General features: G+C 39.3%; 3 protein-coding genes across 5 annotated transcripts; 2 read left to right on the top strand and 1 right to left on the bottom strand.

Annotated features, from left to right (window-relative positions):
• Positions 1 to 25,407: 25,407 nt before the first annotated feature.
• On the top strand, positions 25,408 to 31,342 carry LOC143856601 (uncharacterized). The gene is made up of 2 exons (XM_077366864.1): positions 25,408 to 25,961; positions 30,283 to 31,342. Exon 2 carries the CDS (start codon positions 30,293 to 30,295, stop codon positions 31,118 to 31,120), a length of 828 nt encoding a protein of 275 aa, XP_077222979.1. The 5' UTR covers positions 25,408 to 25,961; positions 30,283 to 30,292; the 3' UTR covers positions 31,121 to 31,342.
• An 8,486-nt stretch (positions 31,343 to 39,828) lies between these two features.
• Positions 39,829 to 43,000, top strand: LOC143856796 (uncharacterized). 3 transcript variants are annotated; one of them, XR_013238363.1, is made up of 4 exons: positions 39,829 to 40,422; positions 40,526 to 40,583; positions 41,516 to 41,615; positions 41,817 to 41,955. XR_013238363.1 is itself a non-coding variant. In XM_077367080.1 (3 exons), exons 1-3 carry the CDS (start codon positions 40,141 to 40,143, stop codon positions 41,530 to 41,532), a joined length of 357 nt encoding a protein of 118 aa, XP_077223195.1. In that variant the 5' UTR covers positions 39,830 to 40,140; the 3' UTR covers positions 41,533 to 41,955. The 3 variants fall into 3 exon arrangements, 1 of the variants encoding a protein (XP_077223195.1); XR_013238362.1 differs by lacking the exon at positions 41,817 to 41,955 and adding an exon at positions 42,140 to 43,000 and having other exon boundaries at positions 39,830 to 40,422; positions 41,516 to 41,816; XM_077367080.1 differs by having other exon boundaries at positions 39,830 to 40,422; positions 41,516 to 41,955.
• Positions 43,001 to 43,649: 649 nt separating this feature from the next.
• On the bottom strand, positions 43,650 to 47,831 carry LOC143856052 (DNA topoisomerase 1 beta-like). The gene is made up of 9 exons (XM_077366092.1): positions 47,820 to 47,831; positions 47,299 to 47,409; positions 47,111 to 47,201; positions 46,893 to 47,026; positions 44,634 to 44,702; positions 44,449 to 44,544; positions 44,282 to 44,373; positions 44,033 to 44,201; positions 43,650 to 43,956 (listed from the first exon to the last, which is right to left on the bottom strand). Exons 1-9 carry the CDS (start codon positions 47,829 to 47,831, stop codon positions 43,888 to 43,890), a joined length of 843 nt encoding a protein of 280 aa, XP_077222207.1. The 3' UTR covers positions 43,650 to 43,887.
• Positions 47,832 to 72,089: the final 24,258 nt, after the last annotated feature.

Genomic DNA, 72,089 nt, shown 5'->3' with positions numbered 1-72,089 from the left:
TTGGATTGTATTTGTATCTACTGGAGTCATTGCTTCCCTTATCTGTGGGATGCTTTAACAGTGCTATGACTGACATATGTCAACCTGCTTGTAGCATTTTTTTTAGAAAAATAAAATTTCAAGACCATGAATTATGTGGTTAATGGATATTTTTATGGGTTTATTTGAATGAAATTCATGCATGAATTCATCTGTATCACTCTATGAGTCTGTCATGTATGTATGGCATAATATGGCAAGGTTTTAAAGAACAAGAGCACAGAAAAACAGAGCATGCCGCTAAAAACATACATTTTTCTCTATCAAAGTAGAACATGTAATTGTCCATGTCCATTGAAGTTCAAGAAACTGATACTGATAGCAAATAAAAGCATTGCAAAGCAGAAAAAAAAGACTAAAAAAGATTGACACTAGATCTTATATTGTCCGAAATCAAGTTCCCAAGCATACATATTCAACTTCAAAACATTACAACCCAAAAATAGTGAAGAAGTGGTCACAATCTCAAGTAAACTCCACAAAAACACCAATAGGTAACCTAGATACAATCTGAATGTTACAAGGAATATAGGATACCCATATGCGGCCACAATCCATTCAATGATTGGAACATTATGAGATAAAAGGAGGGAACAAACCTAGTCAAGAGAAAGGGATTCTGTCACCTTGTATTTTAAAGATGTTGCAGAGGTGCTGTTCAATGGGGTGAGGACGAGAGAGAGAGAGGGAGGGAACATTATGAGATAAAAGGAGGGAACAAACCTAGTCTCTACTCGGTTGATTCACATGGATGGGGAATTTGTTCAATGGGGTGAGGACGAGAGAGAGAGGGAGGGAGGGAGATTTTCGTCTCACCTCACACCCTTTTTTTAAATAGTGTAAAAGCTAAAAACCTAAACTAAGGGTATTTTTGTCTTTATACATTTTTTCTCTCACCTCACACCCTTTTTTTATAATTTACAAATTACTACCCTTTTTCAGAATTTCGAATAAACATTGCATTTTTTTCATCATTTGCCCTTTATTATTAAGCTTTAATTCTGAAAAGTTTCATCAATTTTTAAAATCATTTGGTATTTATTAAAAATTGCCGAAATTTAAAATAATTAATAATCCGATTAAATAAACTCCAAAAAATATGAAAATTTTTGGGTAATTTAAAAACCTTGTAAAACTACTGGAAACAAACTTTCACTAAATTTGAACATGATTTGATATACTTTTGGCTCCATTCATTAAGAAATGACAGTTTTTGGGGTTATTCTTTGAAAAAAAGAATGAAAAATAAAACGGCCGAACCGCGGTTGGAAATTAAGTTTCCAGTAGTTTTGTATTTTATATAAAATCCAAAAAATATCAGTTTTTAAAAAGAACCATGTTTTCAAATACTTGCTTTCATAATCAAATTTTGGATTTTGAACACTCATAATCTATATTATAACATACTGGAATTTCAAGGAAAAACTCGTTGATTTGATCCATCAAAATTAAAACCCTAGCATGCTTTTTCTACTTCACAAAGATGAGGAATCATTACCGTTGATCGCGATCCTTGTCTCTAGGGTTGGTGATCCAAGATATAAGCTTTGTCCAACCTTTTTATACGCTAAAAAAGATCCAAAGAACACTCCAATAATCATTGATTGTGTGATGCCTTGGAGAAGAAGAAGGAATTCAAGAATTCCTTTTGTGAAGAACACTTGAGAGAGAGATGAACACACTTCAAGAGAAATGAGGTTTTTTTCTCCGTTTTTTTTTTTTTGGAGGAGGAGAGAGAAAAATGACGAATTTGGATTTTCTTTTTTTTGGATCGTTTGCTTTGTTTTTATACAAAAAAGCCAAGGTTAAGAGTGAAATAGTAATTTCCAATTTGAGAGCTCCCTTTTTGGCTTGTTTCTAATTTTTCCCTCTTGCTTTCTTTCTTTCTTCTTTCCAAATTGGATTTTATTCCAATCTTAATTTCTTGTCAATCAAGACATGCTATTTTTCATTCCACATCTTTGGAAGAAAACCTTTTTTAAGCAATCATTCATCTTTTCCTTCTTTTCTTCTTTTCTGTTTTTTATTCTTTTTATTTTTCTTTTAACAAATATGATGCCACCATTGTGATATCATCAAGGTTGGGTGCTCAACTCATGTGGGTCAGCCATGTGGGGCGCCCACCATGGTGGTCGACCCATATGGGTGAACCCATATGAGCTCCATCTTTGCGGGCTTTAGCCCAATGGGCCATTTCACACGGGTTTCGGGTTTTTCCGTAAATATTCAATAAAATCTTTCTAAATTCAACATTCTATATATGGACCCAACCCATTTGACATTCATGGTGCATCCCTCACACATGATAGGACCATCTTTTTTGGAAAATAACTTTTCGGACCAAAATGCCCCTATTTGACTGTTAAACATCCAAATGCTACCAAAATACCCTCAGATTTGTTTAGGGCTGGCAATTTCACCCGAAAAAGCGGGGATCCGCCCCGCCCCGCCCCGTTTGGGGAGGGGATTCCCCGATTTGAAAGGGGAAGGGGAAGGGGAAGGGGAATATAAAAATTCCCCGGTGCGGGGAGGGGAAGGGGAAGGGGATGGAGTTGTCCCCGACCCGCCCCGCCCCACCCCGCCCCGCCCCGCTACGCCCCGCTAATCAATGCCATTTTTTGTAAATTTTTAAGTGTTTTTTTTAAGGAAAACTACTAGAAGCTCTGTGGATCGGCTACAAGATTCCCCCAAACATAAACTTAGCTTGTCTTTTCCTTTTAATTAGCTTCTGAGAGCATTTTGGGAACTATAATAACCTTTTCACAGATGTTGAAATAATAAAGACAAGCTGAGAGCCTGAGACGCTGAGTGTATGCAATTATCAAAAAATCGTAGTGCCAACAGAATTTTAGGGTTGGATTGCAGGTTTTAATTTTCAACAAGAAAAATTTAGCTACTAGAAATTTGTTTCATGTCAGCACTAGACTGAATTGCAGTTAAAGAAATAAGTCATTTGTTGATTTTGTTCTCTTCTCCATTTTCATTTCTCATGCTCATCTGGGGGTTAACATGCTATACAGAATGAACTAATGAACATTATTTTGCGTGTGTGAGCGCCTACTTATAGACTTTTAAAGTTCATTGTGACTACTGAAATAGTTACTTTTTGCACATTGGCTGCCTGTTAATGAAGGTAATCCTGGTGCTCATTTCCTATTTATCATTCCATAATTTATGCAGAAAATTGCTGAAAGATGAGGTCCTGTTGTTATTTATGTTTGTTGTCTCATCCATGCATTTCTTATTTTGTCTATCTGTTTGTTGATCACATGAATAGAATCATAGCATTCATCACAATATTGTCTGTAATGGACGTAGAAGAAAGAAGCTCTGTTTGCTGGTTTGGTTGGGTTCCAAAGAGGGGGCGGGGCTGGGATTTTGTCCCCGAAGGATGCGGGGAGGGGAAGGGGAAGGGGATTAGATATTCCCCGCGGGGAGGGGAGGGGGATTCCCCACCATCCCCGCAGAGGGGAAGGGGAAGGGGAGGGGGAAAATTCCCCGCAGAGGGGAAGGGGAAGGGGACCCCAACATCCGGCCCCGACCCGCCCCGTTGCCACCCCTAGATTTGTTCACCCCTAAAGGGAAAAATTAAAAATGGAAAGTCTTTGTAGTCAAACTTCAAAAGTAGAAACTTTTAAAATTGGGTCCTTTCGGTGAGCAATATTAAACATGATCATTTGGTATCCCCTGGAAATACCCAAAATGTCCTCAACACTTGAATTTTCAAATTAAGTGAAACCTCTGAGAAACTCTAAATTTAGCAGGTTTTTCAAAATTCAGGAAATCATTCATAATCTCTCAGACATATTTTGGAGATCAAAATAATTACACAGGAAAAGACCAAATTACTCCGAGGTGCTAGAATTTAGCGAGACTAGGGAAAACCCTGAGAAATTCCAAAAATAGCAGATTTTCGAAAATTTATAAACGGACTCAAGATTTCTTAGACACAACTTAGGGACCAAATATAATATATTGGAAATGTCTAAAATACCCCCGAAGTACAAGACTAAGAGAAAATCTTGAGAGATCTAAATTTAGCAGGTTTCCCAAATCGTACGAAATTATTCCTAATCCATCAGCTGTACCCTCGAGATGGTTTTGGATATATGAGAAATGATTGAAACATCCATAAGATTATGAAAGTGTGGAAGCCCCATGAGTTTCTAAAAATAGCAGCTTTTTCAAAATTCATGTAATCGCTCAAGATCTCTCGGACACAGCTCGGGGTTCAAACGGGACACATCAGGAATGACCAAAATACCCCTGTAGTGCAAAATGGGCAAAAATGAGGGAAACCCTGAAAATTCTAAAAATAGCAGGTTTTTTCACTTGCTTGGAAACTTGATTTTTCATCTTCAGGAAGCCAAATGAACCCCCTAGAGACCTTCAGGATTGCGAATCAACTTCAAAACTCACATATTGAGATGAAATCTACCCTAAAATGCATGGATGCCTAATCTAATGCTAAATACGGACTCAAGACTGATGATACTACCGGATCTTTCGCTTTTTAAAGCGTAGCAAAATGGGGGTGTCTACAACAGCGCGGTGGGTATTCACGATGTGACCATACCCTTCTACACTACATGGGTAGGCTGACTTCTATCCTAGGCTCACATATGCTGGTCGCACATGTTCGTCCTATATGAGTACATATATATATAGTGTCCTAGCAAGGATTCCCTAATTTTGGTTCTAAATGAGGCACCTAATATATATATATATATACATAATATAATAAAATGAAAGTAGGGCCCACGCAAATCTGCAGGCTACTATGCATATGACCATACCCTTGATGTATAACGCCAGCACACTCAGCATTATACAGAGTATGTTCACCGCTCATCTGCTGCTGTAGAACACCAGCACACCCAGTATCTACGACTGCAGCTTCGGCGCATAGCTTGGAAATAGATACAACGGTTCCCTCAAGGTCATGATTTCCCATCTGATACGCGTCGTATCTATTCCTATCTATTCCCTAGGGCCAATAATGAAAACAATGAAAGAAATAAAGAATATGACAATGTATGATGTGCTGTGTGTGAATCCCTCGTTTTATTTACGCACTTACTTGGTGCCCCTGGATTTCTAACGATAAAGATCCCATTTAACTTGGTTTTGACCCAAATTTCTTCAAAATTAATTAAAATGGCATTTTTACAGAGTTGGGCAATGTTTCAAAAGAACCCCAGCAGAGTCGCCAGCTTGTGGACCCCGATCCAAGAGAGGCGGGGGACGAGCCCCCCAAAAAGTCTCTGGATCATCCACGTGATGGAGAGCTCCGCCAAGGAACTCTCGAAAGAGTGCCCCTCACAGCATGAGTGGCAATGTAAAGTGAGATACCTCTCGATTCGGGGACTAGCCCAGATTCGAGGCGTACCTTAAACAAAGAAAGAGTTGCCATACAAGGAAGTAGGCACTGGATCCCATACTATGCTTTGTTGTAACAGATAACCAAAGATACAAAAGGTTGTGCCTGATGACGAATGGGGAAGGGGTTAGGCGCCCCCAATTCGCCCAACTGCAACCACCTAGTCTCTTATGCCATTTATTTATTGATTTTGAAGAGTTTTCGACGAAAATAATGTTAAATGGGAACTAATATCTCCGAGATGACGTCTATCTAATCATGCATCTCTCCGAGATGAATACTAAGCACACACAAAAGAAATTAAAGACATGCCACCTAAGAATAACTAGGTTATGAGTGTCATGCCTAATTGGTGTCTAAGTTCCGATGGGCAAACACATACATGTTAAAGCTAAAGGTACAGGGTCTGTACATGAAAGTAAGAAAACACAGCAAAAACACACAATACAACACGACTCCACACACGACTCGACTCGACAAACCCTAGACTCTAATGCAATACTTGACTCGGACCAAGATGGCCATCCATCCCGGCTGCTCTACGTATCCCGGCCTCGGGAAGAATCAGAGTCGACGTAGTTCGACGGCCAATTCTAAACTACAATGCCTAACCATCTAGGACCGCTATCCTAGACTCGGTCAACTAGACTCGACTAGTTTTTAAAGCTTCCTGCGTGATTTCTTAAGTTCAAGTGACTGGTAATTTTTAGGACTCCATATATGCCCTAACTAATGTAAGTTGGTTAGCCTTAAGCTAATGCAGGTGGTGCCTATATCCTATGTGTAACTAGGCTGTGTGTCATAAGGAAGACCATGGGTTAACTAAGTGCGTCCTAGTCTAGCCATCGGCTCGACTAAGTGTCTAACCGACCACGACTCGAGGCCTCCTAACTCTAGGGACATTCACACAACAAGCCACAACATATCAACACAATCAGAACAGACTCTCTAAGACACACCAAATGCCTAGGACAGACTTCTAACTCTATGGGAAGATCTTTTGAAAATGGTTTACAAGGTTATTTTGAAGAATTTTTGTATTTTGGGAAGGTTTGAGAGGTTTTGAAGCTTATGGAAGTTTTTGAAGTTGTGACTGAACTCAGGATGCCAGCTGCAAGTCTGAGCTGCCTACGTACCCCTCAACTAGGGATCAAGCCATCCGTAGTTCGGAAATTTTCTAAACTACGAATCCTAGGAACATGCAGAGACTGACTCTGAAAGATGGAAGGACGGAATCCTATACTCTATGAAGGTTGGACAGACTCCTATACTCTATAGAGGTTGGACAGACTCCTAACTCTATAAAGGGTAGGACAGACTTTGAGACTTCTTAAGGGTAGGACAGACTCCTAAACTCTATAAGGCTAGGACGGACTCCTAAACTCTACAAGGCTAGGACGGACTCCTAAACTCTGTAAGGGTAGGACAGACTCCTAAACTCTATAGGGGTAGGACAGACCCCTAAACTTTAAAAGGGTAGGACAGACTCCTAAACTCTAGGATGGTAGGACAGACTCCTAAACTCTCTATGACATACTCTAAAGAGGAAGAAATTCCTTAACCTGCGAAAATTCTAAGGCAAGAAGGGAAGGGGTTGGCTCAAGAAGCATTCCGTCATAGTCCGACCCAAGGGAAAGCCACTAAGATTAATGAATAAGCCCCAAAAACTGATAGGAATCCTGAAATTGTAATAAATCTCGACCTAAACCAAATGACATTTTGGAAAGAGAAGAAATGGAGTCATAGCAAAAATTCTGAGTCTTATCCTACGCCACCCATGGCTCCAAATAGGCACAATAGGAATAACGATCAACAGAAAGGGAGAAATCAGAATCGATAATCAAATATCATAGTACCTTATAGATATGCATTTGCCTTTCGAACATAGACACACTGACTTACAAAAATCGATACAGGCCAAGAACCAAAGCTTAATTGATTATTGCCATCCCATTGTACATCTCAAAATCCAATACTATTATAGAATTGGAACTAGTAAACGAGACTACAACCTTATCCTCTCTTTTGGGTAGTTCAACAGGCAACACATATGCAAGAAGTTAGAACCACCACCTCCGACAATCATTTCTGATACCCAATATCCTCCTAATCAATTCGATGATATAGATTATTGACAACAAGAAAACCCTTTTTAATGAAGCATGCAATAACTTTCAAAACATTATAAGAAAATTTTGGAGTGAAAATTTGTCCTGTTTCCAAAAACTTACAAGTAAACAAGCTCTCCACATATAAGAAAATGAATCTTTACACATCAATGCTAAGTTTTCAGCCATTTTAGCAGAAATGAATTTTGGTTTTCAGGAAATCAAGCGAGACCAAGCTACCGATTCGTTCTCGAATTACAGAAAGAGGGCTCTCAAGTGAAAATAAAGAGAGAGTAGCAAATCAACAAGCACTTATAAGACTGAGAAGGGGATTAAGGAGCTGAGATTTGGGAAGACTAGAAGATGAAACAGAAATCAATGAAGATAGCTATGATCAATCATTCACACATGGCAAGAGACATATAAAAAACTATGCTAGATATAAGAGGGAATGAATCAAATTTTTACCTCTCCTGTCGTCTTCCTCTTCTATCAATTAGATATAATCGAAACTCCAATACTTTGTTACGACTCTTCTGTTTCTTTCGTCGATGCCAATTTGGAGAACCCAATGGGGATGATAGTCTTGAAGAGAGATCGAGGGTCGTGGATAGGGTCTGCTGGAATGGTATAATGGCTGAGAGATAGGGCTATGAAATCCTCCTCTGCTCTTTTTTTTTTTACCTTTTCAAGCTTCTCATCATAAAACTCTAACTACTCTCTTCATCTCCAAAACATGAAAATCAAATCCCTCTTTTCTAAATTTGCAAACCAAATTAAAAGAACCCTTTCCCTTTGTCTCTTTTCTGCAAATTCTCTTCAAAAGGGTTTTGGAACCCTCGTTAATCTTTTCTTTCGCAGCCCTCGGATGAAGATCAAGCACCCCAAACCCTCTTCCTTACACATCCTAATCCCTCTTCCTTTCAATTTTTCTAAAAATCCTTAAATGAAGATGAAGGAGGTGGGTTTCTGAAGTTAGGAGAAGTAGGAAATGGATGTGGAAATGGTAGGGATGGTGGTGGAAATGAAGAGATGGAAAAGATGGTGGGGGATGGGGTTAAAGGAGATAGCAAGAGGGTTTGATGGTGGAGCTTGAGTGAATTCGGCCGGATTTAATGGTGAATGGCCGGATTCCAGTGGGTTTCCTGGAGCTTATGGGTTTGGGCCTTGCTACATATGGGTTTTGATGGTGGCTGAGGGTTAGGGATTGGAATAAAACAGGGGAAAGATTTAATAGTGGATGTGGAGAAGGGTTTTGAAAATCTGCAAAGGGTTTGAGTATGGTGGTGAACAGAGGAGATGGTGGTGGTGATAGTCGGAGTTGCAGAGGTTGTGGGAGATGGTGGAGCCGAAGGTGGAGGTGGAGGTGAGTGGAGCTTGGGCTCCTTCCCTCTCTCGCGATTCCCCACTCCCTACTCAGTTTTTCTAGGGTTTTTCCCTCAACAGAAGATCAAAAATCCCATGCCCTAATTCGAATGGCATATAAAGGGAATTATATTTATCCCCCTTCTTCTTACTTGGACAGCCCCTCTACTAGTTAAATCACCCCCCTTTTATCTTGGTTTAAAGGGAAATGGTATATTAAGACCCTCCTTTTTCCACCGGGATAGCCCCTTCAAGTGTTATTGACTCCCTTTACACAAGTCTTTGGATAAAATCCTATGAACCAACGAACAATGCAGGTTAGTAAAAACTTGGGTTTTCTTCGCATTTGAACTTGGGAACTTTATTCAACCTCGGGATTTTATTCGGATACGAGGAATTAGGGCCCGGTCAAAATGGGGTGTCTACACCTGCCCTTGCCACAAAGGCCAAAAGAGTGTGCCAACTGTTGGTTTCCAGTTGAGAGGGGGCGACCCGATAAAACTCGATGGCCTCGACTATAATGGCCAAGAGCGGGAACCTAACCCCTGCCCTAAAAACCTCCACATAAAAAGCCACCTCCTCCTCCATGATGCCCTCACACACCCCATCCCTAAAAGTAGGGATCCTAATCCCGTAATCATAAGGAATATGGTACTCCTTTCTGATCCTTTCCGCCGCCCCCTTTTCCAAAAAACTCTTGTATGACGCCACCCAGCTAGGGCGGAAAATAGCGCCAGCCCTTATATCCCTAATCTCTGCCTCGCGAGCAGGAGCCTAAGCAAGGGGTTCAGAGGCAGCGGCCTCCGATGACAAACCGTAAGCCCTGGAGCTATCCTCCGAGTCTCTGGGCATCTAGTCATCTCGGGAACCGCCGCTTCCGCCCTTTACCAACCGCCTCCTTTTTCTTGGCTTGTCACTCTCCACTACTTCTACTGACTCACTATGTGGATTTTGAAAATCGGTCGTAACAGACATCTTCGAAGAACAAACGAAAAATAATCAGAAATCAGTTGAAACAGAAGGTCTGGAACTCACCTGAGCAAATGATGAATAAGGACAAAAAACCAGAGAAGAATCGACGGCAAGAGAAGAAGATTGGCCGGCGGACAAAATCGCCACAAAGAAAAACTCACCTCACCCAAAGAAGAGGAAGAAACAAGGCAAAATAGTCCCTAGAAAGCCTTAAAAGTTAGGGTTTCGACACATGTTGACCAACCTCCCGCCCTTTCCAATTGGAGGGGACGTGCACACGTGGCGCCGATTTGGGAATTCGAGGAAACCGCCGAAAATCGAAGTGCCATTCTTGCGGCAAAAAGACATTTCTACCCCTGCCGCTAACTTCCCGAGCAAGTTATCTCTACAACTTTTCTGCCTAAAACGAAGTGAACCACCATTTGAAGGAACCTCCCCGAACTTGGCCCCACCTAACGAAAGTCTGAAAAGGACTCGGATTTTAAGTCACCCAGTCATACCCACAGTGGGAAAAGGCTCAGAACCGAGCACAAGGGTTCGGCATTACCACTACAATTCCACCAGATGGAAACTACCAAGTACGGTGGGAAAAGGCTCGGAACCCAGCACAAGGGTCCGGCAGGGCCACTACAATTCCACCAGATGAAAAATACCAAGTACAGGGGGAATGACCTGGAACCCAGCATAAGGGTCCGGCGTTACCACTACAATTCCACCAGATGAAAAATACCAAGTATCGGGGGAAAGACCGGGAACCAAGCACAAGGGTCCGGTGTTACCACTACAATTCCACCAGATGGAAAATACCAACTACCGGGGGAAAGACCCGGAACCCAGCACAAGGGTCCGGTGATGAGCACATATATGTGTGAATTATAGGTAGGAAAATATTATCTTTTTACTTTTAGAGCAGTTCTATTTGATGTGTTTTCCTTGTTTTTGATGTTTCAGGGTTATTTCGGATTTTTCAAGGAAAATGGAGCTAAAGCAATGAAATTCAAAGGAAATAGCATCAATGGCCAAGATCATCCCTTTGGGAAATCATAACCCACTAAATGAAGAGCTCGGATCAGCCCATGGAAGGAAGTATTTGGGAACAGTTCACAATATTGCAGCCCAATAAAGGGAGTCAAGCCTATCAAATGTACGATCAAGATCATTCAATGCAAAAGAAAATTTGGAGCAACCTAGTGATGCACTGACTAAACAAATGAATGGTTCAGATTATTTTATGAAGAGGGTTTTAGGTGCCCCCTACTTACTTTGTTGAGCCCACTAAATAGACAGTTTGGTCCATCCTATGGGAAATAATTGAGAGGGCTCAACCAATTTACATTGTGACCGGTTCAAATGGACAATTAGGTTCATCCCATAGAAATGATTTTTGGCCGCACCACACTGTATGAGCACAAGTGGGATTTTCTATCCCCATTTATGTAGACGCACCTCATAGATGGTTCAGAGTATCTCTACAGATCATTTATGATATGACCCTCCTACATTGTGGTTTGATAAATGAACGAATAGGATCATTCTGTAGGGATTAATTTGAGTGTATTATGGCTCATAAATGAACTGTTAGGATCGTCCCTTAGGAATGAAGATGGCAACAGCCCACTTAAGTGTTAACCCACCAGTTGAAGGGTCTCAATCATCCCAAATTTCACAAAAACTGGAGCCATTTATTTAGGGTGTTGGCGGCAATTTACAAGGAGAATAAATAGGGAGGTAAATCTCGGCAAATCTCACTTCCTACCTTCCCTCTTTCGACCAACTTCACTCGGTTTTTCTCTTTCCTTTTTTATGTTACCCAATAAAATGAATGGCTTGGATCACCGTATTGTTTACATTGTGACCATCATATGGACGATTTTGATTAACCAACAATGGAGTGAGTGGTTTCGAATAACAAATTAAGAAGAAAAACAGAGCACAACAAGATACTCATGTTTAGAGACTTACTGTTTTTAAATAGTGTGCTGAAATTTGTAAATTACAGAGAGCAAGTTACTGAATTGAATTAGAAACTTGCTGGAACTATATAAGTGCTGAAATTCAGCACTCTGCTGTTCTCAAAGTTGCGGAAACTGAGGAAAGTTGCTGAAAATTTAGAAGAAGCCGAAACAGGGAGTTAGAAACTTGCTGAAATTTCAGAATTGAAATGGAATTACCGAATTTAAGAAGCTGGAAATTGAAATTATCTGTTGCTAGAATCAGAAACGGAAAGGTTTGCTGAAAATTGCCGAAACTAATAGGTTGCTTAAATCAGTAATCTGCTGGAATTTCTGTCTTTTGCTGGAATTATAAAAGTGCTGTTTTGGAAATAAATAGTGCTGGAATATCTGAACTTGGAAGTTGTTGTTTACTTTCTTTTCTATGCTTGACCGAATATAGTGGAATCCACGTGGGCTGTAGCAAGTTTAGAGTGTTGTTTTGAAATTAGAAAGAAGTAAATTGGGATCTACCAAGATCGGTTATCTTGTGCATGTCTTCGTTTTGTAGCTATTCATGCCCATATCAAAAGAGAAAGTTGATGCCATTTTTTTGGGGAATTTCCACAAAGAGTCCCAACCGACCCTTCTTTCATATTTTACTAAGCGGGACCCATTTGGATTTTTCTCTCCAACTCTCACAAGGTGACGAAATTAGCAACATGCTTTACAAAATAGCAAGTGGCTGAAATATAAAAAGGGAAGAAGGGAGGACCGAGCACACTCTCGAGGTTTTTTTTTCTCTCTTCTCCACTACTCTCTCTCTCTCTCTCTCTCTTATAACTTCTCTTGCTTTGTACTCCCCTCATATTCTTATATCCTTTTTTCTCTCTCTCTCTACCACTCTCAAGCTCTTTCTCTCTTAGGTTTTCTTGTTATCTATTTTTCCTTTTCTTTTCAACTCTCAATCCAAGGCATCATCATCCACCATTCAAACTCAAGGTGACATTAAAGCTTGAAAGAGGAAAATTCAACCAAAGATTGGAGGAGAAAAAGAATAAGTTCTTTTTATTTTTGTTATTTATTTTCAAGTTCAAGTTGATGTACTTTTGTTTCAATTCAAATTAGCGGAGTAATTTGTTTTTGTTTCATTTCCTTTCAAGTTCTATTTGGCAATTCTTCTCTCATCTATCTCTTTTATTTTTGTTTTTTTTTCACTTCTTCATGAATAACTAAATCCTAATTATTTAGGGTTTAGTTGAAGCCATGGGGAAGGAGAATATTTATAATTAAATCAATCTACTCAATTGAAAAATTGTGTAGGATTTTGTGTTTGAAAAATCCCAATCATTTATGCCATTGGCTTTCCCCTTTCGTATGAATGATTGTTGATTAACAAATATAAAGTGTTATATAATTAATGTAAATTGGAGAGTGGATTTGATTAATTACTTATAAGGAATGACATCTCTTTGATCTTATTCCTTATTGACTAGTTAATCGAATTTTCAACCCAATTCAAGAGTTGTTTTAATTAATCAATTTTATCCAAACCCATGGTGGAATCTAACCCTAAGTACTCTTTTATATTGAATTAAGGTTTTTAAACTATTCCAAATTACTTTTGCAATTTTTCAATTTTCTCATAAGCTTAGATTTTTGTTTTCTAATAAGATTAGATAAGTAGTTAATCGAGACCATTAAAATTTGGAACACTTTGCCTAAATTAAAATTTCCAAATTGCAATCTTATTTGTGTCCAATTCTTAGATTGTTTAGAATAAAAATTCATAGATATTGTTGGCTCCGAGGTACTTCCACGGAAATCCTGAGTAAATGCCACGCAACATATATCATAGTTTATATTCTAAGTGATACAAGAATAGGATTCACAAACAAGATTTCTCTTCCCTTATTTCGACCCGTGACTACACGTGATCCCTGCACTTGCGGTTATTTAATATTATAATCATCCTGCATTACCACTACAATTCCACCAGATGAAAAATACCAAGTACAGTGGGAAGGGCTCGGAACCCAGCAAGAGGGTCCGGCGTTACCACTACAATTCCACCAGATGGAAAATACCAAGTACAGTGGGAAAGGCTCGGAACCCAGCACAAGGGTTCGGCCTTACCACGGCAACTCCACCAGATGGAAAATACCAAGTACAGTGGGAAAAGGCTTGGAACTTAGCACAAGGGTCCGGCATTACGACTACAACTCCACTCAGATGGAAAAATGGCTAGATTAAACAGAAAAGGCTTGGAACCCCGCACAAGGGTCCGGCCTTACGGCTACCACTCCGCTCAGATAAATTCAACTACCAAGCAGATGGGAAAGGAAGCATAAGAAACACATCAGAAATCCAAAAAAAGAAACTGATCATTAATTATCTTTGAAATCCAAGGAGTGACTTGGTTTGGCAACCTAGAGGGGGGGTGAATAGGATGTTTATAAAACTTGTCTTTTAGAAAACTTTTACTAATTTCACCCAAGATTTATCCCCTGTTTAATTAATTTTCAAATATTTGAACTTTAAACAATATTACAAATTAATATTAGTTCAAGGTGATTTATAGCCTATTTAGCAAGGTACAAATATTCAATCAAAACCAAAATGCTAACTACTCACTCAATTCCAAATATGTAAAAATGCAAGCACAAATAAATAAGAGAGGGAGAGGGAGAGAGAGAGATAGAGAAATACCAACACAAGTGACACAAAGATTTATAGTGGTTCGGCAAACGGCCTATTCCACTCTACTCAAGGTCGCACTTGAGGATTTCCACTATTGAGACATCCACGACGCCCGGCTCCGAGGCTTTTACACTCTAAGGGAATTAAATAAGGATGCCCTTCCACCTTTACAATGACTCTCCTTCTCCGCCGAGTTCTAAGCGCTTTCTCCCAAGGGAATTAAAAACGGATGCCCTTGCCACCGATCAAATGAAGAAGAAGAAGAAGTATTAGCCACTTACTAGGCTTGATTACAAGTTGTAGCTCCACACACTTTCTCTCAAGAATAATTTGCAAATGAAAGCCTAAATCAATCTCAAATGATTTTTCCAAAATCAAGGCACAAGAGGTTGGTGAGAGAAATTACCCAAAAATGATTTTCTAGGGTTTGTTGAAGTTGGACAATGTTCATCTAGTGTTTTGGAACCTTTGAATGGGTATATATGAAGTCCCAACTCCATGTGACCGTTTGGGGGGCAAAACAGTCAAAACTGCGTCAAATAGTCAACTAGCCGTTGGAGCACAACGGCTATATTTTTTTGAACAAAAACATTTCTCGGAGTTCCAAGAAATTCTCGGAGTTCTGAGCAAATTCTCGGAGTTCCAAGAATTCAAACAGAGCTTTCAATTTTAGAACCTGGATCATTTCTCGGAGCTCCGAGAATTTTCTTAGAGTTCCGAGCTCGGAGCTCCGAGAATAATTCTCAGAGTTCCGAGACTGGATTTCCAGCAAACAGTGTCTCATTTGAAAAATTCATATCTCCTTCGTTTCGCATCGGATTTCGATGTTCTTACACTCTACAGAAATGAGAAAAATGAGAGATATCTGTTAAAAATATTTTCAAAAATATTTGAAAATATTTTAAATAAGTTTTGATAGGATTTAGTTGCTGGTCCAGGTTATTGCTTCAGAACTCTGTTTTGTTCATTCTTGTGCTGAATGTCATATGGGTCCCAACATGTTGGTACACCACCATGGCTATTCACTTATCCATTTAAGTCCTTAAAGGGTGTGTTAGTTTCTTTGAAAGACATATTTTTAGGGGTTTTAAGATGTGCCTTGATAAGAGAAAACACAAGAGAGAAAGGTGATACATACTACCATTCTAAGTACTCTCTTGTTCTCTTGAGCCAATCTTCATTTGATCTTCAATGGTGTGCTTGTCTTGCTTTGGGATCTTCAAGGTTGAGATTTTTTGCTTGACATCTTCCAAGGATGATGCCACCATTTGGTTCAAGCTCCTTTGAAAGTTGTTGATCCACAAGCTTTGGCCTTCATTGATCTTCCTTTGTTTGTTTAATGCTTTGAGATGGTTGTGTGGAACTTCTCCTTGGTTGATCCTCCAAGGTATAGTTTGTCCAAGTATGCTCTAGCTCCTTTGTCATTTATTTGGTTCATCTTCAAGCTTAGGCCATCTGTGTGTGTGCTAGCATGGATTGACCTGTGAATTACCTGTCTATAGCATAACACTCAAGGCAAATAATTAGTCCATAAATGACTAATCAATTTGCGTTTGTTAATCATCAAAACAAGGTGATTGAGTGAACCCATGGGGAACCCTTGGGCTAACACTCTCCCCCTTTTTTATGATGACAAACCAAATTGATTAGAGATGTGGGAGGATCCTCTTATGAGGATTTGATAAGCAAGATGAGTGCGACTACTCCCCCTCAACATATGCATAAGTTATTTTTAACAAATTATTGTATAAGAATGCATATGATTATGGATCTAATCAATTACACAAATTCTCCCCCTTTTGGCATTAGCAAAAAGGAAGGATTAAGCATTTAAGCACAATTACATAAAGCATCAAAGATATTTATTGAGAAGATGATGCTCCCCCTAACTTCTTATCATGAGTTACCAATTAAAATCAAGGGATAATTATATTTACACTCCCTCTAGTTTCTGACACATCCACTTCAACCCCTATAGTTTAAAAAGTGACAAAGACATCCCCTCTAGTTTCGTTTTGTTTAAGGTTTGCCCCCTCAGCTGAAGGTTCGTCCATAAATTGAAGGGTTAGGATGATCCGATCGAGCTGATTTTTTGGGCACACCCTATCTATGTCAGGACCCATCAAATGAACGCTTTGGATCATCCAAATAATGTGGGCCCATACCCGAATCCAAACACTACCAAACGCTTTGGATTCCAAACATCCAAATAATTACATTTACACCCCCTTTAGTTTCACGATATTCTTTGACCGGGTAAATGAACTTACTCCCATAAATGCTACTATTTTGGCACTAGCATGTTTTATTAACTGCACAAACACAGCCTGTCTTTTCTTTTTAATTGGCTTCGTTGAGCTTTTTGGGAACTACAATTACATTTGACAGCTATTTTAAAAAGACAAGCTAGGTTTGCACAATTATTAAAACATGAAAAAGAGAGGTGGTGATTAATGATTGATTGTTTATGGGAAGTGATATTTTTGGCCCTTCTTTTCACTTGGGACAGGCCCGTCTACTGTATTTATGAGTTATGAGTCTTATGGCTACTCTTTTACACCAGAGTGGGCTGTCCTAGGTAGGAAAAAGGGGTGAATATATCATTCCCCTTGTTTATGGGGTGAATTATCAATACTTCAAGGCCCACATAGGTTTAGGGCACATCTACTATGATTCGAAAAATAGTACACACTAAGTACCTATCCAAGACAAAATAAATCATGGATATCAAATCAAATCATTTTGTTACGATTGCACTGGCCTTTTTTCTCGTGATTGGGAGTGAGGGGTGATTAATGAATAATTATTTATGGTGCTGAATAATCAATATTTCAAGGCCCACATTGATTTATGGAACATCTACTATGATTGAAGAAATAGTACGCATTAAGTACCTATCTAAGACCAAATAGAAAAAGGTTATCACATCAAATCATTTTGTAAAGATTGCGCTGGCCTTTTTTTCTGATGATTATCCTACATCACCGTTTCTGCGGCTCTCTTCTGATAAACCAAACGAGTTAGATAGCCCTCATGGGCTTGTAGGAACCCACCACCAGTTTGGGAGCCCTCTTAGAATGACATTTCACCTAATGAATTAATGGTAAGGGTGTACTATTAGTTCGTACCAAATCGACTTGTCAACTTTAATTCTAGGTAGGATAACGGATTCTTTAATAAAATCGTGAAAATTAAGTGCATTATTGTCCTCCACTCATAGCTTATTTTTCATTTCGAAAGGTTTGATTGGTAAAAAGTGACCTTTGTAAATTAACCTTGATTGTGACATTTTGTAATACCTGTTTGAAAACTATAATACATGTTAGAGGTGATTAGGTCAAGCAAGAGGTTGCTTGAAGCATTACACCCAAAGTATCTAGTTTGGAATACCAAGTTGGTTGCTTGCAACCCCTATATATAGAGAAACACTAGGATTAATAACTGGTTAATGGACTCTAGCCAAGTAGGCCCACTACACCGGTCTATTATCTTATTCGGCTTATACTAGAACATACATGGGTTATATCATATACTAACATTACAAGCCTCCATGAAGGTCCTGTTTGTTTTGTATTTTGATACTTGATTTTGAGTAACAAATTGATTATTGGACTCAAAATTAAATTCTCAAAATAATATCCAAAATGAATAGGACCCAAGCTTGTAGCATTACCCATAGAATTTTTGGGCTAAATTACTGTTATCCGCAAATGTTTACCAGCCACATATTTCAAGGACAATGATCTTGAAGTCCTAAGAAAATAGTATAAAACTAGGGGAATGATATCCCCCCACTCTAACGGGTAAAATCCCCTCCTTGAAAGTTATTCGTTAAGTTTTAAAGGCAAGGGAAAACGTTAAAGGGGGTGAATTTATCCTAAAGCTATTCTCACATAAACCGTTAAAGAGGAGGATTTTATCTATGAAGGGCGGGGGTTTGAGGATAAATGTATAACAGATCTATAGGAAACAATGTAATCAAACCTTGAAATAAATATAATATAAAATAATATCATAAACTTATCTCGATGGGCTATAGCAGTTGATCGATATGGGCAGGATCTACTGTATCTCTGGATGCCCTGATCTTTGATGGGAAGAACACCTTATAGTCAGTTAGATAAGATGCATTGATTAATTTATACCCCTTATTGATCACTTTGTTCAATCGGTAAATCCAGTTACTTCACATTTAATCTCATTCATCAATCTAAACAGTTGATCTAAGATCAATGATTGCCCACATAAAATCTTACAAATAAAACCTCCTAAAACTTGACCACATAAAATCTTTTGCCCATTACTTTCAGATTGCTCGTTAGACACTTTGGTCACCTAGATGGATTAAATTGAACTTTGATTGTGCTACAAGCCACAACCCAGGTGCAACTTGCTTCTGGGACATTTTAGGTAACCATCTCCGTAACTTTATAAGCATTCACTACATTTGTCACTGGGCCTTGTGGTAAAAGTTCTTATCAGATTCTAACAAAAACTTTTGAGGAGGAAAATGATTAAATAAAGCCCTACAATGAGTAAACAAAGAGAAATTTGGCTTATGGAGTTTAGCTAAGGTCTTTGACAACATCCTAGATTTGACTATGCATATTTGAAAGCTTCCAAAATGGAAATAGAAAATGCAAGACTTCCTTATTCAGAGTATCCTTAAGTACTTAGGCGATTCTCAGTTTGTTAGGCGATGCATCAACACTACTATTCAGCAAAAAATGTTTTGGACAGTAACAAAAGAAGGTGCAAAGTAACAATTTTACAAAGTCTTGGTGATATATTTAAATATATGGAGGGCCAACCTTTTAACCTTTATTTCTCTATGTATTGAAGGAGAGTTTCACCTTTTGTTAGTCTTGAGGAGATTTTTTCCAGTCTAATCTAATCACTTTTCTTTAGAATAAGAATAAAGTAGTACTAAACAGCAGTTGGGCATTGCTTTTGCCCTGTTTGAATTGCAAGAAAGGCACTTCTAACAGATTTTTTTTTTCTTTGGAATTTTTTTTCTTTGGAAATTGGTTATGGTTAATTCAGATGGATGTCATCATCAATTGATCGTCCCTCTTAATAACAATTAAATAGGGTTGGTTTAAATTATCGTTTTATGTGTAATAAAAGTGGGAAATTTTAGAAATATTTTTCCTTTCCAAGTTTTTCCCAAAACGTTCATGCAATCCAAACAGGGCCTAGTCTCAAATAGTTTCCCATCAAGGAAAGATAAGGTGATCCTCATGGACTGAAGTGTTCCACTTGCTATGCGTGGGAGCTCTGGGCCTCTGGAATGGATAGGAGGTCCAGATATTGTCATTGGTCCATAGATTGTGACAATGGAAAAGACAGCATATACGAGTGAAGAGACATTGAATTGGTTTTCTCTCATATCAAGTATTAATAAGGGCAAATAATATATTGATGCCCTTGTTTTGATAATGACACTCCTTTTTGAACTCTCTTATTAGATATTGATAGATTGTGGGGAATTGTTATTTGGCTAGCTTATGAGGAAATTTTTTTTAGACAACCCTTGTTTTTTCAAGGGAAAGAATAAATGTATGGTATAGACTGATTGCCATGCACATGGTTATTAGTGATATTATTATTATTATTATGATTATTATTATTTACCACGGTAGTAGTAAAATAAGAACAAGAAAGAGTAAAGAGGAAAATAATATTTACATTTTGGGTTCAAGGCAAATCATTAGTCTACCTCGTATATATGATGTGTTTCGAAAATGTCATCCAATCATGCTCCAATTATCTCAAAAATTTGACAATAACAACTTAATTAGAAAGATTTTGTTCACATTCAAAGTGCGAAAGTCTAATAATGGAATTCTCGTTTAAATTGTTGTCCTAGCTAAAAATCATATATGAAAAATGAAAGAGATGTAAAACAAGTTAGTGCAAAAATCTTGATTGTTCACGTGTTTGAGAAGCTTGGCTCTCACCATCATAATAACAAATATTTGTCTCGGGAATTCCCCAATAAGGATGTATCTTGGGATATTTATTATTTCTAATTTTTTAGTTTATATAAGAAAACAAATTTAAAAAAATATTTAAAACATAAAAAGAATAAAATTTAAGAACAAAAATAGGACCACACATAATATCATAAATTTATTGCAATATTTTCTTGATATATACCAATAAAAATATAATATTGTGTTATATATTTGTAGGTTAAAATAACCTAAGAAGATATCTTCATGAGTTTTTAAAGTATTAGAAAAATATTTGGATTTTTTCATTTTCTAAAAAAAGTAGTAATATATTACGATATTTTTTAAAATATAAAAGCTATGCTCCCCCTCATAGCATGAATAATCGTTAAAAAAGGAATCTAGTTTGCTAGTTGGCAACTCTAATCATTTGATGTTACCGAAAACAACTTGGGTAGAAACACTGAGGAAAGACTTGATGGATAGGAACATAAAAGAGAACATTACCTTAGATATGAGAGAATGGAAGAAAATGATCCATGTCGACGAACCCAACTAGTGTTAGGATTTGACTTAGTAAGTTTGACTTGGGTAGATCCTTTCACCTTCTTCATGTAAATTTTCTAAAGAAATCATTAGCGGGGACAAAGGCTTAATTGAGTTGAGTTGAGTATCTGTCCATTCATGGGCGTGAAGGGTGCATCACCCTTGATTCATCACTTTTTTAGATAATGATGTAGGCTCAAATATCAAGGGCAGCACCTATGAAGTACTAATTGCTGCACGAATTTGCGAACACCGTGTTATTTCACAAAAAAAGAAGGTACATTTCAAAGTGGATGGAGTCCTTGGCTTAATGCTAAAAGTCAAGGTACTTGGATTTGATAAGGAACAAAGGAATCAACTTTGTCCTATCTCATGACGTTTACGAGCATGGCAAGGGCCATTGATTTCATCAGATAAAAATGGCCCCATGCCAGGACAGACCCGACTAACTTTTGGGTGGGAATAATTTAGGGAGGGATTTGCTAGGGACCAACGCAGAAGGCATTCCACGAGTGGCTGTTGCAACAACCCAGATGAATTAAATGAATAAGACAAAATCTGAGCCTATTTGGCTTCTATCTCATGCAACAGCCGCTTCGTGAAATGCCTTCTGCGATGGTCCCTAGCAAATCCCATTTAGGAAAATGAGTAGTCATAAAATATTTCCATAATTTATTGGGCTCCCACAGCGGGTACTATCAGTACGATCGATGAAACCTATGGCAGTAGAAGCGACAACTCAGTATTATCTCCAATTCTCCATATTCACTCCAATTACTTGCTTAAATTTCAACGTGGGTAGATTTTTTGGGAATTCCAGCTGGCTTCATTCAGTTGTATTACTTGAGTGGGAAAGGAAAAGAGAATGTCATGGAAAATGGGAAAGAAACAGAAAGAAAACCTATCCTATGTGCGATCAGTTGTCAGTAAACTATAAAGAAAATAAACCCAAAATAATAAAATGAGCATTTAGTTAGATAGAAAGTAAATAAAAATAGTAACTCTACTGTCAACCACATGTGGCCATCTATTCATCTAATATGTGGTCCACATATAATAAACACTCCAATGTTTTCAAAAAAAGTGGGTCCACTATATATTTCACATGCAATATTTAAAAGAGCAAAAATTACAACTATAAAAATAAAGTTGATGATAGTGCTAGTAATCCATGGTAGCAGTGATGCTGTAGGTTCATGATATAGGTGCATTCCTGCTACAATGTTGCTATCCGTTTTTCAAGTTCATTTTTGGACTAATAGATCGAAGAAACTGGAAAAATGATAAACTAGGAAGTTGTATCCCTTTTTGAGATGTTTTAAAAGAGTATTTACACTCTTAATTTGGCTAAGTGATTAGTGAGATATGACTGTTTTAGACAATGGTTGTTAGTTCCTAGCCTAGTTAATGTGTTTGTGAGTTACTAAGTTATTTATGAGTTTGTAAGTCCACAAACTAGTTAGTGGGCTAGCTTGAACATTTTTTTCTATTGTATTGTTCTATTTAAATTTTAAGAAACATCTTTAATGAGAGTTTTGTTGAAGAAGAAAAGTTTCTAAGAATTTTGGCAAGAATTCTACTTCTCGTTCTTCCCCCACAACCCAAAGGATTGCGTTTTGTCAATCCGAATGGTATCAAAGTGGTATCAGAGCATGTAGGTGTAACCATGCGATGGTGATCGTGAGGCGATCCTACATTAATGCTTATCAATAAGAAATTTGCGCTTGTTCGAATTTCTCAATGGCCAATCGACGTCGCCGAGGTCCGAATGAAACTGGGGCTCTCAACCGAGGGATGGATGTTCGTGATATTGAGATTGAGGAAATGAGGTGTCAAGTCCAAACCATTACTGAGAGGTTAGCTCTACAAGAGCCTCTCGATGAGGCGGAGGAAACTAATGTATTTAAGTGGGACGTCAACCTTTTCACTCGACCACGCCAACGCCAAGGAGAGAATGACGGTTCTTGTTCGAGACGTTGCCCTTTAGGTCAACATTTCACCGACGTTAAGGTGGGGGTTCCCGAGTTTGGAGGAAAGATGCAACTAGATGTCTTCATAGAATGGGTTACTACCATTGAACGAATTTTTGACTACTAAGAAGTTTCCGACGAGCACAAAGTGAAGATCCACTACAACAAACGTGACATTTAGGACCGGACATTCAGGAGCGGTCATAAAATCCGCCACCAATTGTGGATTAGCCAGCGGTCTAGACCGCTGTTGAAGGTCCCTCGAAGGACTAAACTTTGCAGCGGTCATGACCACTACTAAAGATGAAAGATGACCGCTCGTATATACGAGCAAGTTGGGTGTGAAAATTTTATTCGCCCCGCGCGAGTATTTTCTCCGTCCCGCGTACGTTGCATCTCTTCTCCTTTCCCACCATCAGCCGAACCACCCAAACCCATTTTCCCTTGTTAAATCCCTACTCAAACCCTCTTCTTCACTTTCTTCTTCCTCTAAAATTCCATTAGCTACCTCTACGCCCCTCAAACCCACCTCAGCCAATACTCCTTCCCCACCGACCACCTCATTCTTACCACTACCAAACCCTCTTCTATCTCCTAAACTCATTTTCCCCATCTTCGCTCTACCATCTTCTTCTTCTTCTTCATCTTCTACCTCAAACCCATCTCAGCCAATACCCATCACCATCCCAGCCACCCAACCCTAACCTCCTTAAACCCTTCTTCCTCATTTTCTGCGGCAAGGCATTGTCGGATTCCGACCAATTTCCCCTCCCCACGTCAGATCTACTATTTCTGCCCATCTCCTTCAACCACCATCCATCCCCCATCTTGTCTTATCTTCTCCACCCCATCTCCACCTCCATAGAACCCATTTCCATTCCCATTTTTGCCCAAATCAACCACCATCAAACCTTCCTCCATTTCTCTGAACCTTAAACCCTCTTTTCATCTCTCCCGTTTAACCTCCATCGGCCACCACCTCTGCAAATCATCGTCACAGCCCTTCTACCATCTCCTCTGAAATTTGGGTATATCATCTCTATCAATCTCTTTCTCAACTTTTAGGGTTTGGCAAAAAGGGGAAAAAGCTTTTGAGGAGAGGGTTTTTGCAGAGAAAGAAAGGAGGATGCGAAACCTTTTAGGGTTTGGCTGAGGAGAAATAGGAGGAAGAAAAACGAGAAAGGCATCGGCTCTTGTAGACACCCTCATTTTGCTACACATTAACCAACAATAGTCTAAAATATTGATCCGTGGAATTTTCTCTCTAAATCTCTCAATCTCCCTCCTAATGTCCGAAATGTCCGAAATGTCCAAAATGTGGCCCGAAAAATTGAAAAAATACCTTGTTTAGTGGCCCGAGTATAGTGAATATTGTAAGAGACCCTCTCTTATGTATTTATATACTTGAAGTTGCCGAAACCCTAATCCAACCCAACGGATCGTCAATTGGGGTTAAATTAGGTAGGGTCGCTTCACAGGCCGAACCCTAATTCTGCTCCGAGATCCGATTTTTATCGAGTCATCAAATCAAGGGTTGAGATTAATTTGGGTGTTTTCTCAATAAATTAAGATCATTTGGTCAAAATTAAATTAATCGGGGTCAGCCCCAATCCCGATCGGACATTAAGTAGCTCAATTGAGGAAAAACATACGAAAACCCACGGATCAATACGAAAAAATGAGAGCCGTAGAAATTATTCAATCCTATGATCAACAACAGATTTTAAAATCATTAATTGGTGGTTTAACGGCTGGGATCATCGATCCAAAGCTGATCGAGTTGGTTGGTCCAATCGAATCGACAATTTGATCAAACGGTGGAAAAATGATCCGCCGTTAAAAACCGACGGCTCTCATTGGATAAAAAAATTTAAATTTGTAATTTGTATGGCAATATTGGTTTTAAAAGAGTCAAGAAAAATTAGGGAACACGAATTGGTGAAAATCATTTAAAACTAGCCATAAAATCTCACCCAAATCTCCAAATTCCAAAATTTTCCTAACTTTTTGTCTTCCATCTTTCTCTCTCATCAACCAACGTTTTCCCAACTTGGGAAAACGTGCCTTGCTGAAATGTTCCCTAAATTTTTAGAATCATGGATATATTTTGAGAGACTTTTAAATTATTTCCACCAATTGGGATAAAAAAAAGGGGAAAGCTAGTCAATATTACCAATTCTAATAAAGCTAGAATATTCTATACAAAGAAACCAATCAAAGGCTTTCTAAAACTCCAATTGCACGCCCAAATTGGGCGTGATTTGCTTTTCTTCAAAGATATCCTGTTATGAAAGAAAAAGAAAATTCTAGGTATTTTCTCATCTCTCCTTTGATTTGTTTCTAATGTTCCATCTTTTAATCTCCCCCCTTGATTTTCCAACACTCTAAACTTAGTAATTCTTGCACCCCCAACACCTATAAATACCTCCCCAAGAAGAAGAACAGAGACGAATACTTCCTAGCTTCCTTCTCCAAAGAATTGCCTTTCCCCTTTCCGTAGCCGTGCGGCCACTATGGTCCAACCCCCATCTCTTTAGCCGTGTCCCCATCCCCATCACCTTCCTCCAACACTCATTAGATTACAACCTCCAAATTGTACTACTCCATTAAGCCCCATATCCGAACCCATTATCCCATTTCATATTCACTCTCAAGCCCTCATCAGACCTCCTATTATCCATACACCCCATACATTCATATACTCCATATCACTGCACCCATATTCCTATGCACAACCAACCACCTACCATCATGACCACACCCATGTAGATCCCATCCATTCCATCACCTATTTAATCAAACCCAAACCACTTTTGCCTTTCCGAATCTTTGATCTAACCGTTCGGGCGGAGGCTCATCTCGTCACTTTATCAATTTGGTGGTCAATTTGATCAAATATCCTAGGGGGGTTCAATTACAACAAGGATCTAATCGAAAGCTCGGGAGATCATAATCAAGGAGAACGAAGAGGATCAACATCAGTTATCGCAGAAGACGTAGGCATTTGTCATTTAATTCTTCATGCTAGAATAAGGCATCCTTTGGATTTATGCTTACAAATCACAACTCGCACATTAAGGTCCATGTTCATACTGTTTTGTAAACCCAAGTCGTACTCGTTAGCATATTGAGGCCCCTCCCCATGTAGTTTACAAGAAGCTTGCATATTAAATTTTGTTTGCATGTTAATTAATAGTAGCTTGCATCTTAGAACTGTTTGTATTTCTCAATCCAAACCTCATCTTCAAGACAAATCTGGTTTCCTCCGGCCTATTCCTATTCGGTCTACCCCTGCACCCCAACCCAACTTGGGTTACACCCTGCTTAGCCCTTGGTTCATCTTGGTTCCCTGCTGGTTACACCCTACTTGCCCCTGGTTAGCCCCTAGTTAGACCCTGGCTAGTCTCGGGTTCGCCCCCAACTTAGACCCGACTCATTTGCCCCTAAGCCGTATCCAAATTCCGAACCCGAACCGAAAACCCGCGGCCTATCTGGCCTTAACCCAAACCCATGGTCTTCGCCCGAATTCTTGGCTCATCCAGCCTTGACCCATGCCCCACCCCAAACCCAACCCATGCCCAACCCCAAACCCAAACCCAACCCCCCAAACAGTACCCTAACCCACACCCAACCCCTTGACCCAATCTAACCCAACTCGACCAAACCCAGCCCAACCCCATACCTCAACCCGACTTAACCCAACCCCACACTCCACCCCAACCCACGCCCAAACCTAACCCATGGACCCATGCCCGACCCAACCCCACACCCCAAACCCAACCCATGCCCCACCCCAAACCTAACCCATGCCCAACCCCAAACCCAAACCCAACCCCCCAAACAGCACCCAAACCCACACCCAACCCCTTTGCCCAATCTAACCCAACTCGACCAAACCCAGCCCAACCCCATACCCCAACCCGACTTAACCCAACCCCATACCCCAACCCGACTTAACCCAACCCCACACTCCACCCCAACCCATGCCCAAACCTAACCCATGGACCCATGCCCGACCCAACCCCACACCCCAAACCCAACCCATGCCCCACCCCAAACCCAACCCATGCCCAACCCCACACCCAAACCCAACCCCCAAACAGCACCCTAACCCACACCCGAACCCACACCCAACCCCTTGACCCAATCTAACCCAACTCGACCAAACCCAGGCCAACCCCATACCCCAACCCAACTTAACCCAACCCCACACCCCACCCCACCCAACCCAACCCGAGTCGCACCCCAAACTGACCCGAGTCGCACCCTGAATTCATCCGAGTCGCACTTTGAATTGATCCTAACTCATCCTACCCTGAGTTGCACCCTGACTCAACACAGGCCCAGCTTAGTGTAAGTCTTGACTAAAACCACCTGGTGTAACCGAGAGCAAGCTTTTCTGAAATGATGAGTTTGAATGCATTAGTGAAGGTTTACTCTAGACAAATATGAATGCATGTGTAGTGTATAATATGCATGCATGGGAATAGTTTAAAATGTAAAACTTCTGGATTCCAGACATGCTTCATTTGCACTATACATGCATGTCAACTCAGGTATGATCATTGTGGATCAAACCTGAGGTCACTCAACCTAGCTTAACCCATGGCTCATTCGGCCTAACCCACAGCCAAGGGCTTTCAGCCAACTCAAAGCCGCACCCCAAAACCCGCATCCTACACCCAACCCAACCTGACCCGACTCATCTCATGCCCAATCCTACTTGACTCAACCCACGCCCAACCCATCACATCTCACACACTCCACCCAAATCCGAACCCAACCCAACTTTACCCAACCCCACACCCGAACCCCAATCCCACTTGGGTTCACAACCGAACTCAACCCAACCAGCCCAACCCATCTGCCCCAATAAACCATTGAAGCCCACGCAGCCTAGCCGTAACCCACACCCTGAATCCGCATCCTAACCCGCACCCTAAACCCGCACCTTTCCGCACCTTTCCGCTCCTTTCTTCTGTCTCTTCCATTTTTCGACACCCTTCTTCATCTCTTCCATTCCCTTTTTTACCCTTTCCTTTTCCTTAAACCATTTTTGCATGTTAGATGTTTCATTGTGTTTAGTCGCATGATTAATTGCATATTTAGATTTCTTTATTTATTATTTGTCCTCATCATATGCTTAGAAATCACATGTTTAGCCATCTTGCTAGTTGTGTTGCTTTGGTTTTTGCATGCTTAGTTACTTTGTTAAACTTGGAACTCTTTGGAATAAAAAAAAAAAACCTTAAAGAATCTAAGAACTTACATCAAATTGGAAAACTTCAATTCAAAATCTAAACCTCCAAATTCTTAAGTTTTAGGTTCTAGGATTGGAAAACTTAGAAGTGGCACTCTAGGTTCCCCAATGGAACTTTTGAATCCAAGTTCTCACAGAAATGCTAAGATGCAACTTAGGTCCATTGCATTAGATCTAGGTTCATATAGCGTAGGTCACTTCACTTCAAATCAATTAATCAAAATCAACTCAAGTCAAATCTTATCAATCTCAAAACAATCACATAGGCACGTAGGCATGTAGTTGCATGTAGGATGCACTCCTGGCCCGCATGAGTCTAAACTGTGAACGGCTAAATCATTAGTAATGTTTAGATTTCTAAAATAAAATTCACATTCACCCCCTTAGTTAAACCTGAATAATTAAAGCTTTCAAAAGTTAGGCAAGTTCGGTGCTGTACACCTCGTGCGGTACACCTTCCGACTTCGTAACCAGGTAACTTACCCAGAACTCAAAACGTAGACCAAATTAACAGAGTTAATCATGGGTCCTAGATCCCTAATCTAGGTGGCGACTCTGGTCAGTTGCTTCTTTCGTGAAGTTAGGACTTTTATCTTAAATTTATGAAAAAAGCAATCATATTCAAATCCAATGGACAAAGGCGCTATCATCATAAAAACACACACCCTAGTGGGACCACCCCCTCGGGACGGGATCCACAGATTGACGACTCTGCTGGGGATGAAATTACCTAACTTCATAACTTTTAGAAGCTTTAGTCATTTAGGTTATCACTAAAGGGGGAAAATGTGAACCAAAACACACAAAAAAAATTCAAAAACTCAAAAATTCAAAAAACAAAAAGTACAAAAAAAATGGTTGTTTGCTTACTTAAATAATCCATCACCTGAACCTTCAAAAGATTAATTAAAGGACTTGAGGGCATTAGATGCGAATCCCCAAATTGCACACACTTACATCACTTGCATTTACACCATTGTATATCACATTCACACACGTCCTATTTTAGGAACCCGGAATGTTATCTAGCATGGTTGACTGGGAGGTCATGACCCGGTGCCTCTGTGTTAGAGAAGCATTCCACTCTTAGCCTAGTACCTTTATGGTGCGTAAACGGATCTGTTGGTTCACGTACTACTACTCTGGACACCGGTAGAGTATATCGAACACGGATTCGCGCTAAGGGAACTCTTGGCCTTACCCCTAGATTACCCCACACATGCATATAGCACGAACATGCGTACCTTACATGTGTGTGAGCCTAGATTAGGAAATCCTACCCCTCTGTGTCTAGATTAGGCCGTAGTCCATCTTCCAATGGCTACGATTGGTCTTAGGAACACGAACAAAGTCATGAACCAAACCACTTGGTTCCGCTAGATTAAGGGTTAGGAATTGCGTCCTCCAAATAAAGCACAAAAAGAAAATGCCTTTGAGGTTGGGATAATAATCTCGTCGCTCTTAGATCTATGAAATCCCATCTCTCATTGATCAACGATTCATTGATCGTGAGTTGATATCCTTTAGATTAGGGTTCACTTTCATGATTCATCTCATAGCCCTAATTTAGGACTTCATCTCTCCTTTAGACTAGGGGCATCTTCTTCAAGCTCATTTTCAAAATTTCATGCTCTTTGAACTAGAGGCATCTCATCAAAGTTCATCTATAAACCCCTATAACTCCAATCCTTTCATACTAGGGGCATCTGTTCGAAGTCCATTCTCTCCGAGGGCCCTACTTCTCTTATTCTCGAAGTTGGTTATATTCTTTATCCTAGACCCCATTGGTTGCACGATAATGATCATACTTTGCACTAGGGGCATCCCTTGTATTGGTCGTACCTTGTCTTCTGTCCCGAACTCCACTATCTGTTACATCTTGCATCTGTGTCACCTTGTGTCTCACCCGTGCATTCTCTTTGAGGCTGAACCAGTTAGAGTCGTGAAGCTGTTAATCTTGGTTTGCTTAAAGGACAAAATGCGTCTTAGGAATCAAACTGAATCTGGTGTTTGTTGCTTCCTTGAGAGGATTTTCTCACATTTCTGTGAAACTTCAGCTCCGTTCAGATGGCAGAATCACTTCAGAAACCCACAATTGAAGAATTGGTGATGGACCTCTCTCAGCAGATGGTCACGTTAACTCACGAAGTCAAGCAAGTGAAAAACCTGATACAAACCGCAAGTGTTGAACACGTCAATAGCATGACTGAAGACACTGTGGATTTTGGTCCAAATTCTGAACCTATTCCATACTGTAAAGATATCAGGAATCTCCCTACGGTTAAAGGAGTAGAGAAAGTTGGATTCCCCAATCAAGTTTACAGGACTAATCAGTGGAAGAAGAAACGAGCCCAAAAGCAGAAAAGAGAATTCACTTGGCTACCGACCTCACCATCCAATATCCTCAAGAAGTTGATCACGAAGGGATGGTTGACCCCTTTAGAACCGAAACCTATTCCTAATCCACTTCCTAAGACCTACAATGAGAGCGAGTATTGCCAATATCACCAAGGTCGTGGCCATACCACCGATCGATGCTTGGCCTTGAAGCATGCTATCCAAGATTTCCTTGATGAGAAGACACTTATTGTCATTCAAAATCCTCTACCCAATCATTCAGACACAGCCTCCACCCATGTCAGCACCATCTCAATTGTTCACCAAGAGTTTGATCCATCCACCCTCATAACCACCATTCGGGCCTTTGACCCACCTTACCATTCTCATCCATGGAAAGGGGGAAAGGAGGAAGTGTCTGTGACATTGCTAGAAGGTTCAGAGCCAGAGAAGAATTTGCCAGAATATCTTGAGCTAGAAGTCGCAACAGTTAGAGAAGAAGCAGTTGTTGATCCTCAAAGCCAGAGTGTTGCAGTTGAAGAAAGTTTTTTCAGTTGAAGCTTCATCCTTCATGGTTTCTCAGGTGTTGGTGTCAAGTCCAAATAAAGTCAGTCAGTCTTATGAGTCTCTTTTTTCTTTGCAAGTAAAAAGTGTCAGTTGCTAGTTTTATTTCTACAGTCCTAGTCATTTGTTCCTGAGCCTGTTCAGGACAAGTCTTTGATCTATGCTATGGTCGATGTAATTTTTCTGATCAATTAATAAAAGTTTCAGTTTCGAGTATATTCTTGTGTATGCTTCTGATAAAATAACATAAATTAACAATCCTTCCTCGCATGAGGAGGCCGACGAAACTCCCCTTGAAATAAAATGATTACTCAAACAAGGGGATGAGCGCCGAGCCCAGCCTTTTAAAGAAGAAATTGAAGTAGTAAATATCGGCACTAAAACCTTAGCTTAGAAAATACTAATTGGAAATATCCTATCCTCTATGGAGAGCAAAGAACTAGTAAACCTACTTTGAGAATTCACGATAGAAGAGATCGTCCAACATAAATTCGCACCTAGGACGAGGTCTAAGAGATAAGAGATTGAGAGAACAAATATATAAGACACAAACATTATGCAAGGGGCATGAGTTGAGCCAGCCTTTTTCAATCCCGGGCTTTGATTGTCAACTTCATCATGTAGACATGGAATTCTATACAAAGAAGTTCAAGAAGGTCATCAATTAGTGGAACCAATTAGTGAAATATCGAAGCAGATGTCAAATCTGAATCATAATGTTTTCAAATAAATGATTTGAAGACATCAAGACCAGAGTGAGCCTTCAGCAAGAAAGTGTTCAATCAGAATCCTTAAGGAAGAAGACTCAGTAAATATCTACCACTCATTTTCAATCCAAAGGGACAAGTTCGAGCTCTTACAGTGTGGATCAATCTTACCTGGAAAAGCCGTCAAACTCCGAGAGGAAAAATTATAAGAACTGATGAACCTCATTGTAAGCCTGAGCACCGGAAGGCCTCCTTTGGCCGAACAAAACCCCAAAAATCATAACCCAAAAGCATAAAGAAAAACCCCATTTGCAAACCCTTTGAGACTAAATATTCCTTTCAAAGCCATCATACTAGGGGCATATGCCCTGAACTACGAGAGACCTGATCCCTTCACTGGGGTACGTAGGTAACTTGGTTGATCCAAGTGCGGTCGTTCAAGAAAAAATTCCCAAAAAAAAAAATAAATAAATAAAAAAATAAAGAGCAATAGAAAATCAATCAATAAAAAAAAAAGAGAGAGAAGAAAGAAATTCCCAAAAAAAAATAAAAATAAAAATCCCACTTTACCTTTATACTCGGGGCATCTGCCCTGAACTACGCGCGACTTGATTCCTACACCGGGATACGTAGGCAACCTGTTCGTTCAGATTCGGTCGAAAGTTGCAAACCTTAAGCCTTTCCTTTGTTAAACCTCACCCTACCTATAAGTCCTTTCGGTGCACGGTGCTCAAGGTTCTAGATCTGAAAAAAGAAAAGAAAAAAAAAAGAAAAGAAGATAAATAAAATGGAGTTTGAAGACCTGCTAGGCTGAAAACCCGAAAGGGCGGTCTAGGCAAAAATCAAGGTCACTCACCTGCTAAGTTGAAACCCGAAAGGGCGGCTTAGGCAAAAATTAAGGTACAAGCCCGCTGAATTGAAAACCCAAAAGGTCGATTCAGGCAAAAGTTAGGGCAAACGGTCCGCCAAGTTGAAAACCTGAAAAGGCACCTTGGTCATGGTAATAAATCATCCACAAGGGCAATATCCAATATCAGACTCAGAAATCCAAGAAATTCAAGCAGTCATATTTTGCATCCTCGAAGCTAGGGGCATGAAACCGAGCAATCCAAAGAGCGTTAGTAGCAGTCCATGGAGTACTACTGATCTAAGGAAGAAAGTACAAATATTTACAAATTGATAAAGTACTCTTTGAGAGGTTAGACCTACCAATAAAAAAAAATTTATGATCAGAAGCGCCAGTATCGTTATTCCTGTGTCTTTACATTCCCATTAAACCTTCAAAAATTTGTTTGAGTCTTCTCAGTTAGTCGTTGTCTCATAAATATTGAGTCTTCTCAGTTAGTCGTTGTCTCAAAAAAAAAATATATATATATATATATATTTTTTTGTCTCATTTGTGTAAACATTGTTCGTAATTCCATCTCCTCAAACTGCAACTCTCTTGGTGAAAAGGTGAAGGCTATTCTTCTTCGTCTACGCGACAAATCTTGAAAAGGAGCAAATACAAGTAATCACAAAGGGATAGTTTCAAATTCAAAAGCTCACATCAGCAAGTGAACTGATCAACCAATGTCAAAAGGTTGTGACAAGGGACCTGTGAGAATGCTATTTTCATCTTCAGATAACAAAACAGTTGAAGGGAAGCTTAAGGCAATGGAAGAACCTCAGATGTGGTTTGGCTAAGATCTTTCGCCCTAATCCTCGTGAAGGAAACATTCAATCCTCGAAATCTCTTCAATCGTCAACCAAAGCAACATTCATCCTCTTGAGCCCGTTTGTACACGACGCCCAATTTTGTTACTACGAGTCTCTGAATCCTGTTACTCCAAATCTCTGAATCTTTGTTCATCCAAATCCTCAACAGAAGAAATATCTGTTAACTCAATCATCCCCAGCAGGTTCATTCAACCCCATGCCGTTCATTTCCGTCAAGAAACCCGAATTAGGACTTGATTCGTCTAGGGCCTTTGAGTAGACTAGTTGATCATTCAGTCCAAACCTTCCTTGGACTAGATGCCGACCCATCTAGGGCCTTTGAGTGGATTAGCCATTCACTCAGACCATATCATTGCTTCCGAGTGGACTATTCATTCACGAAGACCGTATCGTGGCCATCTAGGCAAATCCTCTTTGATTCCTGTCTCGCTGACCCCTAGTCCCGCTGGCCCCCGTCTCATTAACAGACAGGCCTTTTCCGCAGACAGGTCAATTTCGCAGACAAATCAAATTTCCTTTGGCTCCCGTCTCGCTGACCCCCAGTCCCGCTGGCCACCTGTCTCTTTAACAGACAGGCCTTTTCCGCAGACAGGTCAATTTCGCAGACAAGCTATTTTCACCCGGTCATCTAGGCCAATCCTCTTTGATTTCCGTTTCACTGACCCCCAGTCCCGCTGGCCCTCGTCTTTTTAACAGACAGGCCTTTTTCGCAGACAGGTCAATTTCGCAGACAAATCAAATTTTCTTTAACTTCCATCTCGCTAATTCATTTGGACTTCCGCACCCACCTGCACCTCAAAATCTAACCTGAGTTGCACCCGTCACCCATTTGCACCTCAAAATCTGACCTGAGTTGCACCCTTACCCAGCTGCACCTCAAAATCTGACCTGAGTTGCACCTGCACCCAGCTGCACCTCAAAATCTGACCTGAGTTGCACCTGCACCCATTTTCACCTCAAAATCTGACCTGAGTTGCACCCGCACCCAGCTGTACCTCAAAATCTGACCTGAGTTGCACCCGCACCCAGCTGTACCTCAAAATCTGACCTGAGTTGCACCTGCACCCATTTGCACCTCAAAATCTGACCTGAGTTGCACCCGCACCCAGCTGCACCTCAAAATCTAACCTGAGTTGCACTTCCATCCACCTGCACCTCAAAATCTGACCTGAGTTGCACCCGCACCGAGCTGTACCTCAAAATCTGACATGAGTTGCACTTGCATACCTGCACCTCAAAATCTGACCTGAGTTGCACCCGCACCCGCCTGCACCTCAAAATCTGACCTGAATTGCACTTGCATCTACCTGCACCTCAAAATCTGACCTGAGTTGCACCCGCACCCGCCTGCACCTCAAAATCTGACCTGAATTGCACTTGCATCTACCTGCACCTCAAAATCTGACCTGAGTTGCACCCGCACCCTCCTGCACCTCAAAATCTGACCTGAGTTGCACTTGCATCTACCTGCACCTCAAAATCTGACCTGAGTTGCACTCGCACCCGCCTGCACCTCAAAATCTGACCTGAGTTGCACCCGCACCCACCTGCACCTCAAAATCTGACCTAAGTTGTACCCACACCCACCTATACTTATCATCATCTTTTCAATCATCCATAATCTTCAGCCACACTTCTGTCGTCCCATCTTGCATCATTAGGATAGAAAAGCATGTTACATAAAAAATAATAAAATCACAAAAATTCTGCATTAGTCTACATTTAGGATTGGATTGCATTGGGGGGTATCGAGTTGTTTTGCTTGGAGTGTTTCATTAAAATTGCCATAGAAATACAAATTGGTACAACACATCATCCATCTGAATAAGACTATTGTCGGTTAAAGTTTCGCAAAATGAGAATGTCTCTTTAACTTTGGCATGCGATTACTAAGTAACCTTTGCCAAAGATGGGCATCTGTAGACACCCTCATTTTGCTACACATTAACCAACAATAGTCTAAAATATTGATCCGTGGAATTTTCTCTCTAAATCTCTCAATCTCCCTCCTAATGTCCGAAATGTCCGAAATGTCCAAAATGTGGCCCGAAAAATTGAAAAAATACCTTGTTTAGTGGCCCGAGTATAGTGAATATTGTAAGAGACCCTCTCTTATGTATTTATATACTTGAAGTTGCCGAAACCCTAATCCAACCCAACGGATCGTCAATTGGGGTTAAATTAGGTAGGGTCGCTTCACAGGCCGAACCCTAATTCTGCTCCGAGATCCGATTTTTATCGAGTCATCAAATCAAGGGTTGAGATTAATTTGGGTGTTTTCTCAATAAATTAAGATCATTTGGTCAAAATTAAATTAATCAGGGTCAGCCCCAATCCCGATCGGACATTAAGTAGCTCAATTGAGGAAAAACATACGAAAACCCACGGATCAATACGAAAAAATGAGAGCCGTAGAAATTATTCAATCCTATGATCAACAACAGATTTTAAACTCATTAATTGGTGGTTTAACGGCTGGGATCATCGATCCAAAGCTGATCGAGTTGGTTGGTCCAATCGAATCGACAATTTGATCAAACGGTGGAAAAATGATCCGCCGTTAAAAACTGACGGCTCTCATTGGATAAAAAAATTTAAATTTGTAATTTGTATGGCAATATTGGTTTTAAAAGAGTCAAGAAAAATTAGGGAACAAGAATTGGTGAAAATCATTTAAAACTAGCCATAAAATCTCACCCAAATCTCCAAATTCCAAAATTTTCCTAACTTTTTGTCTTCCATCTTTCTCTCTCATCAACCAACGTTTTCCCAACTTGGGAAAACGTGCCTTGCTGAAATGTTCCCTAAATTTTTAGAATCATGGATATATTTTGAGAGACTTTTGAATTATTTCCACCAATTGGGATTAAAAAAAAGGGGAAAGCTAGTCAATATTACCAATTCTAATAAAGCTAGAATATTCTATACAAAGAAACCAATCAAAGGCTTTCTAAAACTCCAATTGCACGCCCAAATTGGGCGTGATTTGCTTTTCTTCAAAGATATCCTATTATGAAAGAAAAAGAATATTCTAGGTATTTTCTCATCTCTCCTTTGATTTGTTTCTAATGTTCCATCTTTTAATCTCCCCCCTTGATTTTCCAACACTCTAAACTTAGTAATTCTTGCACCCCCAACACCTATAAATACCTCCCCAAGAAGAAGAACAGAGACGAATACTTCCTAGCTTCCTTCTCCAAAGAATTGCCTTTCCCCTTTCCGTAGCCGTGCGGCCACTATGGTCCAACCCCCATCTCTTTAGCCGTGTCCCCATCCCCATCACCTTCCTCCAACACTCATTAGATTACAACCTCCAAATTGTACTACTCCATTAAGCCCCATATCCGAACCCATTATCCCATTTCATATTCACTCTCAAGCCCTCATCAGACCTCCTATTATCCATACACCCCATACATTCATATACTCCATATCACTGCACCCATATTCCTATGCACAACCAACCACCTACCATCATGACCACACCCATGTAGATCCCATCCATTCCATCACCTATTTAATCAAACCCAAACCACTTTTGCCTTTCCGAATCTTTGATCTAACCGTTCGGGCGGAGGCTCATCTCGTCACTTTATCAATTTGGTGGTCAATTTGATCAAATATCCTAGGGGGGGTTCAATTACAACAAGGATCTAATCGAAAGCTCGGGAGATCATAATCAAGGAGAACGAAGAGGATCAACATCAGTTATCGCAGAAGAGGTAGGCATTTGTCATTTAATTCTTCATGCTAGAATAAGGCATCCTTTGGATTTATGCTTACAAATCACAACTCGCACATTAGGGTCCATGTTCATACTGTTTTGTAAACCCAAGTCGTACTCGTTAGCATATTGAGGCCCCTCCCCATGTAGTTTACAAGAAGCTTGCATATTAAATTTTGTTTGCATGTTAATTAATAGTAGCTTGCATCTTAGAACTGTTTGTATTTCTCAATCCAAACCTCATCTTCAAGACAAATCTGGTTTCCTCCGGCCTATTCCTATTCGGTCTACCCCTGCACCCCAACCCAACTTGGGTTACACCCTGCTTAGCCCTTGGTTCATCTTGGTTCCCTGCTGGTTACACCCTACTTGCCCCTGGTTAGCCCCTAGTTAGACCCTGGCTAGTCTCGGGTTCGCCCCCAACTTAGACCCGACTCATTTGCCCCTAAGCCGTATCCAAATTCCGAACCCGAACCGAAAACCCGCGGCCTATCTGGCCTTAACCCAAACCCATGGTCTTCGCCCGAATTCTTGGCTCATCCAGCCTTGACCCATGCCCCACCCCAAACCCAACCCATGCCCAACCCCAAACCCAAACCCAACCCCCCAAACAGTACCCTAACCCACACCCAACCCCTTGACCCAATCTAACCCAACTCGACCAAACCCAGCCCAACCCCATACCTCAACCCGACTTAACCCAACCCCACACTCCACCCCAACCCACGCCCAAACCTAACCCATGGACCCATGCCCGACCCAACCCCACACCCCAAACCCAACCCATGCCCCACCCCAAACCTAACCCATGCCCAACCCCAAACCCAAACCCAACCCCCCAAACAGCACCCAAACCCACACCCAACCCCTTTGCCCAATCTAACCCAACTCGACCAAACCCAGCCCAACCCCATACCCCAACCCGACTTAACCCAACCCCACACTCCACCCCAACCCACGCCCAAACCTAACCCATGGACCCATACCCGACCCAACCCCACACCCCAAACCCAACCCATGCCCCACCCCAAACCCAACCCATGCCCAACCCCACACCCAAACCCAACCCCCAAACAGCACCCTAACCCACACCCGAACCCACGCCCAACCCCTTGACCCAATCTAACCCAACTCGACCAAACCCAGCCCAACCCCATACCCCAACCCAACTTAACCCAACCCCACACCCCACCCCACCCAACCCAACCCGAGTCGCACCCCAAACTGACCCGAGTCGCACCCTGAATTCATCAGAGTCGCACTTTGAATTGATCCTAACTCATCCTACCCTGAGTTGCACCCTGACTCAACACAGGCCCAGCTTAGTGTAAGTCTTGACTAAAACCACCTGGTGTAACCGAGAGCAAGCTTTTATGAAATGATGAGTTTGAATGCATTAGTGAAGGTTTACTCTAGACAAATATGAATGCATGTGTAGTGTATAATATGCATGCATGGGAATAGTTTAAAATGTAAAACTTCTGGATTCCAGACATGCTTCATTTGCACTATACATGAATGTCAACTCAGGTATGATCATTGTGGATCAAACCTGAGGTCACTCAACCTAGCTTAACCCATGGCTCATTCGGCCTAACCCATAGCCAAGGGCTTTCAGCCAACTCAAAGACGCACCCCAAAACCCGCATCCTACACCCAACCCAACCTGACCCGACTCATCTCATGCCCAATCCTACTTGACTCAACCCACGCCCAACCCATCACATCTCACACACTCCACCCAAATCCGAACCCAACCCAACTTTACCCAACCCCACACCCGAACCCCAATCCCACTTGGGTTCACAACCGAACTCAACCCAACCAGCCCAACCCATCTGCCCCAATAAACCATTGAAGCCCACGCAGCCTAGCCGTAACCCACACCCTGAATCCGCATCCTAACCCGCACCCTAAACCCGCACCTTTCCGCACCTTTCCGCTCCTTTCTTCTGTCTCTTCCATTTTTCGACACCCTTCTTCATCTCTTCCATTCCCTTTTTTACCCTTTCCTTTTCCTTAAACCATTTTTGCATGTTAGATGTTTCATTGTGTTTAGTCGCATGATTAATTGCATATTTAGATTTCTTTATTTATTATTTGTCCTCATCATATGCTTAGAAATCACATGTTTAGCCATCTTGCTAGTTGTGTTGCTTTGGTTTTTGCATGCTTAGTTACTTTGTTAAACTTGGAACTCTTTGGAATAAAAAAAAAAAACCTTAAAGAATCTAAGAACTTACATCAAATTGGAAAACTTCAATTCAAAATCTAAACCTCCAAATTCTTAAGTTTTAGGTTCTAGGATTGGAAAACTTAGAAGTGGCACTCTAGGTTCCCCAATGGAACTTTTGAATCCAAGTTCTCATAGAAATGCTAAGATGCAACTTAGGTCCATTGCATTAGATCTAGGTTCATATAGCGTAGGTCACTTCACTTCAAATCAATTAATCAAAATCAACTCAAGTCAAATCTTATCAATCTCAAAACAATCACATAGGCACGTAGGCATGTAGTTGCATGTAGGATGCACTCCTGGCCTGCATGAGTCTAAACTGTGAACGGCTAAATCATTAGTAATGTTTAGATTTCTAAAATAAAATTCACATTCACCCCCTTAGTTAAACCTGAATAATTAAAGCTTTCAAAAGTTAGGCAAGGTCGGTGCTGTACACCTCGTGCGGTACACTTTCCGACTTCGTAACCAGTTAACTTACCCAGAACTCAAAACGTAGACCAAATTAACAGAGTTAATCATGGGTCCTAGATCCCTAATCTAGGTGGCGACTCTGGTCAGTTGCTTCTTTCATGAAGTTAGGACTTTTATCTTAAATTTATGAAAAAAGCAATCATATTCAAATCCAATGGACAAAGGCGCTATCATCATAAAAACACACACCCTAGTGGGACCACCCCCTCGGGACGGGATCCACAGCTCTGTGCTCAATCCCCTCAATCATATTCTCTCTTTCATTCCACCTCTCTTCTCTTCTTGTTCATGTAGGGTTTCTTCTTGTTACTTCTTTCCCTCTCTATCATCATCTCAACCGACAACTATTTCGCCTTTCCCTCTCTTTCGATATTGCCCTAAAAATCTCGCTCTGTTTTGGAATTTCGTAGAAGAAATCCGTGGATTTCGGATAAAGGTAATCATCTGTAGTGTTTCCATCTTTATTTTATAGGATTTCTTCTGTTATTTCTTTTTTATTGTCTCATTTCTTCTCTGATTTTTCGTTTTTCTCTTTTCAGGGTCTTCAGGGTTTAGGGTTTGAAGAAGAAGAAGAAGAAGAAGAGGAAGAAGAAGAAGGTATGTTTCCTATTCAATCAAAGAGGTTGACACATTTTTTCATTAAAAATGGCCATTGATATATTTTTAGAGTTTTTGCACATGGTCCTTCTGAATTTTTAAAATAGAAAAAATTTATATGAAGAGAGAACTACTGGGCAGACAGTTACGATCCGAATCCGTGGTAATAGAAAATTTTTGGATCCCACACGAAGATATGTGTGTGCAATCGAGGCCGTTGATCTGATCTTGGTCTTATGCGAAATAAACATCCCAATCCTTAGATAGCCAACTACATAAATCGACAGTTTAACTTTTCTTGGAGGAACTCTAAATTAGGCTTGATGAATGAAGGCCCTAGATCATCCAATCATGGTGTCTTATGTCGAATCAAAGACCTGTTAATAGGCTCCTTCTAAAGGACTCATACTGACCTTGCTTGTGCCTTGGGTATGTGATCAGAACCATTGATCCAAAGAACGGCAATATGGGCGGAAATATGTTGTTGAAAATCCTTAATAAGATGGTCACGGCCGTAGATCTATCATACCCAGTATAGGTCCTGTCAGAAGGCCTAGACCTAGACCGTTGATTTTTGTAATCTATCTTAATTAAATATGGGATGTCTACCCATGATGTGACCAAGAACATTTGGGTCGAGTAATGATGTTCTACAAGATCATTGCTCTTGATATCACATACAACCACCCATTTTGTTATTCAAAAAAATTGCATGTTTTTCAAAACTTCCACTCCACATCATCTCATCTCTCTAGTGTTTCCATCTTTATTTTCTAGGATTTCTTCTGTTATTTCTTTCTGATTGTCTCATTTCTTTTTTGATTTTTGATTTTTCTCTAAACCAGCATGCTCCTCTCATAACCTTTGTGACACAAATGCTTGTGGTTCTATCATTAATTGCATTCGTTCACTCCCATTTTTAATGTATCCAGGTGTGACTGTGCATTGATAGTAAGCTCTTGGGCAAGGGTTTCCTTTCGCAATCTTTTGACCATATTTCCTCCATTGACAGCCATCAATCATCTGGATCAAGTAATTTAATTATCACTTTATTTTGCTTAATTTGTTGTAATAATATCATTCTTATTGAGCCTTAATTGATCTTACCGTGGGAGCTTGGCATCTTGCTCTGACTGGGGACCCTCGCCTTTCGATTAGCACTAAGGGGAGTTGTATGCTCTTAGCTCAACTACAAAACTTGATCCGCATTCTATGTTCTACTCACCATTTCAGGTAAACACAGAGGATCGGACCCTAAGGTGGCTTAGCTCATATTTTCTGGCAATGGCTTAGCTGTTAGTTGTTTAGATAAAAATTTATCTGATCTGCTAGTTGTTCACTTTCTTATATTTTATGTTGTTGAGTTTTAGTAGCATAAGAGCCTCTTGGTGAGTGGGAATAAAGGGTTGGAACAGCGTAAATGCCTGTGAAGACTCTTATTCGTGATCCTATTATTCTAACGAACCGGTTTGCAATATAGTTCTACGCACTACAACTATCATAATGGTGCATCAAAGAAGCTTACCCCTAACAAACCACGTTTTTGGGTATTATAGGTCCCAGCACCTGCAAAACTTTAGGTGGAACTCTGAAGTTGAGGCAATCTGTATTGCATGACCATGCAGTTTCCATCCAAATCATGAAGCATCTGTTTTACATGACCACCATATTGATGATTGCTTGACGAACCCAAGTTTGTTTTAGGAGAGTATTCATGTGTATCCATCAACTAACAATCTGCTGTGACAAACACAAGTAAAATCAAGCTACATAGGCAGAGTTATGAGTTGTGTCGAGTTAAAACACAACGTAAACCAGTGTTTTAAAACTCGGCGACTCGGCTCGGAACTCGGCCGAGTCGACGCGGATTTGCGGTGGCAGCGTTTTGGAGTCCCGGACTCGGCGAGTCCTGGCCGAGTCGTGGCCATTTTGAACTCATATTCCTTCCTAACTTCAACCATTCAAAAAAAAAAAAAAAGATCAGATTTACAGGAGAGAAACGTACTTAAAGCCGCAGAGAAAACCCTCTGTAATAACCTAACTCATGAAGAAGAAGAAGTAGTTCGTTTTTTACTGGATCTAATTATATTATTTTGTGAAATGATAAATACGCCCCCTTTCATTACCTGAGACAGCCCCTCCAATGTAAAATAGTAGTCATAAATACACTAGAGAGGGCTGTCCCGAGTAAAACCAAGGGCTGATTCGAATAAAACAAAGGGGCAAATATAATTTATTATTTTTTTGAGCAGTGCAATACACAGTGAAGTTGTCAATTCCAGCCTGACTTTTGCAGCTTTGCTTGTCTTATTCTGGGTGTCGGTGACAGCCATTTAAGAAGACAAGGATATAATTCTTTTTTATGGTGTAAGCCCTTATAGTTCCTTACTTTTCTAGAAGTACTGTACGGACCACACTAGAGGATGATCCAAACCGTCCATGTGATGGGCCATGGACTGTTTGGATCATATGGACAGTTTAGATCATCCTCTAGTGTGGTCCGTACAGTACTTCTAGAAAAATAAGGGACTTTAAGGGCTTACACCATATAAAATCTCCGATATATATAACCTCTTTCTTTTGGTTATTAAAAAATATTTCTAAATTTTCTTACATTTTTAACACCTGAAAAACAAAAAGATAACTTAAACTAAACCTATTCAACATTTACTTAGATGGACCTTCAATTTATGAGAATATGCCTCCAATTAAATCATAATCATATCATTATACTCAAAATTTTTCCAAGAAAAATTTCTCATCAAAAATGTTTTTCTTGCATGTGTTTTTTTTAAAATTAGCGGGCTTGCACTTGGTTAGATGATCTAAACTATTCATTTGTTGGGCCCTACTTAAATGGGTTTGGATTTTTGTATTTTTTTCATTTATTTTTTAATAAAAAATAACGACTCGGCCGCGTCAACCGCGTTCTTGGCCGCGTCAGCCGTGTCCGCGCCGAGTCGACAAGGATTTTCTTCGGCCGCGTTCCGCGTCGAATCCGCATTTTTAAACACTGACGTAAACAAAGATTTGCTGTGAGCTCAAAGCCTCTAAACAACAATTTCAATGTCTATAAAAAATCAGAAATCGTAGTAATACATGTGAGCAAGGTGGAATAAATTCCAGGGGATCGTGCCGAGGCTCTTCTTACCGCCTTCGATTAACATAAAATAAAGTGGGGCCAACAAGACCATGATTAGAAGCACATACGACATCTGCTTTTCACGCTCGCGAATAATAAATTTAAATGAAATAAAAGATCATCCTCGTGTCTTGCAAAATTTTGAGAAATCTGACCAGGCCATCAGAATCTGAAGCTAGGATCAACATCCATCGCCCAAGCAAACTTAGCCAAAAGGGATTTGTTGAATATCTGCAGATGAAAGACTCAGCAATAAGCAACCGGTAAAACAAAGGAGAGCATTTGCTTCGAGAAAGAAAGTGTTCACCTTCTCAATGGGAACTTCATGGCGCTTGCACCATGAGACTATTATTCTTGGATCACAGTAGTTGATCTTTGATGTGCCCAATGCAACTGTCTTCAAATCCTCTTTAATCTTCATGTCCAATTCCATTTTCTCTATTTTCGCATTCGTCTGAGCGATTTTCTTTTCTAACCTGTGGATGAACGAGTGAATAAGGGACCACAATATTAATACAACAATGCATATAGTTTTGCTTAGCACGAGTTTTATTACACTTCAGGAGCCATGTTCTTCTTTGTCTTCCCGTCTGCATCTTTCAGGGGTGGTTTCCCTTTCTTTGCCATAAGCAAGCATAAACCTAGCAACTAAGTATCGCATTGAGCTCAAGAAAGAGGTATTATAGTTGAAGAATCACATCATTAATATAGGATAGAAATGGCTGCTACCTTCAGTTCATCCATCTTCTCACTCAGCCTTGACATTTGGGCACCATGGGATTTAGAAACGCTACGTTGATAGTTGCATATGATTGCGACCTGAGATGCAAAACAGCCCAACAGCCAAGACGATGAATCACATTGAATCAGAGCTCTTTTCTATAGCTGAGATGGCCATCCATCATTACCTCTTTGTTTGCACGCTGATAAACTGCCGCTTTCTCAGCAAGATTGCCATCTTTCGTTTCTTTATTTAACTGACAGATGCTAGAACTAAATTCAGAGGAATGAATATCTTGAAATCAAAGAAAACTTAAACATAACTAGAAATGCCACATTTTGTAGAGGTCAAGGCTAGTCAATATATCAGGCAACCAATACCAAGGCTAGATCTGGAGCAAATTTTTAAATTTCAGTTTAAGTTTCGGTCATCAGCGAAATGGAAACATTTTGGATTCAGTAAGAAATCTCGGCTGAAATATTGTAAAATTATGGAAAAATATCGGCCGAAATCTTGTAACATTTCAGTTTTGATACAAAATTTCATTCTTTTGTCGTTTATTTAAAAATATCTTAAAGGAATGTCATTGTTCTTCTTTTTTCTGCGAGTGGAGTTGTTAGGGGTTTCGGTTGAAATATCGACATTTCAACATAAACTTTACTTTTTTATCTAAAAGTTGCAAGTTTCGCATATTTCGACCAAAATTTCAGTCTACCCGAAATATTTCGATCTCGGCTGCTACTGGGCAGCATGGGAAGCAAAGATTTGCATTATATAGTACAAGTGTATGCATAAGTATTTCATATTTATATACCAGACACGCAACAAAAATCAGATACATGATACAGTATATGGGGAGATTTGTAAAAAATAAGAGGTTTTATATGTAATACTAAATAGTAAATTGCATAATAGTTGATGACACCATCATCCTCTCATCTGTTTCAATGAGTCAAGCTGCTCTAATTAACATCCTCTAGGAATTATAGAGGAAACCACATGTTAGATAAATAATAGAAATAAGTATCTAGTTTGCGAAATAAATTTAGCAGAAGATGAAGAAAAGATTGACATTATAGGTTTCAGGTAGCTAATCTTCCCATCAATTACCTTGGTCTCCCTTTGAAAGAAGGTTCTATGAGTTCCCTCAACTGGGAGCCAGTAGTGGAGAGATTTGAGTCTAAGCTGGAGAATTGGAGAATTAAACACCTATCCCTACATGGAAGGATCACCCTATTGAAGGCTTCTTTAGCTAGCATTCCACTGTATTATCGATTAATGTTCTGGATTTCTGCTTCAGTGGTAAAAAATGAAAGAATTCAGCATAACTTTGGAATGACATTCCCCGTTTTGGGAAGTTCATCTAATTAAATGGATACAGGTTTGTTGTTCCAAAAAAGATGGTGGTTTAGTTGTAAAAAAATGGCAACAAAATAGAGCGCTTCTTGGAAAATGGTGGAGATTATTCAATATCAAGAAAGATCTTCAGGAAAGTTTTAACATAACATGTGCATTTTATAACTTAATACAGCCTATTACAATAGAATTTATAGCGTAGGTGTTCTGTTATTGAAGCAGCAAATGAGCTAGTTTCTTAAGTGTGTTTGATGGTGTTTGCATGTAATTGTAAATCGAACCAGTTCCTTTAGAGTAGAAACTGGTTTAATTTTTCGTAAATGCATTTGTGGACAGCTTGAAAGCAATCCTATCTCGTGATTTGTACCAGTCCAAAAATGGGTCAACAATGGATGCACCATTTCAAAGAGATGTAAGATCGTAGTTGCCAGCGTGGGAAACAGATTCGGGAAGCGAAACAGGAAATGGAAAGGGGAAACGCAAGGAAAAAATACAGGTGGGAAACGATAAACAGAAAACAATAAAAAAAAATCGTACGAGAAACATCTTAGGAAACATATTAGAAACATTTCAGAAACGAGAGAGAAACGCTAATGAAAACGCATGTGAAACACAAGGAAAACATGAAATATATGGTTTTGTAGATTTAAATTTTGTTAAATTCAAATTTCTTTTTGGATATTTCTTTTCGTTTTTATTACAGTATATGTTGTCGTTTCCCTTTTTCATATCTATTTCACAATTTGTTTGTGTGTGTGTGTTTTTTTAAAATGATTTTCGTAAGTTTTACACATATTTCCCACACATACGTTGCTCAAGTGTTTCATATAAGTTTCTTATATGTTTCTCATGCATTTCGGAAACAAGTTTCCCACCTTTTAGGAGAAACGAGTCTCCCACTTTTCCGAAACGCGTTTTAGGGGAAACAAGTTACCCATCTGCCCAAGGAGTTTCCACCTACTATGTGTCAAACACGACATGCGAGGAACTGAATGGCCTTCATAAGCATACGAAGCTCAAAAAAAGAAAAGAAAAAGAACCATTAAGGACCACTCTAAAAGATATATTCCATGTTCCAGCTGTATCTTACCAGCTCATCCAAGGAGAAAGATGCATTATATGTACGGAAAACTTTTGCAGTAAGACCAGGCATGAGTTCCTTTAGATGTGCATTGAGTTTACTTGTATCCAGCTGGCCGAAAAGTTCATCCCCATCCTTTTTACCTGATGAATAAAGTTATAGACTAGTCAGCTCTCCACATACTCAATGAGGAAACAGATAAGGAAGCACTGAACGCCCATAATCACCTGTTCGAAACTGCCCAATCACTTTATACACTGGAAGCTCAACTTCTACAGTGTTGAAATATCTGATGGAATCTTTACCAAGGAAGTCAAACTGGATAACAGAAAAGAATACACAAGGATTAACAAAGAAAAACAAATAAGCTGCAATCATCCAGAGAGAGGAACTAGCTGGAAAACAACACTCTTACCTGTAACTTATTTGGAGGGAGTAATGTAACATTTTCAACTTTCAGAGTGCAGCAACCAACAGTATCAGCCTCATCGTCATCCTGCAAATGAATAATCACAGAGATAACTTGCTAGGCATAATACAGTATAAATACGAACACTTGGCTTCTGCCAAATGGCAAATGATACCTCACCGTGCTTGAGGTTAAAAAGAAACAAGCAGCTATGCTAACAAACTAAATTTTTGCCTTGGTAAACTTACAGGAAAATAGAATGTAAATATTGGTGAGAAAAAAAAAATCTATAAGGGAAGTATGTTTGAGTGAGCTGAATAAAGGCAGTCAAGAAGAAATGACATAAGGCTTCAAAACTGCATTTCAGCATGGTACAATTAAAAAACAGCTAAAAATTCAAATGACCTAGAGAAAGAAGAAAAAACTGCATTAAGCGTATACAGAGCATTCATATAGAGCACAGGTGACGATGGTTTTGGCAAGTCAAATCATCATAGAAACAAGCTATTAGGGTTCTCATTTCTTACATATCCCAGCATTGCTGTTGTTCTGGAAATATAAAGAGGGAATTGTATATATGTTGTTTCTTCTTAGTTGGAATACGGTTGGACTGTAGAAGCATTGGCTGTGGTGCATTTTGTTGTTCGTATGATGCACAAAGAAGTTTTTAAATCTCATTTTTATTTCCCCTTGAGTTGATACATGTGCTTTGGATCACAAAATTCCAACAAGTTAATTATTCTTAGAGACAATCATTTACTTCTTCAGTGAATACCCATGATATTAGGGACAATCATATCCGGGTTGACCATCCGACCAGATCTCCGTGGTGGTTTCAGTTGTACGCGTTTCTTCCCATCATTTTCGTTCTGTTCTAGAGAAAATTAGAAAAACAATCATGGATAGAAGTTGGATTCAACTTCCAAGGTATGGCCACCTGAAGCTTTAGTTTTCCAAATATAGTATAAATTAGAAAGGAGATGCATTATTTTATGATGTCTAATGTGTGTCTGGATTTGAATAAAATAGGAATGACCAGGCGTACGAGGAAGGTGTTGCTCAATTTCTTAACTTCGCATTTGCTCATGGAGCTCTTGAAGGAAAGATATTCTGCCTGTGTACGAAATGTGGCAACATTAGAAGGGTTGATAAAGATGACGCCATGGCACATTTGCTATGGCATGGGATGTTGTTGGGCTACACTAGATGGATTTATCATGGGGAAAGGTCCTCTCGTGCTAGGGATGATAATGCTAATCGAGTGGTCGATGAACCAATTATAGAAGATGAAATGCATGAAGTGTTACATGATTTATATCCAAGGTCGAACCACGATGATGATGGACAAGCAGATGAGGACGTTGAGCTAGCAGATGCAAGTAGGGACGGGCCTGGTGGAGATGCGGAGAAGTTTTATAAATTATTACAAGATGCCGAGCATGAATTATACCCTGGAAGCAAATTCACAAAATTATCTTTCGTGGTTCGGTTGTTTCACATAAAGTGTCTGAATGGGTGGAGTAACAAGTCATTCACCATGTTGCTTGAATTGTTGAAAGAGGTACTTCCCGAGGGTGCTGCACTGCCGGAATCCTTTTATGAAACGAAGAAGATTATTAGGGATTTGGGCCTCCATTACGATAAAATTGATGCATGCTCTAATGATTGTATGCTACACTGGAAGGAAGCCTCCAACGAGGAGACATGTCGCATGTGTGGGGCTTCAAGGTGGAAAACAACTGAATGGTATTCGGAAGATCAGGGAACTCATTCATCCTATAGATACCCAAAAGTTCCTGCAAAGATTCTGTGTCACTTTCCTTTAAAGCCGAGGTTGCAGAGGCTATACATGTCTACCAAAACGGCTTCTTTCATGACATGGCATCATGACAACCGTACCAAAGATGATATATTAAGGCATCCTGCAGAGTCCGCGGCATGGCAAACTTTTGACTACATTCACCAGTGGTTTTTCTCAGAGCCTCGCAATATCAGACTTGGGTTAGTAAGCGACGGATTCAATCCATTTAGGACGATGAGTATTGCTCATAGCATATGGCCTGTTGTGCTCATTCCATATAACTTGCCACCATGGATGTGCATGAAGCAACCATATATAATGATGTCGTTGCTAATTCCTGGCCCATCTAGTCCAGGAAATGATATTGATGTCTACTTACAACCCTTGGTGGAAGAGTTGAAGGAACTATGGGAGACAGGTTTGCAGACCTATGATGCATCGAAGAAAGAGAATTTTCAAATGCATGCAGCACTTTTGTGGACGATTAATGACTTTCCTGCATATGCTAACTTGTCGGGATGGAGCACCAAAGGAAAATTTGCATGTCCTTCTTGCAGTAAGGACACCTGTTCTCTTCGTTTGAAGCATGGAAGAAAATTTTGTTACATGGGTCACCGGAGTTTCTTAGAGGAGAACCATAAATTTAGGTTTGAAAAGTTTGCTTTTGATGGCACTGTAGAAAAGAGGTCAGCTTTGATTCCCCTGTCAGGGACACAGGTATTGCATCAATTATAAAGTATTAACACAACATTTGGCAAAAAGAAAGATACCGATCCGAAGAAGAAAAGCACCCGTCGGAAAAAAAGTGGAACTGAGGAGAATACATTGGACCAAGGAAGTTCTAATTCTGCATCTAAGAAAAAAGAGAAGCATCCCAAGGAACACAATTGGAAGAAGAAAAGTATATTTTTCAGTCAGCCGTATTGGGAAACACTCCTACTGCGCCACAACCTAGATGTGATGCATATTGAGAAGAATGTATGTGACAGTGTAATTGGGACACTATTGAATATTGAAGGAAAAACAAAGGACACTGTAAAAGCGCGGCTAGATTTGCAAGAAATGAAACTAAGAAGAACACTTCACCCGATGAATAATGAAAGGAACAAAACATACTTGCCCCCAGCATGTTTCACAATGTCTCCAAAGGAGAAAGAAGTTCTTTGCAACATCCTGAAGGACATCAAAGTTCCAGATGGCTATTCGTCTAATATCTCGTGACGTGTGAATGTTCGAGAGCGCAAGCTTTCCGGGTTAAAGAGCGATGACTGTCACGTTTTGATGCAGCAACTGGTTCCATTAGCTGTACGCTCATCATTGCCTAAGAATGTCAGCTCGGTATTGATTGAACTATGTAACTTTTTCCGAGAGTTATGTTCAAAAGTCCTTAGTGTAAGTGACCTCCTCCAACTCCAAGATCGGATTGCACTAACACTTTGTCATATGGAAAAGATCTTCCCTCCTGCCATTTTTGATATCATGGTGCACCTACCTATACATTTAGCAGACGAGGCAATGTTGGCTGGACCGGTACAGTACCGATGGATGTACCCCATAGAGAGGTATGCATAGTTCATGAAATTGTTTTTCATACTTGAAAATTTATTCGTATTAGTGAAAGTAATGAAAAGTTATTTTCGTTTAGGTACTTGCTCACATTAAAGTCATATGTGCGCAATAGAAGTCGTCCCGAGGGATCTATTGCAGAGGGGTACCTGGCAGAAGAATGTATGACATTTTGCTCGAGATATTTTGAAGGTGTTGAATCGAAGTTGAATCGACCAGTTAGAAATGACGAGGATATTCCGAGTGAAATAGAAGAAGAATTCGCTATTTTTTCCGTAGCAGGACGCCCTATAGGCAACGCTAAGACGTGTGCCTTAGATCAACTCATTGTTGATCAAGCACATCGATATGTTCTCTTCAACTGCCTTGTAGTTGAACCATTTATTGAGTAGGTCAATTAAATTGTCTAACCATTTATTGAGCAAATACGTTAAAGCTCTTTTCTCTAACAAACATTAATTTCTATGCAGAGAACACCTTAAACATATTCAGACGCAGCATCCTCGTGCTAGACCAAGGGTTATAGAAAACATTCACAACAAAAATTTTCCAACTTGGTTCCACACACATGTAAGTTTGTTATGAACCATACGCAAATCTTCAAGTTTATTTAGCAAAAGTGTTGATCTTTGTAATTGAACGATCAAATTCTAAATAGGTTCAAGAGTTGCATCTTTCAAGAAGTGAGCAGCTATCAGAAAAGCTTAGATGGTTAGCAGGAGGTCCATCGACCGTTGTTACGAAATACAATGGGTTTATTAGTAAAGGTTTCCGCTTTCACACGAAAAGTCGCGAACGGTTAAGAAAAACACAAAATAGCGGGGTTGTTGTCACTGCAAGTACAAGAAGTCTTTCAAGCTCTATGGATCGGAATCCAATGGCAGGAGATGTTAGTTATTACGGTGTTTTGACAGATATCTTGGAACTTAACTATTACGGAAGATTGAAGGCATTACTTTTCAAGTGTGATTGGTTTGATGTTCTAACACCGGATAGGGGAATGAAAATAGATGAGTTCGGTTATACGGTTGTAAATATGGCACGGCAAATTTATAAAGATGAGCCTTTTGTATTTGCATCTCAAGCTGAGCAGGTATTCTACGTGCAAGATCACCCCAGCAAAAAAGATTGGCACGTGGTTGTGAAGACGAAACCTAGGGACTTGTATGACGTGGGTGGGGAAAATGAGGAAGCATATGTCCAGACCGAGGCAGTGGAAATCCAAAATTTGGAAGACATTGGTAGATGGGAACGGACAGATATAGTTGGACAATATTTGATGAACCGTTGGAAACCTTGACCCAGAAAATTCAAGATGATGACGAAGAATGTGATAGTGAATCAGATGGTAGTGATGAAGATGATACTGACAATGCTAATGTTGACATGGATGATCTAGAGTATGGTCACTACACTCTTAAATCAATTTTATTTATTTGGCAAAACTGTAAATTATTATTTTCAATTGGCTGTTAATTTCATGAAGGAGCATCCACTAGAATATCTACAATTGGCCCTTTCATGCTTATTATTGTAGTATTTTTTTTTTTCATTTGATGCATTAGCCTTACTAGTAGGTTAGTTTGTTTATTTGATGCATTAAGCTAGGGACTTGTTAAATTATTATTCATACCATCAAAATTTTAAATTATTATTCATTGTTGTTATTTCTATAATTTTGTTCTCTCATTGTTATTTGACCCACTTTTAAATTGTGAAATTGTTATCTTTTTTTACACTAGTTGTATGTTTTTTAATTTAAATACTAATCTCAATTGATAATCTTGTGCAGGTAATTAGAGATGACACGACAAAATCTCTTGAGGCCATCGTCACAGTTACAGGATCAAGATTCATCTGATGATACTCAGGATCACTACCAAGATGACCTTGCTCAGCACATGGATGAGCTGCCACACTCCCAGCCCTCAGAGACACAAGATGTTCCCTCCTCGTCGAGGAGGACTCGGGGTCCGACTTATTGCAAAGATACGTGGGGAAAACAAGGCCCGAAGAAGAGAGTGAAGTTCAATGAGCTGAGCTAGCCTATAGGTAAAACAGGGAAAAAATTCACGAATTTCCTAGGCTCTGTTGCCAGAATTGGTCCTAAGTTGTCCATTGACTATCTTGATTGGAGACAAATGCCGAATGAAAATAAAGAAGATGTGTGGGATATTGTTCAGGTACGATGAAAATGAAATTTATGTTAGATTTTCTTATTGCATTCATTTTAATTCCATCATATTATTAACATTTTACATGACCTTTTAGCAAACTTACGATGTTCATGAGATACATAAGAGTTGGGTGATTGGTAATATCGGTCTAAAATGGAAAAATTGGAAGTTTAAGATCAAAAAATAGTACTTCGATGAAAATATGCCATGCACAGAGCAGAGAGTAGAACAATCGCAGTGGAGGAAACTTTGCATCCATTGGCGTTCCCCGCTAGGTCAGGTAAGATGTGATATTATTGTTTTGGTTTTTCTATGATTTCATTCAAAGATTTATAATTTATATTATATTAATTCTAAATTGCAGGAGCTGAGTAAAACCAATAAGGCTAATAGGTCCAAACAAAAAAGTATGCATATTGCGGGAAGTAAGAGTTTCGCAATGATACAGAGTGAGGCGGGTGGGAATCTTAGCCGCATCGAAATGTTTAAGCGTACTCATACCAAGAAGAATGGGAAGCCTGTTGATCCAGCCTCAGAGGAACTGATGGTATGTTAGGGTATAAAATGTTTATATTTATATATTTCTTGGTTTAACTGGGTAGTTTTCTTATAAGTTATCTTTATTTTACTTTCAGAACAAATTTAAAGAGTATGAGACACAGCATCCAGAGGCCACCAATACCGGCATTGTTGCTAGGGACGACGGCTTTGCCCAGTGTGTGGGATTAGAAAGGCGTGGCCGAGTATGGATGATGGGATATGGTGCAAACTTGACTAACACATTTGGGTCATCCTCAAGTCGCATGAATTATTGTACACAGATCGAACAACAAAGAGATGTAATTGAACAACTTAGGGAGGAGAATAGCCAGTTTAAGGAGGCTATTACCCAAAAGATTGATGATTTCATATCGACTTACATGCGCAGCTAGGTAAAATTTGAATTTTGTTCGTTAGGAGTTAGTTATAAATATGTGATATGATGCTTTTGAATGATGGATCTACCTTAAAGTATTTAAGGCTCCCGCTGAGGGGACACCTACACGAATGGATGCTTCGTCCCCCTCTAGTATCAACATAGATCGCTCTCGCCCTGAGGTATAAATGGTTTTTACGTTTTCATCCAATTAATCATGTATTTCCTTTACTATTATAATTTTGGAGTATAAATGTACTTGGCTTCATTTCTTTAATGTTGCTAAGGTTATTTTGATGAGCATGAAAGAACCGGGGCTTGAAGTGGCCAAGGGACTTCTTGTGAGTAATGATCCGATGACTCTAGTTGATGGCAAACCAACGGGAGATGGATTCTCTCTGGTTAGTATCAGGGTTGCAATGGTGGGTACTGAACCTCTAATAAGACCATCAGGACGACGCAAAACTATTAGAGACGCCGCAGGAGGACATGTGCCATGGGTTTCTTCCTTTGTAAGTATATGATACTTTTATTTATTAATAAATTTATTTCGCCTTTGTTGAATCTGTCACTTATTCTAATTTTTTTTTTTGCAGGTCAAACGAATAGGAAGCACTTAAGCTAGTTTCTTGTGTCTTTTCTATTTCTGTTCTTTAGTACATGTATGGATTTTGGTAACTTTTTGTATGGGGTTTTGATGTACTTAACCAAACACGAAGCACTTCAGTCCCTTTGTCTTATTCCATTTCTATGGTTGATGTATGAACCTTTATATTTCATTTCTAAGTTTGAAGTAGTGCATCATTACAGTCAATCTACACATGTAATGTATTTTGCCACATTATGTTATTTTTATGTAAGGTATTTTGATGTACAATTCGTACAAATTTAAGCCATTTAATGTCTCTGTGTTGTCTATTCCAAATGGGAACTTTATAAGGTATAGAGATGATGGTTGTTGGGATGTCTTGGAGAGGGGGACGATGGTGGATTGTTGAAGGAGGTGATGTTGAGATGGAGGAGAGGAGGCTGATGGTGGATTGTTGAAGGAGGTGATGTTGAGATGGAGGAGAGGAGATTGTGGGTGATGGAAAGGTTGGTTGTTTTCCCTCTTCTTCTTCTCAGATTATCTGTTCTTCTTTTATCTCCATTTCCCCCCTCACTTCTTTATTGTTCTTTTTTTTATTTTTTCTCTGTTTGGATATTTTTTCCTCAAGGATCTAAAATGGCGTCATTGTCCTCCACCAGTCATTCATATTACTAATTGTTCTCTGGCTGATAGATTTTTAGCCACATTCACTTGAAATGATCTACTGCAGGTATGAAGGACAACGTGATATGCTCTATAATCAAACATTTAACCTTGATAAGGTTTCTTTTGCAGCCGAGGGTATTAAAGATGCTCAACAGACAGTAAGTGTAATAGTTTCTCGGCAAAGTTGAAAAATATCTTAGATGCTTTTGTAAAGTTCTTTTACTTAATTTCTATACCGTCTTTTCAGATGTCAGCGTCGAAATCTGCAAATAAGGAGTTAAAAGGGATGATGAAGACTGTTAAGATTCAAGATATGGGTGTATGATCCCGAAACACTTTTCTCCTGGTTCATATTTGTTTTCGATCTAAGCTTCTCATTTAATTTATGAATTTATGATAAGTTGATAGCACGTTGCTCATCACAGTGTTCTGAGTAATGGTTCCTTTGATTCCTGCTATGTGTAGAGCATGCAAGACGAGATGATGGATCTGATGGACGTGAGTAACGAAATTCAAGAATCACTTGGTAGAAGCTACAGTGTACCCGATGACATTGATGAAGACGACCTTATGGGCGGTAATCTAACAACATATTCTCGTTTGGGAGTTATTTTCATATGTAACTTGCATCAGAACTAGTTTCATTTATGGGTTTATGATGGTCATGGTCAGGGGCTCTTGGATTCTGTACATTTTGATTCACTCTCTTTGTTTCGCTTTCTCTTTTGATAACGTGATTTCAGAGCTTGATGCCTTGGAAGCTGACATGGGAACGGAGACTGAGCATGATGGCATGCCCTCATATCTTCAACCTGATCTGGAGGCTGAACTCAATTTGCCTTCAGCACCTTCAGGTAATGCAGCAATGCCACCTGGCAGATATAACGCAGAGGTAGCATGCATCATCTGCATTACCTCTGTTAAATTGCTAAATATTCACACAGGCGACTCTGATTTGTTTAAAAAATAGAGTTACAAAACAAACAGGTTCTAAATGCAATTATTGAGCCCAATTATCGGTTTTGGACGAAATCAATTCTCAAAATCCAAAACTAACAGGGCCTTAGAGGGCTGCAAATCATCAAAATGAGGGTTGCAGTTATTGGGTTCATTTCAGCATTTGAATAACTCGTGCATTATGATGACACACAAGGATTTTTACTATAAAATGAAATTGTTTGTTTTCTCTTTTCCTCCGTATTTTCATGTAATTTTCTTGTGTAACAGGCTGAAGATGAACTGGGTTTACCTGCCGTGCCTCAAGCATCAATTCGTGGTTAAGAGGGAGGGGATGTATTGTATGTAAAATTCTTGGTTTATATTGGTCTCTAATATCGAAGAAACCAATTTATTGGAAATATGGTTCGTAATTTCTCATTAGAATGGAGCCTCATTTGAGTGTGCTTGGTAATCAACAAGAATGAATGAAGGCGAAAAGTCCAGCGATGTTGTAAACACATTTTTTTTTAATGTTGATGTGAACATTGATCGATTGAAATATTATAGTTTTTGGTTTTTATAAATGTAATGTGTATATAACAGGTTCTAATTGTAAAACAGGTTATGTATCAAACAAATTTGTTATTCCCGTGTTTTGGGATCTGCTGAAAATTAAATTTTTTTAAAGAAAACTGTAACTTTTAGCAGCGGTCATGACCGCTGCTATATGATGCAAAACCCAGTCCACTTTTAGATATTTAGTAGCGGTTGTAATCGGTGCTACTGGAACGGCTAGTGTATATAACAACTTTAGCAGCGGTTAGGACCGCTGCTATATGATGCAAAACCCAGTCCACTTTTAGATATTTAGTAGCGGTTGTAATCGCGGCTAATTAGACCGCTAGTGCAAGTAACAAATGTAGCAGCGGTTAAGACCACTGCTATATTGGCGAACCTAGACTCCTCAGAGTCGAACGCAGTAGCGGTTATAACCGCTGCTAAATAGTTTCATACACAAGCGGTCTATGTAGCAGCGGTGGTAACCACTGCCATAACATATAGGGACGCGAGATTTAGTAGCGGTTAAATAACCGTTGCTAAAGGTAATGTTAGCGGTCGAGCCTGCTTTGAGCAGCGGTCTTGCCCGCTGCTAAAAACCATTTTTGTTGTAGTGATCACGGCAATAAAACTTCACAAGCAAACCTCAATATGGTGGGAAAGACTAATGCTTTATCGAGAAAAGACGGAAAAATAAAAAATTAGATCATGAGAAAAAATGAGGAAAGAGCTTCGTAAGAAGTATCTACCGGAAATTATGTAAAAGATGCTTTTGTGGACATGAACCAATTCCAACGAGGGACTTGTTCCGCAGATGAATACACTGAAGAGTTTAACAATATGATGGTACCATGTGGAGTTACCGACCCCGAAGAACGAACTATTGGTCAATATCAGGAAGGTTGAGGCATGACATCAAAGAAAATGTACAACTCCAACCTTAGTCCTTCAACGATGTTCATCTTTTGGGTAGTAAAGTCGAACAACAACATCGGCTACGATGAGATCAAGGGCCAACGACTTCTTTTAGAACTTGGAATCTAGGTCATGAGTCTACTCCTAACCAGGGGAGTATGTCTCATTCCCATCCCTCTAATAATGTCTCTCGACCGCCCAAACATGTTGCGGCTCTGGCATATAAACAGCCTAAATCTTCATTGCCTTTATGTTTCAAATGTCAAGGATATGGTCATATCGCATTGGAGCGCCCTAATCTCAAAGTTGTCACTTTTGTGAATGGTGAAGTGCAAGAGTTTGATGATGAAGAACCGACAACCGAGCCCCATGAAGCTGAAGTGGAGGTCACCCATAGCGATCAAGGCGAGATCCTTGTGGTCCGAAGAGATATGAACATGGACCGCTCCAAAGAAGACAATGATTGGCTTCGCCATAGTATTTTTTATACTTGTGATACTTCTCATGGCAAGGTTTGCAAGGTTATTATCTACCCGGGTAGCTGAAACAACATTGTCGCAACAATGATGGGGGAGAAATTGAACCTCAAGACCCAACCTCATCCTCATCCTTACACTCTCTCTTGGATTAATTGTGGAAACAAGGTAATGCTCTCTAAGCATTGCATTGTTCCTTTCTCCATTGGCAATAAGTATAAAGATGAAATTTCGTGTGAAATACTTACCTATGGATGCATGTCATTTACTTTTGGGGTGGAGTTCAACCGCAAAGGCATCAATGATGGTTTCAAGAACAACTATTCTTTTGTTAAGGATGCAATTAAGGTAACTATGACTCTCTCTAGATTGGAAAGAAGACTCAAATTCGACAAGGGGAAGAGTTGTATCTTTCTTTCCAAGACCGAATTTGATAAAAAGAGACCAAGGCTAATGATATACCCTGTGCTCTACTTGTTATTGAAGCTAATGGGGAGTACGAGGAATTTCAATGGCAATTTAATGAATTCATCACCGAAGGAATGTGACCCAATGGAGATTGAATACTTAAGTGGGTGGAAACATCTTACAACGATTTCTTCATCCATTTACATTGATCCATTTTATTCGATCCGACATTAAATCCTGTTGAGAAATTCCGCCGGGCAAATCCGATCCGTTCATGCACAAATTAAACAGAACATAAAATAAACAAACAAGCCACAAGATGAACACTAAGATTTATGTGGTTTGTCCAAGCCTACATCCATGGGCAAGAAACACAATCTTCCACTATGGGAAAAACAATATACAAGGATTACAATGGATTTCACGCAAAACCTGCAACCCTTTCCTTGCTTCTCATCCCAAGACCGTACAAGATAGTAAACCGAGAGAAACCCATAAGAGAAAATCTCAAGAGAAAATCCCAAGAAGAAAACCCACAAGAAGAACCCAAGAACAAACTCTCTTTCTCTCTCTTAGCACTCTTCTCACTTTCTATTTTTCTCCCTCCCATTCTCTCTCTCTCTCTCTCTCCCATGTTTCCACAGCCACAAGAGTGCGACCAAGATGCCATTTTATAGGTTTGACAGAACCCCCAAAAATACAATTTCTATTTCCCTTTTTCCTTCTCACCCAAGAAACCCACGTGGGTGGGAAATAAGGCAACTTTCCCAACAATCTCCGCTTGCCTTATTTCCCATCCACCTGAAGATTTTCCATTCATATCACACCGATCTGATATTACCACAGACCACCGTTGGCCTATGGAAGTACCACCTACACACCCTCGAATCAACCTGGTTTTGACTTCTTCCGATTCGATCAACAAGACTAATGCACATGTGTAGCTGCCATACAATTGACTCACCTAGTCAACCTTGTAGAGGGATCTTGATCCATCGTCCCCAACGCAGATATTGTCATCTTCTCACCATCATCCGCAACCTAGAAACCTTTCTCTATACCAACTGCGAAAGAGACCCTACTTGTGCATACACCATTACCCCGTTTCCAACTAGCCATCGAGATCTTAGGAATACTAGTCACCGTGTCCTCGGGTCCTCGGCTAGATGATATAATTCGCCACACTTGTCTCCTTTCATCACAACCATACAACCGCTTGAGATTTTCATGGCTCCACCTACAACCGAATATCCACAACCCCTAGTGTCCAACCGACCAAGTGATACTAGATTCTTCCATATCTTTGGGACATAAGCTAAACAACCCAAAGTACGAACCACTCTATCAAACATCTTGATCTTCGCCATCCCAACTTCCGTGACTTCACAAGTAGACCCATCACCCAAGAACACTACACCCGCCCTTGTCTCCTGGAACGTATCAAAATTTTTCCTCCTGGAGCATACATGAACATAGGACCCTTAATCTAAAATCTACTCATCATGAGGAGAAATGTGATTACCTGTGGAGACTGTGAAAACATCTTCATCCACTTCGCTCTGTTCATCCATTATTGCAACCACAGCATTCGTAGCACCATTGTCCGCTTGGTCAGCTACCTTCAGACAATCCCGCTTGATGTTTTCATACTTCTTGCAATGGTAACATTGCACACCTTTTCTGCCAACCTTAGATCTTGACTTGCCTTTTTCCTTATCCCCTATCAGACGACCGTACTCTTTGTATCCCACCATGAACAACCAACCCCTACTCTTCACTTCCACCAAGAACGGGTTTCTTCCACATCTCATTCGATATGAGCGTGGCCTTGACTTCCTCCAACCTTTTCGTTCCCTTCCCATACAATAAAGTCATCACTAAGTTATCATACGAATCAGGAAGCGAAGTAAGAAGCGAAAGGGCCTCGTCTTCTTTCTTCAACCTTTATTCAGCCTTCTGGAGCTGATCCACAAGGCCGTTAAAGATTGTGATGTGTTCTAGAAGATTTCTGCCTTCTTGCATCTTTAGCCTGTTACAATTGTAGCTTGAGATACAACTGGTTGGCCAAGCTTTTTGACATTTAAGGCTTTTCAAACTTCACCCATAATTTTGGTCCCTCTTCTTTTTCCAACGTTATCTGCTAGACATAGCCGAATCATCCTGACTGCATTCGATTCAATGACTTTGAATTTGGCATCCGTCATCTTTTCTGGCTTCCCATCCTTTCCCTGCAATGCCTTAGCCAATCCTTGTTGAACTAGGATGTCCTTTGCCCTTATCTTCCATAGGGTTAAACTGCCCTTTCCATCAAACTTGTCGATGTTGAATTGGGTAGAACTTGATTTTGCCACCATCTTGGAATACTCCGCATTTCTCAATGTAGCGCTCCACCTCGAATGAGAACCTTTCTTGGACAATCTTTCCACTCCTAAAAATTGCTCTACCCGCAATCCACCCTCAACACCCATGATCACCCCACTAGGCCTCGACGATCACCCCAACCACAGCTCTAGTACCACTCGTTGAGAAAATCCACCGGGAAAATATGATCCGATCATGGTCAAATTAAATGAAAAGTAAAATAAACAAACAAGCCACAAGATGAAAACTAAGATTTACGTTGTTCGGCCAAGCCTACGTCCACGGGAAAGAAACACGATCTTCCACTATGAGAAAAATAATATACAAGGATTACAATGGATTTAACCCAAAACCTGCAACCCTTTCCTTGCTTCTCAACCTAAGACTGTACAAGAGAGGAACCTGACAAAATCCCAAGTGAAAACCCCAAGACGAAACCCCGAAAAGAAAACCCGCAAGAGGAACCCAAGAAGAAAATGAACCCAACAACAAACTCCCTTTCTCTCTCTTCTCATTTTCTCTTCCTCTCTCTCCCGTTCTCTCTCTCACGTTTCCACACCCACAAGAGTGCAACCAAGATGCCTTTTTATAGGATGCCTTTTTATAGGTTTTTACAAAAGTTACAAAAAGACACTTTCTATTTTAGTTTTGCCTTCCCACCCAAGCAACCCAGGTGGGTGGGAAATAGGCAACTTTCCCGACAAAGCCTATAGCAGATATTCATGAATTCCAGCATGTTCAAGATGGAGACAAATTCTATTTTCGTCTTGGTAATTATGCAGTAGGATTTGAAACACAATAGTTTAAGATGATTAACATTCCTCAACAATTCAAAACTCGAGGAAGGGTTTCCTTGAATCAAGGAAGTTTGTCAAACTTCAAAATTGTGGAGATGGTCATTTTTGAGTGCTTAGTAAAATTAGGCTTGATGCATTCAAGATTAAATTACCCGGTGATTACAGCATTTCAGATACATTCAATGTTTCTGATCTTATTCCATATCATGAAAGTGATTCGGTGAACTCAGGGAGGAGATGACGTTCAACCGGAGGAGATTGATGCAGATGCATTCCCGCTACAATGTTGTTGCTCGATTTTGAAGCTGGTTTTTGGACTCTTAGATTGAAGAATATAAAAAAGGATAACTAGGAAGTTGTAGCCCATTTTGATATGTTTCCAACGAGAATTTAAAATCTTAATTTGGCATGTGGCTAGTGAGATATGACTGTTTTAGTTGACTGTGTCTATTAGTTCCTAGGCTAGTTAATGTGTTTGTGAGCTACTAAGCTATTTATGAGTTTGTAATTCCCTAAACTAGTTAGTGGGCTAGATTGAACATTTTTGTCTTCTACTCCTCTGTTTAATGTGTAGAAAACATTTGTAATGAGAGTTTTGTTGAAGAAGAAAAGTTTCTAAGTATTTGGGCAAGAATTCTACTTCTTGTTTTTCCTCCACAACCCAAAAGATTGTGTTTCATTGATCCGAACGGTATCAGTTTAAGTTTGTTAAAAACTTATGTACGAAGTGAAGCTACCATGTTCTAACTCATCTATATGTCTAGTTGTTGTTCATCCTCCTCCCTCAAATTATATGAACAAGAGAGTGCTCCACTGAGTCCATTTACTTGAACTTGGTTCTCTGAGCTTGAATTAAATATCCACCATCTTCTACCCCTAAATATGACATAAGGTTTTTGTTTCGCCATATGTATTGCCCAGTACATATACATACAAAGACTGATAACTTAAAATATCAAGGTTAATACATGCAAAAGTAATGAAATAGTCATCGAATTAAGATATCAAAAACCATCAAACCTAAGTCACATATAAGTGTTTTAATATCGTGAAATAACCACCATAATGCAATTCAAAAATTCAAAAAATTATAGTTTTAACATCCATAACAACTCATTATCAAATCTACTGGATAAAACATGCCATAGTCTGGCCGATGTAAGACCTCTGCTCTACATCACCATACATCATAAATAAATAAGCTTCAAGACACCGAAGGCATGCTTGATTAGATTTCGGCACAACGAATGCTTATGATTGAAGAGCTCAGTAGGAGTGTGTGGCATGCGACCTCTTATCTTATTAATGTGGTATCTTGTGCCTTGGCAAAGAGTGATCATTACAACAAAAGCACTCTTTGATGATGGCCAAAATCCATTGCCAAATATATGTAACCTTTAGCAATTGTCATTAGCGACATATATAACCATGTCTCGATAAAAGGTGTTGTAAGGGGAATTAGTGACGGATAGTATGTTGGTTTTCTATTCGTCCTCATATTAGAGGAAAAAGTGATGGAACATTCTGTCGCCAAAAATGAATTATTTTATAGTAGAAAATAACTTTTTCAGGATGCCAAAATTCTGCGCTATATATCATTAGTGATGGTTTTGTCGCCGTCATCATTTATTGTCCAAAGCATTAGATAGTTTCGTCGAAAAACAAAGTAGAGTACGAGGCCCTTCTTGCCGGCCTCTTCGATTAGTGCAAGCTGCCTCAAGGTCCACAACGACTCGCTACTCATTGTAGGGTAGATCAATGTCCTTTATGAGGCCAAGGAACCTAGAATGTTGAAATACTTGGAGAAGGTATGAGAGAAAATTTCAAGTTTTGAGGAAATCGAGGTGGTCCAAATACCAAGGTCTCTCAATGCCAGTGCTGATGCCTTATCAAAGAAGGCCTCCTCTGTGTTAGAGTCAAGCAAGGTTGCTTGAAGCATTACACCCTAGGCATCTAATTTGGAATGTTTGTTTCCTCCAACCCTATATATAGAGATACACAAGGGTTATTGACTGGTTAATGGACTCTAACCCATGTAGGCCCACTACACCAGTCCATTATCTTATTGAGCTTATATTAGAACATAATAGGGTTATATTATATACCAAACAATCTCCTCCCATGTTCTACATATAGCACAATCCAATAGATAGATAATGTGATGTTCAAATAAAATATTGAATCATCCATATCACCATATGAAAAAGGATCCACAATCCAACAGAAAACATGAATACTTTTAAGAATAACCAAGAGTTTTAGAAATAATCTAAACTCAAATAGAAGCAGTTTCACATGTAAGTGAACTATTTATTAAACTGAAAAGAAAATAATAGTCCCCCACATTTCTATAAAGATTCACTCATCAAGTAAGTCATTCTCATCAAAATCCAAATCGAGGCAAGCTCCTCCATTTTTTCCAATCCCTGTAAATTACCAAATATGAATTCCATAAAACATGAATCCAATCATTTGTGTAAAATACTAAAGTATGTAGTTCTACTAGAAGAACTTAGTACCATTTCATATTGGCTGAAAAAACAAATATCAATAAGTGTTATTGTCAACTTTCAATATAAGAACAAGACCTAAATAGTTTCTTTTGCAAAGAATCATTCCATTGTCAAGTTTCATTACAAGAACAAGACCTAAATAGTTTCTTTTGCAAAGAACCATTCCCTGTTTCCATTTGGAATGTTACAGTCATCTTATCCAAATTCGAGTTAAGTTGTATCATCAAGTTTAGAATGAAACAACTTCCCAAAAAAGGACATGTCATCAAATGTGGAATGACACAAAACAACTGTAAACATCATTGAAACATATCAAGTGCTTATCTTGGCCAAAAGAGAAATATTCAAAAATTCAAAATAACATGGATGTAGGTTAATACCTGTCTATACAGTCTTTAACCCCATCTCCCCAACAGTTTTGAATATTCAATCTTTGTTTGCATTTGTGAGAGCATCGGCCATATTATCCTTCGATTGCACATCAACCAAAGTGATAATACCTTGTTCTATAAGATAATTCAGCATGTCATGTTTCAGCCTGAGATGTCTCCTCTTACCATTAAAGAGTGAGTTCTTTACAATCGTAATTGTAGCTTGATTATCACAGAATACACTTAAAGAATTAATCTTTAAACGGGTTAGTGGAATGTCCATGATATGATCTCTTATCCACTCTGCTTTATCTCCTGCAGAAGCTAGAGCATAAAGTCCTGATTACATCGATGACAGAGCAATGCAAGTCTGTCTCTTTGACTTCCACGCAATAGCTGCTCCACCCAATGTAAATATATAACCAGTGGTAGATTTACTATCTCCTAATTCTGAGCCCCATGATGCATTATATCCTTCAAGGATAGGAGGATGGCACTATAACATAGAGCATAATGTAGAGTACCCTTAAGGTGTCTCATTAGCCTCATAAGGGCATTGCAGTGCTCATGGCCAGGATTACTAGTGAAACGACTCAGCATGCCTACCGTAAAGGCTATGTCTGGTCTAATGCAACTCATCAGATACATGAGACTACTAATCAGTTTAGAATAATCCAACCAATTCATGCTGGCTCCTTCATTAGGTCTAAACTTTTTTGTATAGTCAAATGGTGCCTCAATCAGTTTACATCCATTGTATCCCCATGTAGAAAGTAGTTTCTCAATATAATGGGCTTGGCTAAGAGTGATCCCTTACCTATCAAAACTTACTTTCTGTAGACACCCTCATTTTGCTACACTTTAACCAACAATAACCTAATATATTGATCCGTGAAATTTCATTGGTAAAGTATGCATCCTCAAATTTTCTGAAAACCGAAATGATAAAGAGATGTACCTGGTGAGATGATTAGATCCGAAAAATTAAAAAATACCCTGATTGGTGAATTTAGTGTGTTAAATCCATGTGAGAGCCCCTCTATCATGTGTTTATATGTTTTAGGTCATTAATATCTCGATCTGACTTTACGGATCATCAATCGGGACAAAATAAGCTAGAGTCACTTCACAGCCCGGGACCTGATTCTATTCCGAGACTCGATTTCCGTAAATCGTTAGATCAAGGGTAGATCTTAACCTGGGTGTCTTTCCTTACTAAGAATTTGTGATCATTTAGTCAAAATAGGATCAATCAAGGTTAATCTCAAATTCAGATTAAACATTGTGTCACTTAATTGAGCAAAAACCCAGTGAAAAATCACGGATCAATGTGGGTGAACGAGAGACGTCGAAATAATTTAACCAAATTATCAACAACAGTGCTTTCAGTACTTAAATTGTTGTCAAAATTCATATTTCAAAGGTTAGGATCATTCATCAAAAATTGATTAAGTTGGTTGGATCAATCGAATCGTCAATTTGATCAACGGTTGGAAAAACGATTCGCTGTTAAAAACCGACGGCTCGCATTGGTCAAAAATTCTGAAAATAATATTTCTATGGCAACATTGGGCTTAAATGAAAGAGGAAAAATCAACGATAATAATGGCGAAAGAATTATCGAAATCGGACTTCAAAATCTCCTAAAAACCGCGTTTTTCGATTTTTACATTCAAAATATTTGAAAAATCTTTTACAAGATTCTAGGAGATTTGGAGGCATCATCTCGTCCATTCTTTTGATCGAAATTGATCTCAACCACCCAATCTTATTCCATATAATTGCAAAGATTTCAGGATATTTGGAGACCCGATCTCGCCCGTTCTTTCGATCACATGGAGATTGCAGTTAATCGCAACCATCCAAATCGTTGCCATTCTCTACAAAGGCAACCAAATTGGACATTTCCCTTATCTTGAAATTTGCTTCCAAAATCTACAAAGATTCCAAGGACAAATGGCATCATCTTGGACCTTGAATTGTTCCTAAATCTTTAGTACTTGATCCTGGCCGCATAAGTGCCTGCCATTTTTAACATAGCCATGGCTTAAATGGAAGATGCCAAAGAAGAGGGAGAATATTCTAGAAAAATTCGATCTTGGCCATTCTTTCCCCTTCCTTTTTCCATCACTCAATCTCCACCCTACACCTCTAGGCCCTAAAGATGGCAACCTGGCTCATCCCTCACCTATAAATACCCATGCTCTCTTCTTTCAAAGAAAAAGGAGAAAAAAGAGGAAGAAGACTCAAAGAAAACTACTAGAGAAATCCTCCATATCCCCGTCTTCAAATCTTGTCCTATTCAAAGGATACTCAAAATCTCCATCACAGGTAGGTACACTATTCTCAGATTTTTCTAGGATTATTTGATATTTTTTTATGTATTTTTGTACGATTTTTAGCATTTAATTGAATTTAATTCAATATTATGTGTGTGCTCAAAATCACGATCTACATGAGTGTTTCAATTCCGATTCGTCCTGAAATTTAAGACACTGATCTATTTAAATAGACTAAAATAACCATCGGATTGGATCGGACATTGAATCAAAGGATTTCAAAAATTTGAGTGATGAGTGGAATTTTATTTAAAATAATGGCTGAGAAATTACAAAATTCGAAAAAATAGCCATCTCAGGATGATCTATTTTTTGGAATTTAAAATTTTTCTTGTGTTCATCATATCAGAACAAGATTAAAGGATGTTTTCCGGAGTCGTAATTTCCTCGAAAATCGTGTTTTAAAAATGGAAAACTCTTCAAAAATATCTTTTCGACGAAGAAAAATGAAATATATACTAAATGGATTCCAAAATTAATGACATTTCCTGGGAAAATAATATGGTACTGATACATTCTACCATGAAGTTTTAAGAATTTTTGGATTCTGTTTGATATATTATTTAATGCTTTCTTTGAAAATTATCAGATTTTGTGAGAATTGTTACTGACATGAGATCACCATTAAAATTCACAAAAGTTTTATAGTAGTCTTATATTTCATATTTCTTGCTGTTGTAAAATTTTCAATTTATTTGGATCTTGTTTCCTATGGGATTTAGTGTTAATTCATGATCTGGTCTGAAAATTGAAAAATCTGAAATTGATAGTAAATAGTTTCTAAAATTTATGGAAATCTCACAGCATGCTATTTTTACTTATATCTTACTACTGTAGAAATTTCAATGAATTTAGATTTCTATTTCTAGTAGTTTCTGAGTTATTTTTGCAATCTGGTCTCGTTATTGTTAAATCAAAATTAAATATGACCTGAATGTAAAAATCTGTAAAAATATTCCAGTAAGCTACATCCCATAATGTTTTGCTGCTGTAGAAGTTTCAATTCATTTCGAATTCATTTGCAATAATTTCACTTGTAAAATCACTCATATGGTTAAAATTGATAAAATCCATTGAAAATTCGAAATTAATTAAAAATCATCCTAAAGTTTCTAAAGAACCTTGAATTTTTGTCACATATTAATTCCTAAATCCATTGAAACAGAAATTTTAGGATCTTTAGATTTCCCTGGAAAAATGGCCAGTGCATCCATAATCGTATCCCTATTGCACTCGATCTTTGACAATTTGAACATTTAAGCTATAGCATATTGTTGGCTCCGAGGTTACTGTCCACGGAAATCCTGAGATATGCCAGGCAATAAGATGCTATAACTTAAGTATTAAATTGCACAAGGAAAGAGCGCACGATTCCCTTCCTTGGATGTTATTCTAGGCCGAAATTGGTGAACCCTATAACCATTGGTATTCCTTAAATGTCCAGAAATCAAAAATCCTTGAAATCTGAAATTAATTAACTTCAAGAACTGAAATCGATTCATCTCGTGTCTTTCAGAACCGTTGGATTACGGTTTCTGTCATAAGAACCCTTAGAGCCCAATTTAGGAACACTGGTGTCGTGTCTTGTCCTAAGTTTTAGGGAGTCTTAGGTTTTAGGAAGTCCTAGAGTTAGGAATCCAGCCTCATCATGGACGTTTGCTATGGATAGCAACTGTGCCATAGGTCTAGTTACACTAGTCGCCCAATCTTTCCATAGGACAAGCCTAGTAAACTAGGATGTAGGCTAACCTGCATTAATCTAAGGAATAATTTGCATTTAGATAAGAATCATATAGCATCTTAGATGAAATCCTAGGATAATAAAATCCTCAACTTGAATTAAATAACTTCTCCTAAAACTGTTGAAACAGTCAATCCCGTCTAGGTCGGTGTCTTAGTTGAGTTAGGCATAAGTAGCTTAGCTTAGGTGCACCGAACTACGTCGACTCTGATCACAGTGAGGCTTGGGTACGTAGGCAGCTTGGATGTCTGATGGCATATCAACCGCGAGTCGGCACTACAACAAATTGTGGTGTTTTGTATATTAATTTTCTTGTAAATGCTTAATCAAATCACTTAGGATTTTCCATGAAATTAGAATTTTAGGAGAACTTTCACTTAGATTGAATCCAGACAAATTAAGAAATCAAGATACACATTTAGGATTCACATTGAAATTAGATCATAGGATGCATGTCCCGTAGTAAGCACATTAACAGAGAGTTGAATGAGCCATTTAAAATAAATTTAAAAGAGTTAGCTTTTGAAATTGAAGACCGATTATCGGGCAGGAATGGTGCATGTGGTGGATAAATCCCCATACCTTCCATTCTTGTAACCAGGTAGCGAGTCTAGATGTCTGGTTAATTTTGGATCCTAGATCCCACATCTAGGTGGCGACTCTGTCAGTCTCTTTTGTGTGGAATTCGGATTGCCTTAGTGATCCCAAGTTCACATAAAAGATGAATTAAAATCAATAATTAAAATGCACACGCCAATCGCGTGGGTACGAGAGACCAAGAGAGATCGTGGCGGCTCGCGCCCCACCCCTCTCGCTGGATCTGGTCCCACACTTTTATATCAAGAATGGTGTCTACCACACCAATATCTTTCATGTCGAATTCTTTAGCCAACATTGATTTCATGTCACTCACTACAGAGAGATCGGAACCAAGAATCAACATGTCGTCAACATACAAGCAAATAATTGCAACCTTATTCGACACACAACGAAAGTAAAGGCATTTATCCGAGTAACTGGTCTGAAAACCAAAGCTCTTTACTACCTTGTCGAATTTTTGATGCCACATTTTAGGTGCTTGTTTAAGACCATACAAAGATTTGTTTAACTTACAAACTTTGTTCTCCAAACCTTCCATGACAAACCCTTCAGGTTGGTTCATGTAGATTTCCTTTGTGAGGTCTCCATTAAGAAAAGCCATCTTTACATCCATTTGATGCACAACATATTGCTTCATAGATGCCAAAGCAAGAAGAATTCTTTTCGTAGACAAATGACAGACCGGTGAGTAAACATCAAAGTAGTCTATCCCACGGACTTGAGTATAACCTTTAGCTACTAAACGTGCTTTATACCGAGCTATAGATCCGTCAAGATTAAGTTTCTTCTTTAAAATTCACTTATAGCCTACAATCTTAGCCCCTTTTGGCAAATTGACTAGCTGCCAAGTTTGATTTTATAACATAGAGCTCATTTCATCATCAATGGCTTCTGCCTATAACAAAGAGTCCCTAGATCTCATCGCTTCTTTATAGGTGGATGGATCATTGTCTAAATGGTAGGTCACAAAGTCCTCATCAAAATTCTTGGGTACTCGATCTCTTGTAGATACTCTTAAAGGTTTTGAATAAAAAATCAGTCTGGGACGGGTGTCAGAAATATTCTGTTCAGACTCTACAAGCGATTCTGTAACCATATCAGTATAGGGTATGGTCAAACTAGAGAAATTTATTCTCAAAAAATACTACATCTCTAGATTCTATAACTATATTGGTAGATAGATCCAAAAATCGATCAGCAGCATTATCTTCTGTGCCACCTAGATACACAAAAGTGATGGTTCTAGACCCCACTTTAGGTATCCTAAGGTCTTGTATCCGCACATAAGCAATACAACCCCAAGTTTTAAGAATGACATATCAAACAAAATGCTTATGCCATAACTCATAAGGAGTGGAGGTCAATTTAGAGTGTGGCACTCTATTCAGGATGTGGTTGACAGTCAAAGCTGCTTCTCCCTAATAACAAGTAGGCATGTCAGCTGTCAATAACATAGCGTTTAACATTTTTGTTAATCTCATGTTCTTACGTTCAGCTATGCCATTAGATTGAGGTGAGTAAGAGCAGTAGTTTCAAGTATTATGCCCTGAGAGGCACAAAATTCCTTGAACTCCGTCATAGTGCATTCTTCTCCTCTATCACTCATAAATCTCTTAATTTTCAAGTTCAATTGATTTTCAACACGAATCTTGAAAATTTTCAATTTATCAAAAGCTTCATCTTTCGATTTTAACAAATAAAAATGACAATATCTTGAAAAATCGTCTATAAAAGTAACTAAATACTTCTGACCATCTCTAGTAGTGAATTTTTTAAAATCACAGAGGTCATAATGAATTAACTCAAGAAGTTGTGTGCTTCTAGAAACCGAACGAAAAGGTTTTCAAGTGATCTTAGTTTGTGCACACACTTCACACCTGTCAAATTTAATCGACGTATCTAAAGGTATATTATGAGTTTTAGCAAGTTGGACCATTTTTCTATAGTTCACATGTCCCAATCTATTGTGTAACAACTTAGGATCAATAAGAGTTGAACTAACCTAACTAACAATCTCATTTGCTAAAATCAATCTATACATAACATCGATCAAGAATGCACAACCAAAATAAAAAGAGTTAACGGATAAAGTTACTCTACCACCCAAAAAAAGAAGTGCACATACCAGCATTATTTAAAAGACTAATGGAAATTAAATTCTTTTGAAGAGAAGAAAGTACTTTAACATCTTTTAAAGCTAGTAACTTACCTGAAGAAAGGACCAAGTTCGCAGTTCCAGTGTGAGTCACATCCGCCTCTCCTCCACTACCTACTATAGCAGTCTCTTTAGCGACAACAACATCAGCGAGGGGTTTCTTTGAGTTACAAACATGACATGTGGCTCCTGTATCTAACCACCAATTTGAAGAAGTACTGGCCTTACCATTGCTGAACATAGCAACAAAAATACTAGGCTCAACCTTGCCCACCATCATATAAGCTTCCTTCTATGGTCTGTCAGATTTATGCTTCTTAGGTAGCCTGCAATCTGCTACAAAGTGACCCCATTTCCCACAGTTGTGGCACTTGCCCTTCCTCTTTTTAGAGATAGTCTTATTGGCCTCCAACTTGGGTTCACTTTTAGGTGACTTGGATTTTCGAGAAAATTTCTTGGGATTTGTTAACGGGTTAGCAGCATACTGTTGCTGTCTAACCATCTCCAAGTTATTCCTGGCTCAATTCTCATCTTCGATTCGAATGAATCGTTTGAGATCATCCAGCCCCACTTGCACATTTTTCCTATACATTTCAGTTTTGAAAGAGTGCCATGCAGATGGTAACATATATATGATTGCACCCACAAGAAACGGATCACTCACAACAATTTTCTCATTATTTAATTTAGATTGCAAATTTTCTAGATCAGTCACTTGATGAGTGATTTTCTTGTCTTCTTTAAACTTGAAATCCATGAATTTGTCCATCAGATGAGTTTTGGACAATTCCTCCTCCTTTTTGAATTGAGCATCTAAATTATCCCAAATTTCTTTAGTAGTTGTAAATTTACTATAGGTTTCTACAAGACGGTCAGAAAGACAATTCAACAAATAGTCTTTGCAGAAAT

The sequence above is a fragment of the Tasmannia lanceolata genome, unplaced genomic scaffold (assembly GCF_043159265.1).
Source record: "Tasmannia lanceolata isolate RefF3 unplaced genomic scaffold, GAP_Taslan_0.1 ptg000023l, whole genome shotgun sequence".
Taxonomy (NCBI): domain Eukaryota; kingdom Viridiplantae; phylum Streptophyta; class Magnoliopsida; order Canellales; family Winteraceae; genus Tasmannia; species Tasmannia lanceolata.
The sequence above is the reverse complement of the archived record's forward strand: the minus strand, read 5'-3'. Positions and strand labels throughout refer to the sequence as shown.

What these genes read in the sequence shown, in the direction of transcription:
- LOC143856601 (XM_077366864.1), top strand. Translation starts at nt 30,293, where the DNA reads ATGGCAGAATCACTTCAGAAACCCACAATTGAAGAATTGGTGATGGAC.
- LOC143856052 (XM_077366092.1), bottom strand. An exon ending in TCCCTCCAAATAAGTTACAG is followed by an intron (nt 47,202 to 47,298) that starts GTAAGAGTGTTG and finishes TCTGTTATCCAG; the next exon opens with TTTGACTTCCTTGGTAAAGA. An exon ending in AAGAACATGGCTCCTGAAGT is followed by an intron (nt 44,202 to 44,281) that starts GTAATAAAACTC and finishes GTTCATCCACAG; the next exon opens with GTTAGAAAAGAAAATCGCTC.
- LOC143856796 (XM_077367080.1), top strand. Translation starts at nt 40,141, where the DNA reads ATGGACAAAGGCGCTATCATCATAAAAACACACACCCTAGTGGGACCA. An exon ending in TCCGTGGATTTCGGATAAAG is followed by an intron (nt 40,423 to 40,525) that starts GTAATCATCTGT and finishes TTCTCTTTTCAG; the next exon opens with GGTCTTCAGGGTTTAGGGTT.